The sequence below is a fragment of the Mesocricetus auratus genome, unplaced genomic scaffold, assembly GCF_017639785.1.
Source record: "Mesocricetus auratus isolate SY011 unplaced genomic scaffold, BCM_Maur_2.0 Super-Scaffold_6723, whole genome shotgun sequence".
Lineage (NCBI taxonomy): Eukaryota > Metazoa > Chordata > Mammalia > Rodentia > Cricetidae > Mesocricetus > Mesocricetus auratus.
The window spans coordinates 127,232-188,179 of NW_024429183.1; the positions used below are offsets into that span (position 1 = coordinate 127,232).

At 39.3% G+C, this 60,948-nt stretch overlaps 1 protein-coding gene, 1 long non-coding RNA gene and 1 pseudogene across 2 annotated transcripts; 2 read left to right on the forward strand and 1 right to left on the reverse strand.

Annotated features, from left to right (window-relative positions):
- LOC101828225 overlaps window positions 1-408 on the forward strand; it is a 598-nt pseudogene extending 190 nt beyond the window's left edge.
- A 14,924-nt stretch (window positions 409-15,332) lies between these two features.
- Window positions 15,333-44,393, reverse strand: Rab18 (RAB18, member RAS oncogene family). The gene is made up of 7 exons (XM_040735038.1): window positions 44,191-44,393; window positions 39,746-39,801; window positions 28,885-28,946; window positions 23,141-23,213; window positions 21,668-21,786; window positions 19,574-19,640; window positions 15,333-16,832 (listed from the first exon to the last, which is right to left on the reverse strand). Exons 1-7 carry the CDS (start codon window positions 44,256-44,258, stop codon window positions 16,657-16,659), a joined length of 621 nt encoding a protein of 206 aa, XP_040590972.1. The 5' UTR covers window positions 44,259-44,393; the 3' UTR covers window positions 15,333-16,656.
- A 73-nt stretch (window positions 44,394-44,466) lies between these two features.
- Window positions 44,467-57,069, forward strand: LOC121135790. Its single transcript, XR_005872906.1, has 2 exons — window positions 44,467-44,773; window positions 54,013-57,069. It is a non-coding gene; the product is annotated as an uncharacterized LOC121135790 (long non-coding RNA).
- Window positions 57,070-60,948: the final 3,879 nt, after the last annotated feature.

The window sequence follows — 60,948 nt, forward strand, 5'->3', positions numbered from 1 at the left end:
TGGACACTAGAAGGTGGAAGGAAGCCTCTTCATTATGCAGCAGATTGCGGACAGCTTGAAATCTTGGAATTTCTGCTCCTGAAAGGGGCAGTATTAATGCTCCAGATAAACATCATATTACCCCTCTTCTGTCTGCTGTCTATGAGGGTCATGTTTCCTGTCAAAGGGTGCTGATAAGACTGTGAAAGGCCCAGATGGACTGACCGCCCTTGAAGCCACTGACAACCAGGCCATCAAAGCTCCTCTGCAGTAATGGATGGATGGATGGGCTGATAATTTGGGAAGAATGACTCTCCTGTGGCCTCACACTGCTGCCTGTCTGTCTGTCACTTTCTATCTGCCAGCTTCTTCAGCTAAACACTTTAAGAGGGGTGAGGGGAGAGAGAAATTCGTAACAAAACTGACTACCAAGGGGGGGTTAACATGTTTTGGAAGAGCAATGGGGAATGTGATCCGGCTTTTACAGGGATTCCTGATCAAACCAGCCTCTTGTCCATTTCTAGTAAAATAGACAGCTTATACCCAAGGGAGAGCAAAAATGGCGTATGGGAGTCCTTGGACCTTCTCAGCTTCCGAGTTAATTTATTATTAGTGTGTTGAAGGTCTGACTATACAAGACCAACTCTACTTATTGGGTAGCAGTAGCTGTGAGCAGTAGTGGCTGCTGTTATGTCAACTTAGGGTGCGGAGATAAGCAATTAGCTACATCCTTCTGCCTTATGAATGCACTCTCCTGGGGGTTCCTGGCTAGGTAAGACCGCTGCCTATGGCTAGTGACCACTTGAATGACTTTAATCTTTATGTGAAAGCTCAGATAAGTGGTGCACCCCTAAATTGATTGATGAAAACTTTGGATTTTCTCTCCCCTTTCACATGAATTTTATGTCTCTTTAGATAAAACTGACTAGTTTTATTTATAAAGTGTTAAATTCTAGGAGCCTAAAGGAAGAATCATTCTAGTATGCTTATTTCTTTTTTTCTCCTTTAGACTCAGACATTTATATAACATTGAAACACTTTGAGACCCCTGCTGGTAGTAAAGGGAGATTTAAAAATAAAATCATAGCCATAAGCGTGTTAGTATCTTATAAAGAGAGAACAGTTGTCTTAGTATTACAGATTTTCTTCATTTGCTACTTGAGTGAATCTGCCTTAGTTGTGTTTGGAAAATGAAAAACATTCTTTGGAATGCCACTCTCAAGCCCCACCATGAATGCTGATTTTGTAGTGCACCAAAGCTATCACTGGGGTGAGATGTACTATTTGGATAGATGGAACCCTCATCCCTTCAAAAACCTGCTTGTTACCAGGTTTCCCTGAGCTGCTGATTGACTCTTGTAGTGCCAACACCACCCCACCTGCATAGTGGTTTTGTTTCTCTTAACAATCATGCATTGCATACATGTGACAACTTCACAATACATTCTGTGTTCTTAGAATATAGTGCCCTAAATAAAATGGTGTTCTTAGGACCTGCAGAAAATTTAGACTTATCTCTAAATTTTAATTCATGAACAATAAAGTGAATTAAAACATACAACCTTAGATTTGATATCTTACACTTCAAGTATTAAGATTTATTTGACTTGCCATCCATACAGGCTTACAAAAATTATTACACTCTTTCCTTAACCAGGTCATGCAATAATTGAATGTACCTCAAATTTTTAAAGGGTTGGTAGGTGGGATAGGGACTTATATTCAAATTATGGATAATTTTTTAAAAAGCTTTTTTTTAAAGGGCAATGTAGCATTCTATAGCAGGGTTAAACTATTACCAAGAACAGTCAGCCTGGCTAAATAACTATTGATCAGTTGACAGGTTTTGGGTTTTTGTTTGTGTGTGTGTGTGTGTGTGTGTGTGTGTGTGTGTGTTCTCCCATGAACTCTTTTTTTATCCTGTGGTTTTTTCACTTTCAACTAGCCTGACCCTGTACTTTTTCTATATCCAAGAAAACGATCACAAAACAGTAATTTAAATACTTTGGTATATTTGGCTAACTCTGCTGTCTTAATGCAACCTACTATAGTTGGACATCCTACACTTGATCTTAGCCAAAAGGCCAAAAAGCTGTAGAGTTGGACATCCTGATAGTAAGTGGGGGCACTCAGTCTGTTACTATCAATGTAATGCAACAGGGTGTTTTGAAACCTTTGTTTTCACTTCTTGGCATACTGCTATTTTAAAGGCTTGAATTTTAACCCTTTACACAATTTTCAGTTTTTCTTTCAAAGTGTTTTGTTACAGTTGGCTATTGCAGACATTATATTATCATTTCTAAACTTGGGTCTGCTTTCTACAGTCATTATGGTACTAAAACCATACGATTCCTTGTACAGTTTATCTTTGTGTTCCTTGTGATGCAGTAGAGGCTATTTTGCCTTCCTGCCCCTTGTTGGCCATTTTGTAAACCCATAGCTATGAAGCAATTGCTTGAGAAAATAGCATATAAACATAGACTAGGATAGACTGACCAGGATGGTTTACAGTTTCTTTAAAAAAATAAGTAAATAAATAATAAAAATAAACTATTATTTATAATGTATTTCTGAACCACTTGGCAGAGAAATTCATGACACTTAATGTTAATATTTTTGAATTAAAAAAGCTAAAATGTCTGCTTTTGGTCTGCTACACGCATTAATAAAAGGTTTTGTTTTCCACTGAAGTACTATTTAACATCTCAGAAAAAAACTGCATGTTCTATAGTTTTATTGATATGCACTGTATCAAAACAGGTAATTTGCCTTTTGATGGTTAGTGTTCTAACCGCCCCCCCACACACACACAGCTTCCTGCCGGCGTCTGTAGATCTGAGTTCTGTCTAACACAGCACTTGCCTATCCTAGCTCCCTTTGTACAGCAGCTGGGCACGGAAGAAAGGCAGTAACTGCAGCATGTGTGAGCTTGAACAAGCAGACTTCTAGTCACTTCTTTCCCTGGGTAAAGGCGCTTCAGTTTATGTGTACTTGACTTTATTTTAACTTCAGCTCAGATGCTGTTTTTTTCATGTGATTGTGTATACTCAGTTGTGCATAGAAGAAGCTGGTTAAGAGTGCCCTCCTACATAAATAAGCAATTGCAGTGTTTTGCATGCAAAATTTAAAACTTTAAATTGTCCTGATTCTATTTTGTAAGTGGAGAAACAATCAATCTTTCTAGGCAGTATGGAGGAAGACTAGCGCTTTGTGCATTTTTGATATATTTGAGTTCATGGTTCAACAGCGTCATTCCTTTGACACAGTTGTGTTTCTCATAAGTATCCTACTTCATGTACTTCCTAATGCTAACTAATACTGTGTTTAAGTTTCGTGTTGCAAGAACAAATGGAATAAACTTGAATTGTGCTACCAAAAAAAAAAAAAAAAAGAAAATGGGAGAAAAATACTCAGATAAAGAACTGTTATTTAAAAATCTGCAAAGAGCTGTTACAACTCAATAATAAGCAAACAACACAACAGAAAAAAATGGCTCAAAATGGTAAAAATAAGAGGCAAATAAAAACATGGTCAGCATGTTATTGAAAACTGTAAATTAAAACATTAATAATAAAGCAGCAATACACACCCACTAGAATGGCCATGTGTGAAGCACTGACCGTACTACAGCCTGACAAGTATGAGAAGCAAGAATTCTAGTCTCCTTCATTCAGTGAGAAAACAAAATGCCCAGCCAGTAGGAATACAATGTGGTTGTGTCTACTGTTTCTCCAAATGAATTAAAAGCTTCATTCATGAATGTTAGAAATCTGGAAGCACCAGAGATGTTCTTTTGCAGGTAAGAAGATACATAAAAATGTGAGACTACGACAGGTTGAGAAAAGACACAAAGAACTTAAAGACACATTACCCAGCGAAAGAGGTCAATATGAAAATGTGACACTGCCACTATCTCAGGATATAGTAACAATACCCGTGGTTGCCAGGCACGGAGGCAGAGTGGAATGGAGAACATTTAGGACAGTGCAATTGTTCTGCATGATGTTATAGCAACAGATAGATATCGTTAAACACTTTCAAAGCCCGCAGAAGTACAGCATTGATATTCAAGCCTAATGGAAACTGTGGAATTTGATAGATAAGGATGTGCCAGCGTGGGACTCACCAGTTGTAACTGGGGCTGGTGGTGAAAACTGCTCTTGCAGCCTGATTTTTCGGAAACAAAAACAAAAACAAAAAAAATTGGGGAGTGGAAGCTGTAACCAGTCATTGCTGAAGAAAAATTAAAGAAGTGGAGGTATCAGCGATGCAACGTAAACTTTATTAACAAGACCAAGGTTTTTCCTATTTTTAAAATTATTTTTATCATACAAGATATTTTAATCATATTCTTTGGCAAGCGTGATAAAGAATGCAAGTGGAGGGTCAGTCCAGATGGCACATGCCTTTAATCCCTGCAGAGGCAGGTTTATCTGTACTAGGTGGAGTAGCCTGGTCTACATAGTGGGTTCCAGGCTAGCCAGAGCTATATATGAGACCCTGTTTCAAAAAAAGAAGGGTAGGTGTAGAATGTGAACTGAAAATACTTCTGGGCTTTCTAAACAGATTCTAATATAGAAATATGCTCATACCAAGGATGCCAGAAACAGTCATTAGCAAAGAAAGGAAGAGGAAGGGGAAGGGAGATTCTGGTAAACTCTGTTGAGGCATACAAGGACAGAATTGTCTCACAGTCTGAAACATTTGGAGAAGGAAGTCCATTAGAATGAAACATATTCAGTATACTGGAGTTAAAATCATCCAATTCACTTTAAAAATTTGGTGGAATATGAAATACAATTTTTAAAATGCTGTAAGTATTTCCAAAAAAGTTCTCTACTCTTGCCAAAAGAAGCCTGGTATAATCTCATTTTTAGTCTTTAAAAATAAGTGGACTTAATGGACACGTGAAATAATTTAAACTCCTAAAGTCACTCTGTTTACAAAACCCAGGTGGAAGTCTCATTTTCCTGGGGCAGCCTCTATAGAGTCCTCCAAACCTCCCACTTCTGTAAGGAATCCTAAATAAACCCAGTGGCTCACCGAACCAAAACCCCAAGCCCCAGACAAACAGACAAACACTAATCACACACCACAGAAAGCAAGCCAATCAACCCCTCCTCCAAAATTCTAGGTTAACTGTGCTTCCTTAGTTAAGATGATCTCTTTAGATGCCTGTCTACTGACCTCAGCATAAACAAGCCACTGCAGAACAGCAAGCCCCAGTGCTGACAAAAAGGTGATTCATAGATGGACTTCACCAAAGAGAAAACCAACAGACACTGAAGAAATCTGGCAAAAGCAAGCATGCACTTGTAAAAATTCTCAGCTGGACAGTCTTGGGCTGCTTTGAACTTGGCCTTCACCCTGGGTTTACTCGGGTTATGAACAGCTGCCGCCACCTCCTGGACAACAGAAAGATCTCCTTTATAAAGGATTCTGCCTCATACTCGCCCTTCCTCTTTCCTTCTGTGAGTGGATATGGGTACATGGTGGCACATGCTCCTGAACATGCATGTGCATGTGGAGGCCAGGGGTCAACCATCTTGCTTTTGATACACAGTCTCTCACCAGCAATGGAACCCAGTAATTAGGCTGGCTGGCTGGCCAGTGAGCCCCAGGGATGCCTGTCTAAGTCATCTGTGCTGGGATTATGAGCATGAGTCACCATGCCCAGCTTTTTAAATGTGGGCCCTGGGTACCAAACACAGGTCTTCACGCTTCTATGAAAACCCTTTACCTATTGAGAGACATCCCTCGCCCCTGCCCTTTCTCTTTTATTGGGAAAATAAAAAGTTCATGGCCATGACATGTATTTCTTTAGAAAAGACCAGCACTTCCTGTTGTATGATTTCCCTTTAAAGTACCAAAGTCAAGCTCTGCATGACACCTCAGAGCAGCTATGCAGATTTAAAAATCCATTCTACACCTGACAGCCACATAACACATGCATGGGAAAGGAGTAAAACAGTTTCTTCTTGAGTAACTGAGGTAAGTGATCATTACATGGATTTAGACATGGAGTCTATCAAATCCTGCTCCTGACTGTACAGAAAAACACCGACAGGACATGCTGTGGTTTGCCCTTAACACACACTCTATAAAGCTTATAGTTAAACTTCACTGTTGGAGAACAGCAAATTAAAATTGATTCTGAGACTTCCTGACCATCTTCTCTGCAACATCTTGACAGCAAAAATACTGTCTTTCTCTGCAGAAGTACCACAGTGTGGCGTGGAATCCATCCACAGCAACATCACTGGATAAGATGTGCTTTTCACAGACGATGTTCTTAATGGAGATCCGAGTAGGGTTCTTAACAGCCGTTCTCTGTCTTCTCTTTGAATTTTGCAACCAGGCCCACTCCCCTGCCAGCTCCATTATAAATTTGAGTTGTAATTTTCTCCCCTGCCTTTGCTCCTACTTAACACAAGAAACTCAGTAGAACTTGAAAACAAACTTGAAACAAATGCCTGGATTCATATTATGCTTCTCCTCCACAAACGTTTCAAAAGGTGGGAGAGAAAAATCAACATTTATTTTAAATGTTACTATCAAGCCTAGTTTATACAGAAATTTAAGAAGCCTTCAAAAGGAAGTTATGCCATATACATGTGTAGTACACATACCCACACTCCAAGTAGGACCTCAGTAGTTGGTCTTCATATTACACTTTATACTTATAGTAGCTATACATTGTATATATGAAAATTATATCCAAAAAGCAATAAAACAGCAGAACAGTTTCAGTATTAACATTAGATTATGCACAGAGAGCCCTGAGTAACTAAACTAGATAATGATAAAAGATATAAATAATAAAGGCTAGATTCGGTGTATTTATCCCTTCCTTTAGTAACACAAAGCTTTCAGCTGTGAGCTGAAATAAACCCTTTCCTCCCATAGTTGCTTTTGGTCATGGTCTTTTATCACAGCAATAGAAACCATAATTAAGATACGCATACACAAGCATGCCAGATGAACTGCTCTTGACCTTGGCTGCTCTATGCAAAATAAGTAATGACAAAAAAATTAATTAGCCCAAACAGAAACCAAATCAAGTTCTTAGCCAATAAATTAATAGTTACCAAAAATATGGAGGTTTCATGTTTCATATTCTGTAACTATAGCAATCATTAACTGTAAATTTACAGTATGAAAAACTCTAGGAGAAATAAGTTCATATAACATGAAATTAAATTCATTCTTCAAAACAGTTCCCACTCATAAATATAATTAAAACTGATACTATGATTTAAAAATTACTAGGCACTGAAATGTTTAGAACTGGGTGCAGAGGTGTGCCTGTAATCTCAGCTCCTTGGGGGATTTAAGCACAAGAGTTCAAGGACAGTCTGGACCATTACAACACCTGTTTTAAAGGTAAACTATACACTAAGAAAAATATTGTTTAAGTGCTCCTACTATCTAAAAGGTATGTTAACAATAATCAAGTTACATAAGCAACTAAAGAACTTGAAATAAATATGACTTCAAAAGGAAGTCATGGAGAATCCCAGGTTATGGCTCAAAACCACACTCTGATGCTTGGACTCACACAGCAACTATATAAAAAAAATACACACAGTAGATTTATTCCTATTAAAAAGCCACTAAGCAGAAGCAAACATGCCTCACAATAAGTGAATAACTAAACTTAATTCTGGTGCAGCACTACCACAAAATACTGCTGCTGGGAGGTGAAACAATACTGCTGATACACACATTTTGGATGGTTCTCAAGGGCTTGTGCTAAGTGATAAGGATTTATCTTAAAATGTCACTGTGTTCATTACCTTTCTCATCACTACAACAAAGTACCATGAGAGAAGCGATGTGAGGGAAGCAGGATGAACTCTGAGCAGGAGTTGGAGGGTAGAAAACATCACCTCGGGGAAAGTGTGGTGACAGAACAGTCTGTGGATGAGTGTATGGCAGCAGGTTTTCACATCTTGACAAACAGATCCCAGAGAGCCAGACTGCAGCTGTGCTGGACTCCAATCCTCAAAGGCCAAGCCCACTCAACCAGCTTCACCAGGCAGGCCCTAACCCAAGAGGATTCCATAACATGTACCAACTGCTAGGGACCACAGTTGCAAATATATGAGCTTGCTTGTGGGAGGCATTTCATAGCATGCCTCAACAATCATATGTCACGTGATTCCATGAGTCTAATCTTTTTCAGTACTGGGGACTGAACCTAGCTCTTAGCATAGGCCACCTGCTCTACACTCACCAGTATCTTCAGCCTGCTAAAAATTTATACATCTTTTTAGAGACTTATTCATTACAGGCCCGCAGCACTGGGCCCAGTGACCAGGAATCTTTGCTTCTAAACACTTGCCTTTTTCAGCTTCACCTTCTCATTCTACCAGATACTTCCCATCAACACACATTCTGTAGTACTAGCCATCTTACCATCTTTCTAGACATAATTACCCATTCCATCTACAACTCCCAAACTTGTCTTCAACTAATGCTTCAATATTCCCAAATCCAAACCCACATTTTCTGTGTCTCCCGCACAGCAGCCAGGCACCAGCAGGCTCTGGAGCCACAGTGCTGGTTGTGGAGTCACCTGTCTTCCTGGTGCCAGGGTGTCTCCGTTTTTGGTTTGTTTTTTCTTTTTTTTTTAACAAGGAGGATAAGAACACTATTCTAATGTAATGCCAAAGTGTTCTGGTAGGACTCCATGGTTTCTTGTAGACAACACTTTGGAAATACCTGTTAAGCTGTCAACCTTCCTCTACTGTTGGCCTGTCACCGCTGGTTGTTCTTCAAGCGTTCTCTTCTACTTGACTGCAAGAGCAACTCCTCAGCCACCCCTGAGAAACTCAGATCTTTGTCTCCACTCCTGCATCTACACATAAATTAGGCAGTTTTTGAAAAAAGTACCTGACTATATTCCTTCTATGACACAGTTGGTTAACCATCTTCCTAGTCACCTATTCTTACAGAACATCTTTGCATTCATTGTGTGCGTATATATATGTCACCACACCCATGGAGAAGTCAGAGGATAACTTGTAGGAGTCAATTCTTTCTATCATGTGAGTCTTAGGCACTGAACTCAGGTCACCAGGCCCGGCAGCAAGTGCCTTTACCCACTGAACCATCTCATTGGTCTCTTACAGAACTTATATGTCACTGGAGATAGCAATGTGCCCAACCTATATTTCATAGCTTCCTTTATAATTAGGTGTGGCTAGGCTCCAGGGAGTGATATGCATGGGAAATTTAACTTGTCTAAAAGGAGTGAGCCCTGTAAGGCAGTGTGGAGACCTTCCTTGAGGATTACTTCTCATATCCTGTAGAGTACAGATGTTAGAAATAGAGTTCCATTGTCCTGCAGCAATATGAGATATGAAGTCTTCTTGAGGATGAAAGTCTAAGGATGGAGATGGCCAACATGCATCACCAGATCACTATTTTGTCTTTCTCTGATAGAATTAACACTCGAATGCTCAATTGATCATCTTGAATTGTGTTATTACAGAAGAACCAAGTGGCAAAACACTTCTGTATGAGAACTGAACTCTACCTGGTTTATAAAGTTCATGTGGCCTAATTCATGCTCACCCCCATGCTCCATAAACATAGCCTTGTTATTTCCTAGGATCTCAGGCTGTATCTGCCTTGACCTCTTCTTAAATCAGTCCCTCCTCCCCAAATGCTCTTTCTCCCAGATTTATGATAGTAGGACTTTCCTCTGTTATTACAATCTCAGCTCAAATACCATTTGCTCAGAGAAGACTTGCTTGAGACTATCCATGTGGTATTTTCTCCTACCCATTATTGTTGCTTCCAGATAATACAATTCGTTTACCCGAAGCCAGGCAAATGGGAAGAATGAAATAAACCTTTGCTGAATAAACCAATGCATTATGGCATTTCAAGATAATATATTTCATGGTATCCCTTGTCATCAGCTTGAAAGAAAAAAATAAAACAACACAAATTCCAGGTCCGTTACATACCTTGAAATAAACATAAAAAATAGTAAACAACTATGAAATAATAGGAGCAAATCTGTAAGTATTTGTACACTCTTGGGATGGGATTGCCCTTTTATAAATTTATTTATGTATGGGTGTATGGGCATGTGCATGCCACAGTGCTTGTGCAGAGGTCAGAGGGTAAGCTGGGGGAGTTGGTTCTCTTTCACTATGTAAGTCCTGGGAATTGAACTCAGGTAGCATGCTTAGTGGCAAGTACCTTTACCCCCAAGCATTTTCTCCAGCCCAGAGTTGCCTTCTTAAGAAAAATCCAGAAACTATAAAGATGACTACCTCTGTCCACAAAAAATATTACTATTCTATAACAGAAGACACATCCAAGCTCAAGTTGGCTCTTGGGCTTTCCTAAGTACATGTCAAACATATATTAAAGGGTATTATATTAAAGCCTCAGTTGGTAAAATACTCTGCAAGCATGAGGACCGAGTTCAGCTCTCCAGAATTCATACAAAAGCTGGGCACACTGCAATCTCAATGCTGTGGAAACAGAATCTATTTTTCCAAGTTCTAAGTCAATGAGACTCTGTCTCAAACGAAGAGGAAGAAAGCACCTGAAGACTGAGAATGAAGGCTGTCCTCTGACCTCCACAAGCATACGCACACATGAGCAATCACATACATAAACAGGCATACACATACATGCACCAAAAAAGGCTTGAAGAACAAATTATATTAGTGAGGTTCATGAAGAAAATAAACATGCTGCAATATTTATACAAGTTATGCTAATTGGAAAAAAGAAAAGAAAAAGCTAAAAATATGTAGGTTAAAAAATGCAAAAAATGGCCAGGAAAAGTGGAACATTCCTGAAATCTCGGCACACTGGAGAAGTGAAGCAGGAGGACCACTGTGGGCTCTATCTCTTCAGGCAAGATCCTGCCTCAAAAAAAAACAAAACAAACAACAACAAAAAAAACCACAAACCACCACCCCACCACCACCAAAAAAACCACCACACCACAGCTCCATAAAGACAAAACCAAGAAAGTTCTGGTCACTTCAGGTATAGGGGAGGCAGGAGGAAAGAGAAATCAAACAAAATATGCAGTCAACGCTTGATACTAGGAATGTCATATACATTGATTTTGAGAGTACTTAGAAGTACACATCACGTATTAGAACACATCCAAGTGTCTCTAAAATATATTTCAATAAAGTTTTTTTAGTTACCTTAGAAACTTATCATCTGCAGACACAAAATATTCTTTGTCCCTTTATTTACTACTGAAAAATAGTAATAGCCATGGTTAAGTAGCTAATCTGGACACTTGGCAATTTAATCCAGAGTTTGTAAAGCCATATACACACAAAGAATGCAGAAGAACTCTACTTGATAATGATTTTCTCAGGAATGGGAAGACGGGTCCATTGGTAAAGTGCCTGCGACCCAAATATGGGAACCTGAGTTCAGTTCCAGAGTAAGTGCCAAGAGAGTTCACATTCATCTGTAACTCAAGTGTTCAGGGGGAGAGAGGTGTCAGAGAGAGGCAGATACTTGGAGCTCTTTAGCCAGCCAGCCTAACCGAATTAATGATGGTCAGGCTCAGTAAGAGACACTACCTCAAAAAATAAGGTGGAAAGCAATTGAGGCCTCTATACACGCATGAACACATACACATAGCATACACAAAAATAAACTAAGTTTCCTCATCATTAGAAGGATACATTCCAATTTGAATTAATCTTTAAAAATGAATTAAAACAATCACATTTTTGGCCTAAAAATTTTTATGTAGAATTCAGTGGGGGTGGTGCATCCCTTTAATCCTAGCACTAGGGAGATACAGACAGACATAGCTACATTTCTGAGTTCTAGGTCAACCTGGTCTACATATCTCCTGTATCTTGGCAGTCTTGTTATTTACTACTGGAAAAGGTAAGACAATATTTAAATGTAACGGGATCAATCCAGATTGCCAAGGGTACAGTGATGCCTAACCAAACGCAGGCATGCCTATTTGCAAGGTGAGTTAGCCAGAGAAAAAGTAGGTGTTGGTGCACATTGGGGACAGAAAGAAGCACGCTAATTAGTAACATACACGAGTAAGAGCTTAACATAATAGAAACACCCAATTAGAGAATTTTCCACCTCCCTCATAATCAAAGAGACACATATAAAATATCATTTATCAGGCTGAACAAGAAAGAAAAATGGTGGTGGTTTGAATGATAATGGCCCCCAGGGCTCATAGATTTGAATGCTTAGTCCCTAGCTGGTGGAACGTCCTTGGGGAGAATCAGGTGTGGCCTTGTTGGAGGAACTTTGTCACTGGGGGGTGAACTTGGAGGTTTCAAAAGCATGCACCAGGCAAAATGTCACTTTCTCTGTCTGCTGCCTACAGATCAGGATGCAAAGCTCCCAGCTACTGCTCCAGTGGTTTTCTGCCACCATAATTATAAATTAACCCTCTAAAACTGTACACAATAATTAAATGCTGTCTTTTGTTAAGAGATTCCTTCATCATAGTGCCTCATCATAGCAATGGAACATAGGACAGTAGAAGTGTGTGGACAAAAAAACAAACAAAAAACTTGCTAAGTATTAATGGTAAACTCAAGAAAGAATAACAGAAGCCTAGCATCTGACTACTAAGAAAACTTCTAAACCATAATATCTATTTTTTCTTAAGACCCTTAGAAAATATTCAGGAAAAACATGTCCCCAAACCACATTTCAAACATATTGTGGATTTGAATGAGTCTGTGTTAGCACCAGAGAGTCAACCACTGGTGCAAAAGAACACTTCAGAGTCACACTGAAGAGACAACTATGACTCTTGAGTATACAGTCCACAATCAAGTTTAACTCTGCTGCATTTAACTAGAGTGAACCTATGCATGACAACTCAATTTTTGAAATATCCCTACACACCCCCAGTTTTGCTTTTGGGCAAAAGACTACTTCCAGACTGAATTTCTTTTTATGCCCAATAACAAACAGACAACACTTGTGCCCTAATTCTTTGTATCTTTCCTAAGATCTTTATTTTACCTGCTTTGCTGCCTTTATCTTTAGCTCAATAACTCCAGGGATAGGTTTCTATCTATGGGATTCATTCTACAAGTAACAGATCTGAAATACTTCTACTACGTAGCCAAATGGAATGAGAAGAAATATGGGCACACTCAGCTCAGCTGTGTTAAGTTCCTAGTAACTATCCAATGAGGAGATGGACAGCTCAGGTGCAGTAGTGAAACCTCCTTGACAGGAATCCAGCTGCATCACCAAGCATCATGTAACCTTAGAGAAGTTACATCACATAACTGTTTGATCACCTTCCTCATTAAAATGAACACAGCCTGACATGGTGGACACACTTCTAGAGGATGCAGCAAGGGGACTGAGAGTTTGAAGCCTGTCTGGGACACACAGTAAAATGATCTAAACAAACAAACAAACAAACAAACTATAACATAACAACTTGAAATTTTTTGATAAAATGGGCACAAATAGGAGTACAAATATCATAAAGTTACTATAAGGCCTTAAAAGACAATTCAGTGTGTAGGACACCAAGCATCAAGGAAAATTCAATAAATGCTCACTACTACTCACTAATTAAAAGATAATTCAGTAGTTTAAGTCTATTCTGGTTCTCCTAAAACTCAAAATATCATGTCTAACAGCATCTGCAAAGAGCAAAATTACTTCAAATAACTCTGAAAACAATCAGCAAAACTGTTATATAGGTGCCTGATTTTAGGTGTTAAAAGTGTTCACTTTCAAAACTTTCACTAATGAAACACTAATCTTTCAATCACGTAGTAAAATGAAAGCCACATTAAAGAATTTGAGTACTATATTCACGTGTCCTCTTACTGATGATAGCAAGGGGGGAAATGTAGGAAACAATATAAAGGTTATAAAATAAACCCATCAATACATTTACACAATGGAGTACTATTCAGCAGGAAAAAAAACAATGGAATCCTGAGATTTGCAGGCAAATGGATGGCACTAGAAGAAACCATCCTGAGTGAGGTAATGCAGCCACAAAAAGAGAAACATGGCATGTACTCTCATATATGGATTTTAGACAGAGATCTGGGGAGTGCCAGCCTACAATCCCATGGCCAGAGAGTCTGGGAAACAGAAACTTCATTCAGTGGCTGATAGAAGAAGAGGCAGACTCCCACGGCTAAGTACTGAGCTGAACTCAAGAAAGCCAGTAACAGAGAGGGAGGACTGATGACCAAAGGAGTTAAGACTTGGCTGGTTTAACCCCAGAAACAGCTGACCTGACAAGGGTTAACTCTTGAATCCCAGGCTGATGCCTGGGAATCCATGGGATGATCAAGACCCCCTGAATGGGGGTGTCAATGAGGAGGCCTAGGTAATCTATTGAGCCTTAGGCAGTAGATCAGTATTCATCCCGAGTACACATGGACTTTGGACTCCCATCCAACAATGTGAGATGCACTCTCACCCTGAACTCTTAGGGGGAGGGTCTAGGCCCTGCCCTGGATGAAATGACAGTCTATGGACACCCCCATGGAGGGCCTCACCCTCCCTGGGGAAATGAGGGGATAATGGGGGGGAAGGGGGAGGGCACAGGAGGAGGGGAGGGAAAGGGAGAGGGACCTGGAACTGACTTGTGAACCAAATAAAAAAAATTAATAATAAAAAAGAAAAAAACAAATAAAATAAAATAAACCCATCAAAATTAATTAATTTGAGTGTGTGAGGTTGTACATGTGTGTCCATATGTAGATAGAGGCCTGAGGTTGATGCTGAGACTTCCTCAATAGCTCTCCACTTTATTCTTTGAAGCAAAGTCTCTCTCAATTGAACCCAAATCTTACCAACATGAGTACTATAGTTGTGTCTCCACCTTCTGTAGCTGGAGCTAGTTGCTGCTACTCACCTGGCATTTGAGATGATTTCTGGGGATGCAACCTCCAGTCCTCAAGCTTGTGCGGCAAGTTAACTTGTCCACTGAACCACCTCTCCATACACCACAATCAACTTTTAAAAGTTACATTCAAGTGACTCACACTCAAGTTCAGATCAAATCAAGGTGGCAATCCAATAGTAATAAAGACAATTAACTCATGGAGCAAAAATAAGCAGAAGTCTTGTCAAGACAGACTCAAAATGTACATAAATCTAAAATTTAATGTAACATGACCAAATTATAAGTGTATTGTGAGCTACCTTTCTCTAACATTATAGAAGCAAAAGTCTTATATTTAATAAAAATATACAGAATGTATAAAACTTCTAACCACATGTAGACTACCAAGTATAAATGAAGTAGAATGTAAGGTTTCAATATATGAAGACACCCTGGTCAGAAAAAAGCCAATCTGAAGTAAACCCATTAATACACATAATGCAAAGGTACACAAAAATGTTTATCATTTACCATTGTACACAGAGAATAAACTGCAAAAATTAATATCAGAATCTTAATGAGGGATAGTACAGTGACCAGCCTAAGTACATATTACTTATGGAGCATAAATAGCATAGGTCAATGTAAATTAAATAATATATGAGTGAAAAAACACTCAATGTACTATAACAAGGAGTTAGAAAACTGAATACTGTGGAAAAGGTTTATTATTCTGTACAGGTTGTTTTTTTTTAATAAACTATTGGCTACTTGTTACAGTAAATTATCAACAATTCATTGCAATAGCATTTCCCCACCATTCAGATCTGGAAGCAATATGCCTTTCTCAAATTATCCATTTAGTGTTTTCTCCCCCACCTTCAAAACACAGAAATAGGTTTTTGAGTAGCAATTAGCCATTTATGGAAGCTGTAAGATACAGATAGTCATTACACAAGCTACAGTTGAGGCACCTGGACAAACACTACCAACACTTGTGAAAAAAAGATGTTGGATTTTAAAAGTGGAAGTATTACAGGAGTTATAATATACTGTTCATGTCCTTCTGACTCCCAAATGAGGGAAAGACTTACTGTCATCCTGCCAGACGCCATGTAACTAAAACATTGCACCAAGGAACAGGAACCCAATGTGTGCAATGGATTAAAGCTCCAGGTAAACTGAGCTAATCACTGGAGTAAATTAAAATACCAAACTGCTTTAACTTAGCAATACTATTTTGGAAGCATCATCAGAACAAATAGAAATTTAATTATAACTTGGCATGGGCTACATTCTGAACTGAGAATTCTACTTAGTACTAAGACTCTCAAACATCCTAGAAAAGCTGTGAATCATGCTGTGTTATTCCTCAAGGGAAACTGGATAGGCTTGATGATACCTGCATATGTCCCCATGGTTCTAGTTCTACATACCAAGTAATTCAGTAATTGATCAGTGTATTTAAGCAAAAAGGAGAACAAAAGCAGACTTGCAGCAACACATATTAGACAGATGATATTCTTTTAAAAAGACATGATAAATGTAAATCATAAAATCAAATGTACTCATGAAGGTACACCTATTTTATGTTACATAAAAAAACAACACACACAAAAAAAAACCAAAACCATAGACTGCAAACTGGGCATGCGTATCATAACATTTCACCTGGGAAAGCCAATGAGGGGGTTTCTTGCAAGTACTCACTGCCATGATAAAAACAATTATGTGCAAACTGCAAGGTCCCTAATAGCAGTTAAGAGTTTTTATACAGAAAGATGTTACTATCCAATCAAATATGCAAGAGATGGAATCCCCAGAGTTTATAGCACAGAACAGTAACCACCACAGGCCCCTCCTCCATGGCTCTCTTCCCTGTGTGACAGCTTGACTCCTTTGTTCTGGTTCTCACTTTCCCACAGTCCAGGGGTCTGAATGATCTTTTCAACAAGCTCCTCAAAGGCACACTGAACACCATCACAGGTTTTTGCACTTGCCTCTAAAATTCAAGAAAAAGGATAACAGTATTTTTGTTTGACATATTTTTGTGTGTTTCTGGAGAATTATTATGGCATAAATAGCAGCCTACAAGATACCGACAATCAAATCAGCAATTTCTTGCCACAGGGTTAGAATTAGTAAATTTCCTCCACTCCACACACAGAGCTACTTAAACTCTACCTACCAGCGTATCAGCTTAGCCCTAAGATTTGTAAAGCTAATGCAACTTGTAAGGCACCACTCAAACAGTGGTCTAAGTTTTTTCTTATGTTTCCAGTTAATTCTTCAAATGAGCCCCCAAAGCAGATAGCATTCCTATTTTAAAATAAGGAATCCCATACTGCAACATAAATGATTTACTTGTTTTTTCTGGATGTGTAGCTATTCGGTGACATGCAGATAGATGAAATGCCTATAGTCAAGCACACTGGCACATTTTACATGTGCTAGCACACAGAGCCCTCTAAACTGAGTGCTACCTGTCTTTCTCGCTATCTAAGGATTCCTTGCATTCCTTCCTTACTGCTCTATCTCAGCTGATGCTCTGGAGTCTGTTTCAGACGACTGAGTCTATGACTTTGTGCATGATGGGCATGTGTGCTCTACCACTAAGCTAAGCCTCCAGCAGCTCATCTAGTATGAAAAGGATGTTTGGTGGTGGGGCAACAGAAACAATTTGGTAAGGATGCTCTGGTCATCCCACTACAAGCTTCCTGCCTGTCCTGTCACTCTGTGGAAAGATGAGCTACCCGTGCTAATGCCCAAACCAGCCCTTCTCCAGTTCCCATGACCCACTCCTTATTTACCGAAGGCTCATTCACTCCCTTTTCTAACATTCTCCTTCAGTCTAAATATCTGCTAACATTTTCCATCTTATTAACAAGACAGGCTTGTTCCATACCTTTCAGGGAACCACCGAGTGTCTCTATTCTCCATGGAAATCACCCCAGAGTGTTGTTTGCATATGTTGCTTTCACCCTCTCACCTCACAAGCTTTTCTCACCCGGCAGCAGCCAATCCCATTCAAAGGGCACATGTACCAGGGTATTTCTACATCTACCTATATGTGCCTACACATACATGCGTATGATAAACTTAAACTTTTAAAATCGAACACAGTAATAAATTATCAACAATAACTAATAATAAAATTAAGCAATTAGAATTGTATAATTAAATCTCGTTCTTCATGCTTGCTGAACAAGACTGACCGTGGTAACTGAAACTATGAGAAGGTGTGCTGCGTGTGAGGGTAGGCAGAGTCTACTCTGGCTTTGTTCCCACGACTCCATTAAGGGCATTCCTTTCACGGCCATCAGCACTGGTTCCTCTGGTCAAGTTGAGCACACTAACCTCACCTGATATCCTTGGCATCTGGTGTTACTAATCACTTCCCTCTTTTAATACTCTTGCTCCTGTGACTCCAAGCACAGTCAACATGCCTAGGAATCCTCCTATCTCAATGGCATGTCACTCATGGTCTTTCTGCTGGCCCTTCATTAGAGTATCCTAGAGGTCAATCCCCCACCCTTTTGGACCCACATTCTTGGAACAATTTTACCAATCACAGATTTTAAATGCCACCTAAACATGTAGCACATCTACCGGATATCTGAACATTGTCTCATCCTGTGTCTAGGTAAAATTCTTGATTCCCAGTTTTTTCATGTGGGCACTTAGTGCTATAAACTTTCCTCTCAGCACTGCTTTCAAAGTGTCCCATAAGTTTGTGTATGTGGTGTCTTCATTCTCATTGAAATCGAGGAAGTCTTTAATTTCTTTTTTTATTTGTTCCTTTACCCAGGGATGGTGCAATTGTGCATTGTTCAATCTCCATGAGTTTGTAAGGTTTCTGCGATTTGTGTTATTGTTGAATTCTAATGTTAATGCATGGTGGTCTGATAAGATGCAGGGGGTTATTCCAATTTTTTTGTATCTGTGGAGATTTGCTATGTTTCCTATTATGTGGTCAATTTTAGAGAAGGTTCCATGTGGTGCCAAGAAGAAGGTATATCCCTTTGTGTTTGGGTGGAATGTTCCCTAGATCTATGAGTCACCTAGCACACAGGTGCTAGAAATCGAACATGGGTCCTTTGTGAGAGTAATAAGCACTCTGAACTGCTGAGTCAACTCTCCAGTCTGAGCTTGGGTACTTTTAAGAAACTTTTAATCCCATGTTAGCAGAGAGAAAAGGTACACTCAGGCCACTCTTCTAGAGAGGGGGGTTGAGAAACTTATACAAACCACCAGAGACTAAGTATTTTGGGCTTTGTGAGCCATATAGCTTGATGGGAACTACAAACATTCACATATCACAAAAAGCAGCCAAGGGAAGTAAGTAAATTAATAAGCATGCCTATACTTATATAATGGAGGGAGTGGTCCATGTTTTAGCTTGCCAACCTTTGCCTCAAATATTAATATGCATAGAAACCATGCAACGATATCACTAAAATTTAGATTCCAATTCAAAAAGTGGGTTAGGGCCTGAGATGACACATTTCTATTAGTACCAAACTCCCAGATGGTGCTGATCTGATGCCCTGTGTACCAGTGGGAACATTTCAACTATATTCTGTGATTTCAACCAAAAGAAAAGGAATCTCATTCTAAAGTTAGATTTTATATCATTAAACAAAAATGAACTGTATACATTTTATGGTTTTTTAAAATAATTCAACAAAACCACTATTTAAAAACTTTTTCCTGAAGGTCAAAAAGATTCACTTACACACTTACCTATGAACAACATAGAATGCTTGCGTGCAAATTTCAGGCCTTCATTTCTATCAACTTCACGATTTTCCTAAAAGATAAAAGCAGCAAATTTTAAAATCTGCTAGTCATCTGTATGGATGGTGGGGCATGACTGTCTTCCCAACTACTTAGAACTATATGTATGGGTGGTAGGGTGTGACTGTCTTCCCAACTACTTAGAAGGCTGTGGTGGTTTGAATAGGAACATCCTTGTAGGAACATGGAAAACAGTGATGCTGAGGGTGATGTGAACTGTGGGGGCGTGGCTCGAGAGGTTTGAGAGAAGGATGTTAGTATGCTGTGTAGAGATGTTCTTGTGATAACTTAGTGAAGAATGTGGCTTTTTTTTTTCTTTTTCCCTTGTCTGAAAAGTCAGCCTAAGGCTAAAGAGTTTTGGATTCATTCCACTGACAGAGGAAATCTTAAAACAGCCAAGTATTGACTCTGTTGTTTACTCTTTTGAAGATCTATAAATGCAAAGGAGCAAGCTGAGAAAACAAATGTATAACTTAAGAAGAAAAGGGGTACCAGGAAGTGGAAAGGAGCTAAATCCTGTGTTCAAGGAGATAAACAGATTAAAAGAAAAACCTGGTGTTAATTGGAATAAAGGGAATGGAGACCTCAGGGCAAGACTTCATCCAGCTAAGATTTCAAATTGTGAAAAGGAATTAAAAGAACAGCTTAGGTCCAAGAGTGATAGTACATGCCTTTCATCCTAGCACTTGGACAAAGGCAAGGCCAGTCTGGTCTACAGAGCAAGTTCCAGGACAGCCAAGCTTAGGCCGTGAAGGAAATCATCAAAACCAGAAAGCTGACAAAGATGTAATTGAACGAGGGGGCCATGTTCCAGCCCCAGGAAGCAGCAGAATTTGGTAGCTTCAGCCACTGGCTTTAGAGTCAAGGACAGAAGAATGGGGTTATGGAATCTTCCTCTGCAACTAAGGAAAGCTACTGAGGCCAGACATAAGACAGGGGTGTCCCTGCATGGAGGCCCAGAGAAGCCATTGTGTGAAGCTGTGAAGGTGAAGCCTGAATTGCCTTCAAGACCCAAAAATGTTGGGGGTGCCAGAGCCCTGGGATACCTGCTGAAGAAAGCTGCTAATGGAGTGGAACCAATCCAAGAGAAAGAAGTGTGTTGCAGTCAACAACATTGAAAGAAGTTGAAGATCTGAAGAACATTTCCACATTAGACCTGGAGATACAGTTTAATGTTTGCCCAGCTGATTTTTGTTTTTGCTTTGGCCCAGTATTTCCTCACTATCCTCCCTCTGGGAATGGTAATGTATATCCTGTGCCATTATATGTTGGAAGTATGTGATCTGTTTTTTTGTTTTGATTTTACAGGGGATTACAGTTAAAGAGATTACATGAATCTCAGAAGAGACTTTGAACTTCAGACTTTTTAAACATTGTTGAGACTGTGATAGACTATGGGGACTTTTGAAATAGAACTAAATATATCTTGTTTTATGTAATGGCTACTAGCCAATGGGGGCCAGGAAATGGAATGTGGTGACTTAAATGGGTATGTCCCCCACAGATTCATGTGTTTGAATGTTTGACTCATAATGAATGGCACTATTAGGTGTGGCCTTGTCAAACTATGTGTGACCTTGGTGAAGGAAGTGTGTTACTGTGGAGGTGGTCTTGGAGGTTTCATATATTCAAGCTATGCCCAGTGTGGTAGACAGTTTACTTCCTGCTGCCTATGGATCAAGATGTAGAACCCTAAGCTACTTCTCCAGCACCATGCCTGACTGCATGCTACCGTGCTCCCCACCTTGATAATGGACTGAACCTCCAAACTGTAAGCCAGCCCCAATTAAATGTTTTCCTTTTTAACAGTTGCTGATGATATGGTGTCTCTTAGAAACACTAACAAAGGCAAAGCCCAAGTGGATTTCAATTCTGGTACCAGCCTGGGAAAGTTATCAGGACAAAATTTAAAAAGAGTTGGGATGCAGCTCCATGGTAGAACATGTATTTAACATGCAGAAGTGCTATGTTTAAATCTCATTTCTCCTCCTCTCCCCTCCCCAAAAAGAGCTACCCAAATGTCAAGTGTCTGCTTTTTACCTTATCAATTTTATTTCCAACTAGCATGTTTACTATGTCATTTCTTGTACAGTATGTTTCCAATTCATTTAACCAATTATCCAGTTTAACAAAGGTGTCTCTTCTTGTGACATCATAAACTGAAATAAAAGCAAAGCCACTAATTTAAAAATCATACAAAATAAGAGCAATGATTTATTTTTGATATTCAATAAAAGAAAATAGTGTATAAGCAAGTCTGGCTTTTGTTAATCCCTGAGTGCTGACTAGTGAACACTTAAATTTAAATCATTAACAACATAGTAACATTATACCTATGTGGCAACTGGCAATCAGTTACAACAAAACTGCAGCTTGATAATGCTGAGGTCTATCTAAGCACAACATCTTAATCTAAATCTTAACAAGATATCAAAATATTACTCGACTTTAAATATCTATGAACCTCTTTATTTTTTAACCAAGTATCAGAATTTACAAATTAAAAAAAAATATCAATGTAGTTATTATACTGGCTCATTTTATATCAACTTTGCACAAGTTACAATTATCTGAGAGGAATTAAGAAAATGCCTCCATAAGATTTAGCTGTAGGCTATTTTCTTAATTAGTGATGGATGGAGGAAAGCCTTATTCATTGTGGATAGTGCCAAACCTGGACTGATGGTCCTGGGTTCTATAGAAGAGCAGACTGGCAAGCCATAAGGAGCAAGCCAGTAAGCAGCACTCCTCCAATGGCACTGTGTCAGCTCCTGCCTCCAAGTTCCTGCCCAGTTTGAGCTCCTGCCTTTACTTCCTTCAATGATGACCTATAATGTGGAAGTGTAAGCCAAATAAACCTTTCCTCACCAACTTGTTTTTGGTCAAGGTGTTTCATCACAGCAATAGAAACGCTAACTAGGACAGAAATTGAGTGAAGTGATCCTGTGTGACTTCCTCTGTTGTTACTTTTGTCTTGTGTCAATTTGCATCATAGAGCTCACTTTTCAAATTGTTTGCTACTCTTAAAAAAATAATATAAATATATGGAGGATGGCTATGAACTTCTCAGCATATTATCTAAAAAACAAATATTCTGGTTTTAAATTTTGAGTGATTATAAATCCTTAACGGTGTTTAGTGCTACTTTTGATAAAACAGACTCTACTTAATAACAAATACTCTAACTACAGATCAAAACAAATGTTAATTTACTGATGAATGAACACGAGTTTCTGTAGCACTCTAGGACAGATGTGGGTTAATTTTCAATATATGTCCTCATCAACATGTTTTTTAAAATGTCTTCTCTATTTTTAAATTTCCACAGAGAGTTGAAAAAAAGTTACATTTGATATTCAATAATATCAAATAGGTCTCTATAATTTACAAGTACATCTATATGAACATATATACATAACGAGTACCCCTAAAGGAAATTAAAATACTGATCTTCCTAGAGTAGAAATTTCAATGGATTATATTTTAAACAATATATTAAAGTAAAATACTTACCTAATATAACTCCCTGTGCACCTCTGTAATAGCTGGGAGTTAATGTTCTGAATCTCTCTTGACCAGCCGTATCCTGGAAATGACAATCAATTATTACTAAGTAAAGCAAAGTATAAATAGCATATCTTCAATGTTATTGAACATATTTAAGCAAGTCAAAATGTATTAAAAACACTTGGAACTTAAATATGATGTGCATTTACTAATAATGTAAATAAGTAAATGTTACACAAATAAAATCAATTAATACTGGGCCATCTCTACAAAAACACAAGTGAAGGTTTTCTGCCATTACAGTCTTAAGATTGTTATCGCACATGAAATACATTTCTTTGAAATGTCATGATTCTTAACTTCAGCTACACAATCAAATTATCTGGGAATGTTTATGTCAAATGCCTGAAGATTCTGACTGAATCCATCTAGGCAATCTGGGTTAGGGACAGGAAAACTCAATCTTCCTAGGTTATTATGATGAAGTGAAGCTGAGGACCACTGTCTTAGAGAGATACAGGGAAGGGATTTTAAAGATATGCTTCAAAAAAGAAGGCCATATTTTCTTTTAGGGAAATATATAAAGCAAAACGCATTACAGTGGGAGAAGGAAAGAAGCAGGGAAGGAGGGAGAGAAAGGAAGAGGAGGAAGACACTAATTTCATCTTGTTCAGGACCTTCTTCCCAGTCTTTGCAGCATCCCTGGATTGTGTTTTAAGGTATCTAGGATCTTATAGAGAGGCATCTGGCAAACTGCTGTTTTAGCCTATTATAACTATCTCATTATAATGAAAGGTTTAGTAAACAAAGTCTTAATAACAGCCAGGCCCATTCATCTACTTATCACTATATGGCCCAGTTTAAGGTTGGATCAAATATTTACTCTCTGGGCCTCTGATGTAAGGTAACCTGAATGAAGTAAAGATACACATCAAACCTCAGCTTAGCTGCCAGGATCACCGTGCAAAAGCAAGTGTTGCTATGGGACAAGTACAAGCTCCTGCAGACATAAAAAGTGTCCATAGCCTCTAAGAAGTTGTTAAGTTTGGAGAGGAATTTTCAGACAGCAACAAGAGGTGCCAGAAATATGGAGTTTGAGAAGAGAATGCTGTAAGACAACAAAGAGTACCTGAGGAAATCATAGTCTCACAAGAGACACTTAAGAGGAAAATCACTTCCAGCCTAATGAGTTTTGAAATGTGCCACCCTTGCTCCCAGATTCATAGCTGCAAGGATGTAACCCCTAGCTCTGCTACATTTCATATAAAGACATATTTCCAGTCAGAAAACTGTAGTAAAAAAACAATTTTTCTCTTCAAATTCCTCAAGCTTCAAAGTTTCTTGCAAAACCTCCCTTTTACCTACAATCACTCAATTTGCATACATGCTTAAGTTTTAAAAAACAATTCTATAAACTAAAATTTCATCAACAGACATACTATTTGAGAAGATTATAACAACAATAGAGGTAACTATTTTAATAACCATGACATGGCTATCACTGAATGATTAAGACTCAAATTTGTAAAAGAAGCCAACTGGGAATCATGAAACAACTTTTAAGTGATACAACAATTACGTGTCTAATTCTGCCACCACAACAGTATGCAACTGGCTTCAATACACCCAGACAGAATGCAACTAAAGAGGATTTTCTGCCATGTTGGACTTAAGGCTTTTAATCACACATGAAATCTACTTCACTCAAGTCAGGAATATAAGTATTATCAATGCTCAGAAACTTAAATTTGCATCTATTTGAGACAATCCAACTCAGGAAAATGAAATTGGGACTGGAGAGTTAAGAGCCCTTGCTGCTCTTGCAGAGGACCAGGGTTTTGTTCACAGTACCCACATAGACAATCACAATAGTGTGGAACTCCAGTTCCAGGGGAACCCAACACCCTTTTATGGCCTCTGGGAACACCAAGTATGCACCTGGTATACAGAAATGTGTGCAGGCAAACATTCACACACATAAAATAATAATGATACTGTAAAAAGACAAGTTATTATCAGAAACACTCTAGCAATTTGCTTGCATATAAAGAAACAACACCATTCAAATATTCAGTATCTACACTGCTGGAATTCTCAGAATTTCACCATGAGAAGCATTTTAAATACTCCAGGCTTTTTTTTTTTAATTGTTGTCTTTGTCTTTGTTTTGAAAGACAGAAAGGGAACAGAAGAAAAAGCTACCAACAGCAAACTGTTTCACAATTAAGAAATTGTTTCATAAGATCAGTTGTGAAACAGAAAATTCCAATAAATTAATTTCTAGACCTAGCACAGGGCAATCTAGTATGAACACTGAGAACAACTTCAAAAACTGCCTTCGGGCTGAGATGGCTAAGGAGGTAAAAGCTGCCTGTTTAATCCTGGGATTCCATGGTGGAAGGAGATAACAGATTCTAGGAAGTTATTTCCTGACCCACAAGTATGCTGTAGCACTTATGCGCCCTCACTCATTCACAGACACACAGACACAGACACACACCATGTAATTTTGGTAATTTGAATGTGAAAGTAATTTTGACAATTACTATGTGAAAATTTAACCAAGACCAGATGTTAAAACCTTGGCATTTTGTGATTCATTTATATAAATGTTTTAGTATGATAATATCTTGCACCATAGCATTAGACAAGAATTTAAAATAACTGTGAACTCAATAGTCAAGACATTACACTTTTGCTTGTGTTTGTCTTCAAAACCAGAAATTAATGTAAAGCATATTGACATCTTTGTTCAAATGAAAGAGGTCAATCCTTTTATAGCCTGTGGTTTTAATTTTCTAATAGGGAAAAGCAAGGGAATAAGAGATTACTAAAGATAAATATTGATTAGATCCAAGGGCTGAGCGAGTCCTAGAAAGGCTACATAACAGAATTCAGAGCATCCAAGTGAGGCAAGGGTGTAGAAAGGAAGAGAACAGGCCCCAGAGGCAATGTGTGCCACGGTGAGTGTGCACTTTGGAGGTAGTGGGGGCAGGGCTATGCAGCTAACAAGGAGAGGAACTTACTCACTGTATTTCTATAAACAAACCAGCAAAAACTAGGGAAAATTATGGATTCATACATTTCTAATATTGTCTGGAAGCCCCTCTTCCCCAATTGTGACATGACACTCAGATGCTATAAAGAAAACAAATGACCGAATCAAATAAATACTAAAAAGCTTTGATAAGGTAAGAGTATCCCATAAGTTTCCTTCCCATTCCACATTATCTTCAGCAAGCTTTGAGTGATGGTACTAACTACCAAAACCCTACAAGGTAAGAGAGTCAGGGTTATACAGATGTATAAGAACATAAGCACATATTTACCTTAAGCAATACTTTAAAGATAAATGACAGAGTAGAAAACATCACAAGCAAAGAGCTCTAACGTTTTTATTATGTAAAGATTCTATTTTTCCAGAAATAGTCCTTTAATACAGTGAGAATTCAGTTGAAAGTAAACAAAACAGATAATAAATTGTTTAAGCATTAAAAACTACATGAGTCATAAAATCTCTTTATAATGCCCAGAAAACTTTAGAATTTATCTATTTGATGTGACTACTTACATTATGAAGATAAAGAACTAGCATATGTCAGAAAATGGTTACAATAACATAACTCTTTACATAAAGACTTTAAATAATGGAAAAAACAAATGCTAATATAAAATTGACTGGATAGAAAAATTTGTTTGCAAATATGATCACTATCAGAAAAAATTCAGAAATACAAATATAAGTTTAAAAAGTTATTAGAGTCATAAATGAGAAAGGACAGCAATGCTTAACAGAAATCTAGAAGAGTGGATAGAGCAATATGATCAATGGGGGTGAAACTCATATCAGGTCTTCACACTCTACAGCCACCTCTTCTGCCGCTAGCCTACAACACTAATAACTAGATAAGCACACACAGATGAAGAAAGTGGGATGCTTATAGGAACAACAGTTATCTTTGTGGACAACTGGCATCAACTCAAATACCTTTGACTGAAAATTGATGGATTTAAAATAAAAGCAAGAAATGGATCAGAACATTAGGACGCCACTCAAGCTAATGTACCTCTACTTTTACTGATAGAGAAATACGTTCACATGCAAATGGGTAAGAAAAACAAACAGGTTAGAAACATAAAATACTCTTTCCTTTGCAAAATGGCATATATGCATATGTATAATATACATATCGAATGCCTAGCTACTTTTACATATGTTTAGTAATAAGAACTCAGTAATTAAAGATAAACTTTTTCTACACTGATTTTTGTACTGTTAATCATCACTTTGGAATGGCCCTGTATTATTGTTCTGGTCACAGGGAAACCAACATTTTATAAATCTAGATAAGCCCATGGCAAAGATGACTACTGAACAATACCATTAGCCTTTTCATAAAGCAGTAACCAGAAAGCAAACGTAGAACAAAATAAAAACAACCCTCCTCAACAGAAAAAGCCTCCCTGCAGCCACAGGTCAGAACCTCCTCTAGCGTTCGCACGTTCGCATCACAAAGCAGTAAGAAGGAAGGGCAAAAAGAGGTAACAACCCAACCATGAAAACATGGAAAGCTAAGGCTTAATCAGAAGCCAGGATTTCTAAACTCTTCAAAATATCTTACAATGTCAAAGCAACATTTTTCAGAATATTTTCTGTTAGATATTACTGTTCTTATTGATACTAAATACTCTTGGGGGAGAGGCAAGTAGACTAACGAACCTCAGGAAGATGAGTTGCAACAGAAACCCTTGCTGCCCAGTCTGTTACTGTCATCTGAGACAGCAATTCTCTTTTCACACTATGATGGGACATGTTTGATGACAACTACAGAAAAATTTTAATGCTCTGTTTTATTTCTGATGGTGTTACACATTTCAAAAAGTAATAAAAAATTCAGAATATATTCTGAAGGCATCATACATTGAAAAAATTTAAAGCCTGTAAAATTACAGTTATAAGATACAATTATCATTATAGTACATCCTTTAAGTAATATCAAATTCCCATTGTCTATTCATCTCTAGAACACTAAATAGAATCAGCTTCCACTTTGTTACAAAGTAATAGCTGAAGAGACTGTGCTTCACAACTCCAGTTCTAGGAGACCTAACACCTTCTGGACTCCTGACACCAGGCACATATGTGGCACACAGACATATATGCAGTCACAACACCCATACACATAAAATTGAAATACAAATTAAATAAATAAAATACATGTTAGTGGGCTAGAGAGATAGTTCAGCTGTTATGAGCATTACCTGCTTTGTGGTGGTTTGAATGAAAATGTCCCCCATAGGCTCATAGGGAGTGGCACGGTTAGGAGGTGCAGCCTTGTTGGAGGAAGTGTGTCCCTGTAGATGGGCTCTGAAGTTTCACATGCTCAAACCAGACCCAGTGTGTCTCTCTTTTCCTCTGTCTGTTGATCTGGATGTAGAATTCTCCCCTCCTTCTCCAGTACCATGTCTGCCTATGTGCCGCCATGCTTTCTGCTGTGATAACAATGGACTAAACCTCTGAACTGTAAGCCATCGCCTATTAAATGTTTTTTTTACAAGAGTTGCAATGGCCATCTCCACAGTACTAAAACCCTAACTAAAACACAGCTCTTCTAGAGGACCCAAATTGGGCTGCCAACATCCATAGCTGGTAACTCATAACCTCCTATAATCCCTGCACAACATGGCATAGATATACACATAAATAAAATAAAAATAAATTTTAGAAAGTACATTTTAAAAATTCTTACCCATATTGCAAGTTTAGCCTTATTTCCATCCACTGAAATCGTTTTCACCTTAAAGTCAACACCTTGAAGAAATGAAAATTTTGGTAAGTCATAAGTAAAATATGATTTTTAAATTTATTCTAAAAAACCCAGAAAAATGGAAAAATACTTTATTAAATGCCTAAATTCTGAAAATTCTAGACCTAAAGCTGGAGGCATCAATAAGGATAGCAAGGGATTGATAGTTTAAATGGGAAGAAGGGTTTTAGGATTCAAGATACCTACCTGTACTTCAGAAAAGGAAAACTCAAATTCATTTGAGATGATCACTGTGCGTATTAAAAATCAGCAGCTACAATTTACGTGCTGATCCCAAAATGAGTGTTTTTTGCTGATTTGTGGATCATGGCTGTTTTCAAGGACTCTAAACACCTTTGTTCAGAGTACTGTCTGGGTGCTACACCCATGAACTATCAGTAATACGGTTGCCTGCACAAGACCACATAGGTCAACCCACCAACACGAAGTAGGTAAAAATGTATATATTTTTTAAAAAGTAGATAGTAATAAGTATAGACAAATATGTGGAGCAGTGGTTCTCAACCTTCCTAATATTGCAACCCTTTAATACAGTTCCTCATGTTGTGCTGACCCGCAACCATAAAATTATTTTGTTACTACTTTGTAATTTTGCTACTGTTATGAATTGTAATGTAGTATCTGATATGCAGGATGGTCTTAGGAGAGGTCACTATCCACAGGTTGAGAACTGCAGATAGAGAGAACAAGAACTGTACAAAGGTGCTGTTATAAAAAACAGATCAGCATTCCCCAATATTAAAAGGACAACTTTTAATGGATAAAGGCAGCGGGACCACACTAAGTATAGACCCAAAAGAAGAGACAGCAGAGACTCAAGTATATACTTAGACAACACAGTCATAGTGGTATCTGCCACTATGCAGAAACTGCCAAAATGTAGAAACAACTCAAGTTTTCAGCAGTAGATCAATGGATCAACAAAAATGGTACACACAATCAATGAAATCTTATTTGAACTTAAGAATAGAATTAACTATTGGCCCATGGCTTGGCCTTGAAAATATTCTGCTAAGTGAAATAAGCCAGATACAATAAGGCAAATGCTGTACAAGTCCACCTGCACAAGGTACCCAGAACAGGCAAACTTCACAGAGACAGAAAGTAGAATAAAGGTCACCAAGGGCTGCAGAGAAGATGCAGTAAAGAATTATTTAAAAGTTCTAGAAATGAACAGTGAATGATTGTGAGATATATATATAAAAATATTTAGATGGTATAGTTCATGTTCTGCATGTTTCATCACAACATAAATATGAACACTGACCTCCATAACCACAAGCAGATAAATAAATGGATGACCAGCCGTGGTGGCGCACACCTTTAATCCCAGCACTCGGGAGGCAGAGGCAGGCGGATCTCTGTGAGTTCGAGGCCGGGCTGGACCGACAGCCTCCAAAACAATACAGAGAAACCCTGTCTCATAAAACCAAAAAAACAAAAAACAAATAAATGGATAGCCTAGAGGGATCCTCTATATATTAAAGAAACTGAATCTATAGTTAAAAGTCTACCCATGAAAAGAAATCTCTAAAGCCCATGTAAGTTCTAAACAAAATCTTAAGAGGAAACTGAAATGGACTCTTCCTTACCTCTTTCTTTTCTAAGTTCTACACAATACGGTTCTATACAATACAGCACTGAAACCTGAACCAGAAAAATGTATGAGCTAAAGAAAACAATGACTAGCCAGGCATTGGTGGCGCACGCCTTTAATCCCAGCACTCGGGAGGCAGAGGCAGGCGGATCTCTGTGAGTTCGAGGCCAGCCTGGTCTACAAAGTGAGTTCCAGGACAGCCTCCAAAGCTACAGAGAAACCCTGTCTCGAAAAACCAAAAAAAAACAAAAAACAAAAACAAAAAAAAAACAAACAATGACTAATGTCTTTCACAAATACAAATGGGAATTCTAAATAAAATCTTAATTAATTTAAAAGTAGGTAAAGAACAACAAAGATGACAACGACCTGGGCCCATCTTAGAAATGGAAAATTAAGTAATATACACTTTATTATGTTAAACTGAAAAAGATCTGTTCATCAAAGGGCACAAGAAACACATGCATTTCTGAGGAACCTTCCCCATAAGCTTGTGATACAAGAGCATTTCTTCACCTAATAAAGGGAATCTGCAAAACACACACAATTAACATCACACTTAAGTCAGAAATGTTCTCCCTTGTCAGTTATGAAATAAGGACAATCCTCACCATCTCTACTCAATATTGTACAGCACTGCACATTTTTAGCCTGGGCAGTAAGATAAAGGACACAGACTATAAAAGAAGAATGTAAAAATCTAAAAGAACAAAAAACCAAAAAACCTACTAGAATTGACAAGAGTCACCATGTGTCATGTCTTAATTAGGGTTACTACTGCTGTGATGAAACACAATGACCAAAAGCAAGATGGGGAGGAAAGGCTTTATTTCACTCACAGCTCATCATCAAAAACAGTGAGGGCAGAATTTCAAGCAGGGCAGAACTAGAGGGAGGCAGGAGCTATTGAAGAAGCAAGTGAGGGGTGCTGCTTACTAGCTTCGTCCACATAGCTTGCTCAGCCTGCTTTCTAATAGATCCTAGCACCACAAGCCAGGGGTGACCACACCAACAATGGGCTGGGCCCTCCCACATCAATAGCTAAGAAAATGCCTACTGGCTTGCTACAGCAGCTCTTATGGAGGCATTTTCTCAATTGAGGCTCCCTTTTCTCCAATAACTTTAGCTTCTGTCAAGTTGACATAAAACTAACCAGCACACTGTCTTTAAAAAATGGCACAACAGCTTGGAAAACATAAAATTAGTATTTGAAATATCAAGAATGTTTCTTTTTATATCTGTGTCCTGCCTCAGCTTAAAACTTGCAGCAATTCTTTTGCATTAGCTTCTCACATACTAGGTTTACAGGTGTGACTACAACCTGCTAAAAGTACTTCTATAATGTTTGTAATAAAGGGAAAAAAAAATAAAACTTCTACTATTTAGAATGAAAGTCCATGGAACACTTAGGCTTAAATCTGACAAAACCTGTGAAAGACCTAGTATTGTGAATGAGAACTGTCTCCCATAGCCTCATTTATTGAAACACTTGGACCACAGTTGGTGGTTCTGGCTGGGAGGATATGGAGTCTTTGGGAGGTGGAACACTGCTAGAGGAAGGGACCTCAGTTGGAGGTACTAACTAGCAGATTATGGAACCTTTAGGAGGTACAGCCCTGCTAGGGGAAGTTCATGACTGGTGGGCAGGCTTTGAGAGTATAGAACCTCACTACTTGCTGGTCTTTCTCTTGCTGTGTGCTAATGAAATGTGCTCTGGCTCTCTCTCCCTCTGTCCCTCCCTCCCTCCCTGAATTCTTACAAATGCACTATTAGAAAAATGATGATAAAAGAGTGGGTATAATCTACAAAGAAAATAACACCCACAAAGAATATACATGCTGAATTTAAAAAGAGTTTTAAAATCTCAACATTAAGAAAACAACACAAATCCCTGGCATACAAATGGACTTTGGGTGCCCATCCAACAATGAGAGATGCACTCTCAGCCTGGACACATGGGGAGGGTCCAGGCCCTGCCCTGGATGAAATGACAGACTATGGACACCCCCATGGAGGGCCTCACCCTCCCTGGGGAAATGAGGGGGTACTGGGGGGGGTTGGTGGGAGGGCGTGGGAGGAGGAGAGGGAAAAGGAGAGGGACCTGGAATTGACATGTGAAGCACCCTTGTTTCTAATTTAAATTTAAAAATTAAAATTAAAAAAGAAAACAACACAAGTGCTGGAGAGATGGCTTCATGGTTAAGAGCACATGTTGCTCTTAGAAGATCTGGGTTCATTCCTAGTACTCTCATATCAACTAACGACTCAAGTTTCATTAGACTGAAGATTTGTTCTGGCCTTTGCCAGCACTACACACAGTGGTGAGTAAACAAAACACAAATACATGTGAAATAAAAATAAATTAAAAAAGAAAAGAAAGCAACTCAACAAGCAAAAAATTAAGACTCAGATACATGGACGTGGTAACAAATAAGAACTTAATATGATCAACATCAACAGTTATCAGAAAAATCCTAATTAAACAACAACAGATACCACACACCTACACAAATGGTTGCAATCTAAAAGACAGTTAAGTGGATCACTTCTCAACAGCCACTGGAGCTAGCACTGAAGCCACCTCCTTCGCTGACAGAAGACAACATTTTCTGCAGACATGCTTGTGTGATTCCTCAGCTTCATCACTCCAACAAACACAATGTCTTTTGTTTGTTTGTTTGGTTTGTTTTGTTTTGTTTTGTTTTTATACCTTGCAGGGTCTCATCTTAGAAAACCTCTCATACTGGCTCTGAATTCTTCATTGTGGCATCCTCTCTACTTCTTGTCATCTGGAGTAGCTTGATATTCCACTGCTTTATGTTGCCGAATAATTTTTTGTACACTGTGAAGATGGGTCACTCGACTGGTTTAATAAAAAGTTGAATGGCCAACAGCTAGGCAGGATTTTGGGGGCAGAGAGAATGCTGCAAAGAAGGTGGAGACTCCAAGAGACACAGAGTAAGCACAATGGGCAATACAGAGAACAGGTAATAAAGCCATGAGGCAGAAAATAAATCAATAGAAATTTAAGTTATAACACCTTGTTAGAAACAAGCCTAAGCTATTGGCTGAGCTTTCATAATTAGTAATAATTATGAATAAATATGAATACACACAAAAACAGAGCCAAACATGGCTTCCTAGTCCCACAGTCTCTCATATGGGCCACAGTACAGAGATGCATCTCCAGACCACTGCCAGCAGGCTCACCATGAGCTAAGCTGTGGAGTGGTTTAAGTTTTGCTCATGCACCGAGAAAAGATTACAGATATTCAGTAAAGCAGGTTCAAAAGGGAAAAAAACCTCTAAATGGCTAGTGTCTTTATTAATGTGTGTAAGCTTAAGAAAAAAAAAGGAAAAGTATACAGACAGTCATAAAAATAGTTTTAAAATAGTAAAGCCTTTAAAGGGAGAATTAATAATAAAAAAACCAATAAGCCATATATGATGGAAAATATTATAACACAGGGAGTTTAGACCTTATATGATGCTTTGCTAATTTTGAATTTTTTGAATGCTAATGAACAGACAGCAACTGCTGAGACATTGGATTATGCTAAATTAAACCAACTTATATATTTTAAAAATAAGTTAATTTTGCCGGGCATTGGTGGCGCACGCCTTTAATCCCAGCACTCGGGAGGCAGAGGCAGGCGGATCTCTGTGAGTTCGAGACCAGCCTAGACTACCAAGCGAGTTCCAGGACAGCCTCCAAAGCCACAGAGAAACCCTGTCTCGAAAAACCAAAAAAAAAAAGTTATTTTTAAAATGGAAGTCAAAAAATGTATTGCTTTGGGAAAGAGGTATTGCTTTGTTTCTACAGAAAACAAAAGGCTGTGGATTCCTTCAAGGTTGATAGAGATCAGGTTTGATGGGGGAAGATACCCTGAAAATCCGGGCTACAGACATAAAGAAACAAACCTAGGAAAACTACAAAACAAGTAATATATATTTTACCTGCCCGAACATAAAACAAACAAAACAAAAATCATCTTTGGCTGCCCTGTGTACAGCACACAGGCCATACTTGTGTTAATGTAGATATATATGTTACCTTTAAAAGTTTGTGTGTTCTCAGAGCAAGGGGAGCAGAGACCAATGAAAATGGGTGCTGCAGGTGACCCAGCCTTTCAGAGTGCCTCTGTTGTAGTTTCCTCAAAATTCTGCATCCAGAACAGCTTCCAGGCTGCTGTCTGAGATAGTGCCGCCTCACAGACTGTTCTAGTTAGTACTACAGAAATTTTTTGCACTTTCCCATTGCACCAAGACTGAACAACAAATGTTACAGCTAGCTGTCCCAGGATTTGACCATTATCCTAATTTTCTCAGTGTCCCCCAAAGATGCCATTATCACAGACATCAGGAAGCAGTCTAGGGAACATGATGCCTACATTCCCAAGAGGTGGGGTGGATTTTCTGGTCATTTTGGGTTATAGAATTTGTCATCATTTTGGGAGGAGGGTGTTGTGATATGTAATGGTCAGGAAAAAGCTGAACTAAAGAGATTAGATTCAGGGATCTTGTTCTGAAATGAAAGGGGGGACATAGAAATGATAGCATAATAGGGTAGACTATTGAATCTACTTTCAAACTAAAAAGAACAATTACTAGTCTTAAATATTTTACATTGGTATATATTTTGGTATATTGGTACAAATTTAAGGTTATTGTTGTTACACTGTATACATATGTTTCTACTCTTGTATAAGGTATTGTACCTATGCAGCTCATTTAACATGTAATGTAAATTTCTAGTCCTTGAAAGTTACAAACTATTTAGGATAATAAAGAAATGTAGGTTAGTAGTTAGTCTCCTATAGCAAAATTGTAGTTAAGTATATTTTCAAGGTCAATCAGAGATACATTTTAGATAGATAGTGGTCTTCAAATATTTCAGAGATCTACCAGATATGGCATTTAAGAGGTTTTATTTTTCACATATACACTAGTTTAATCTTGTCATGGAAAAGACACATGAAGCATAGTAATGCCATTATGCTATTTGCCATTAAATAAACTTGGATGTCAACCCCACTTCTACCATCTAACAGCTATGCAACTTTGGGCAGGTTATTTGGAGTCTCAATTTCTTCTTTTGTAAGAGGTTTTAAACATAAGGCTTTTTATAACAATGAGACACATCTGCTTCTGGCAACACCAATCTACTTCAGAGAAGATGAAGGGCATCAAAGAACCTCCATATAGAGTTTGCTTTCTTTGTGGAAAAAGTTAGCCAATAGGCAAGAAACTGCCCTTGCCTTGACTGCTGACAGTATGCTGTCCAAATTGGACAAGCAAGACGCAAAAGAAAGTGACTGCCGAACCTTGCCAAGACAAGATAGGAGAGTCCTTCAAAATTCCTCCTTTACAGAAAAGTCTGTCAGATATTTTAGGCCAGTAGGCCAAAGATGGATGCCTCAACATCACAAAGGAACCTTGGGGTGACTGTTCAGGCAGCCAGGACACTGGAAAGAAAAAGGCAGAGATACCAAGAGCAAGCAGAATGGGCAAGATAGAGATGAGGTAATAAAGCCACGAGGCATAAAGTAAATTAATAGAAATGAATTAATTTAAGTTATAAGAGCTAGTTAGAAACAAGTCTAAGGTATCAGCCAAGCTTTCATAATTAATAATAAGTCTTCATGTTGTTCTTTGGGAGCTGGCTGACAGTACAGACTCACTACAACTTTATGGAATGAGTCCATCTGCATGGTGGCTTTAAGTTTTTTAGCTGTCTTCAACATTAATGGGATATTAGGATTGCATTTTAGTATTTCCCTCTCTGTTATGTTAGCTAATTACCATTGAATAAATGAAAATGCAAATATAACTTATAGTCCCACTGTGAAATACTATATGCAACAATTATTTTAAAAGTTTCTTTATACATGATACACATTTTAATCTCTAACTATAATATTGAAATATAAAGATATATGATCATAGCTAGTCCACTGTGAGATAAAATATTAATTTTGTATAAAATACTAATTTTCACAACTGGAAAAGATAAAAACAACAGAAACAACTATTTTTATCTTTAAAACCCATTTGTGTGATGGCTAGAACTGAAATCAGAAAGTAATCTCATGCTCAAATGTAAATATTTTAAGAACCTCAGGGCCTACTTGGGGAACAAATTACAAATATTTTCATGAGTACATATTTTAGCACTTGTTTTGGTAAAAGACAAAGCCTGTTTAGTAATATAGGCAGCCCATGATGGCTGTCATTCTCTGAGTCCTCATGCTATTCAGTTTAAAATTATACTTTTATATTAGGTATGATTTACCTCTTCAGTAAAAATTCCATTTCAGTCAAGTTTGCCCTCCTGTCAGTTGCTACTCATCTATGCCTCACTACCTACTACTGAACAAAACAACCCATGCTCTGAACAAGCAAGTTGTATTATAGTTTAAAATGAGCAAATACATCAAAACCAGAACAAGATGGAGTTTGACTTGCTAGTATCTTAAATGGTTCCCTTTCTTATGACTCACACAGGAAAAAATCTGTAATACCTATGCCACACAAATGCTAATGACAAAGAAAATCTATTAAAAATTTAAGATGCATTTTGAGTCTGTATTGATAGAAACAAATAAAGAGGAATGTTTCCTCATAGAAATCTAAGTATTAAATGTAGACAGCAGGAAAGCATTTGAAAAGACATTTGACAACCATAGTTGGGATGACTGAACCACATATTATCTTTCAATCTGATGCAGGCTAAAACAAGAGCACAAAATCATGAGAAGAAACAGGACACATATACAATCTCAAAAGCGGCTTTTCACAGGAAAGCTACAAAGAGAAAAATAAAAACATTACAATGAATAAGTTGGGTACACTGTGGTACTAAGAGTGCCCAACAGCAAGAAACAATGCACAGCATGCACCTCTTGCTATAACACTCTAGGAAGATTTTTGTGGCGTTCCTACCCCTGATCCCACCCCCCCAAAAAATACACAGCTAGAACAGATCTTGGAAGACACTGGGAAAGTGAAATGAGAGACAATCTATAGAGCAACTGGCCTGTACACTTTAAAACTGTCAGACATGGACAGACAACCAAAGACCAGTGAACTGTTAAAATTAAAGGAGACTGAAGAGATGTGGACATAGTGGCTGAAGTCTATAATCCCAACAACTGGGAGGCTGGGGCAGGAGACTTGCCACCAGGTTGAAGTCACTCCATGCTACAGAGTGACTTTCAGGCCAATCTGAGCTAGTGTGAGAACCTGCCTAAAGCAGAGTGAGGGGTCAGGAACTAGAGATGACTAAATTTGCTTGACCCAAAACAGAATTTACTTTACTTTTGTTGTATATGGCATTGATATGCAGTTGATGAAATCTGTTGATGAACAAAATTCTATCTTTGTTCATTTAGGAAGCATACATTAAAATGCTTAGATATTAAAGACAAAATTCTACAATACATCCTTAAGCAAGTCATTTAAAAATAATCCTGTGTGTGATGCAGAGTAAGAACGATAAGGCACAGTAGATAGAGGGAGATGGCTAAGTCAGTAAAGATTTTTCTCTGCACACATAAGGACCTGATTTCCATCCCCCAAACCCAGATAAGAAAAGCCAGGCATGGTAGCATACACCTACCATCCCAGCACTTGGAAGGTTGTGCTAGTCAGTTGTATGTCAACTTGACACAAGTCCTTTGGGAAGCGGGAAGTTTGACTGAGGAAATACCCTGCCAGAATGACCTGTGGACAAGTCTGTGGGTATTTTCTTGATTTACAGTTGATGTGGGGAGGGCCCAGCTCACTGCGAGCTGGGCCATGCCTGGGTAGGTGATTCTGAAAGCAAGCTGAGCAAGCAATGAGGAGCAAGCTAGTAAGCAACACTCCTCCATGGTCTCCGCATCAGCTCCTGACTCCAAGTTCCTGTTCTGTTTGTCTTCCTGCCCCAACTTCCCTGGATCATGACTGTGATGTGGAAACATAAAACAAAATTAACCCTTTCCTCCCTGAGTTGCTTTTGGCCATGGGGTTTTAACACAGTAAGAGTAACCCTGACTAAGACAGAGGTGCTTGCTGGCCAGCCCACCCAGGCTCCTTGGAGAATTCCTGGCCAGGCAGACACTGTGTCTCAAAAAAAAAAAAAAAAATAGAGTGCCTGAGGAACGATGACTGTATTCTGACCTTCACAAGCATACATGTATACATATGTGCATATGCTCATACACAAAGAATAAAGCAAATGATAAATATTAGCATTTAGAGAATGTGAGTAGAGTAGAATACATAGAATTCCCCATTTTCCCTCTAAACCTGAAATTAAATTATCCCATAATAAATAAAGCCAGTTAAAAGGAACTTTCTACTTTTACTAACAATGACATTAAGATTCTTTAATAGTCTAGATGACAAGCCACTTTCAAGCACTCTAAATTTTATTTCTAAAATGCTTTTGGGAGTCTGGGGGAATGACTCATTAAGTAAAGTGTTGGCCACATAAGCATGAAGACAATCCACATCTCTGGCACCCATGTAAAAGCTGGGCATGGTGGCTTGTGTCTGTTACCTCAGCTTTGGGGAAATCAGAGACTTGGGGGAAATCAGGAAGGGATCCTGCCAACCAGTCAGTCAAGCCAGATCGGAGACTTTCAGGTTCAGTGAGAAGTCCTAACTTAAAGATTAAGGCAGAGGTGATAGAGGAGAAAACCCAGTATTAACCTCTGGCCTTTATACATCAATACACTTGCATGTGAACAGATACACAATTGATTTTGGTATCATTGCTCCTAATAATTAATAACTGTTATCAAGGATATAAATTAAAAATACACAATAAATACTGTAGCAAATGTTAAGTATAAAATTAACAACCTTTGCTGCTAGGTCCATGGTAACAAACACCAAATTTGTATTATTCATCACTATGATGATAGTGACTGGAAGACAGTAAATATTAAGTTACTACTATCTGATGCAGAATAAAAACAATCCATAGTATGGGAATGAAATGTGTATACAAACCATCATATCAGTAGTGCTAAGGAAATAGCACAAGATGAGAGACAAGGCTTTATGGACACCAAAGCTAAGTCTCACACACAAGGTCTCCACAGACAATGCAGGGTCTGAGAAGTGAAGGGGCAAAGCCAAACAAAGCCCAAAGGTATAACAGTATGTGGCATTTCTACTGGACTTGTAAACTTAGCTCACCTATTGTTGCTGCAAGTTCTGGATCAAAGGTGTCATCTGTGAACCTCAGGAGTAGGCTAAAAGAGAATTAAAGACAGGTTAGGACCTTATCTTTCTATTTCTAATCATAGGACATATACGCCACAACTGCTATATTTTATGACAATGACTGACTACTTAGATACAGATAGAAGAGCTGATGAAGGTCTGCAGGGGAATTACGGTATTGAAAAAGCAGTAATTGAGCCAGGCATTGGTGGCGCACGCCTCTAATCCCAGCACTCGGGAGGCAGAGGCAGGCGGATCTCTGTGAGTTCGAGGCCAGCCTGGTCTACAAAGTGAGTTCCAGGACAGCCTCCAAAGCTACAGAGAAACCCTGTCTCGAAAAACCAAAAAAAAAAAAAAAAAGAAAAAGCAGTAATTGAATTGTAAATTTCTAAGACTCCCAAGACTAAAGGAATATACTAATATATGCCGTCTGCTCTTCTACACAATTCCTAAAGAGTCAATGGTTTGCTTTTTGTTCCAGTCTGTATTGGTACACTCTTCTAATAAAAAGACACAGCAACATCTCATGCTGTGGGGGAACAACAGTCTCTTAAAATCATAAGAGCTCATTATTTCACTCTGATTAAACAAAAACAGAAAGATGTAGAAGCACAGCAAACTCTAACAATAGCATACAGGTAAGAAAGTAGCAAAGAATGGATAAAAGGAAGCACTGACAGACTAGAAAGGTCCACTGTGGCTCTGTAGGTCCCAGCACATTTTACTCACTGGCAAGTGGCCCCTCCTAGAGGCTCTCTGAGAATAAATTCTGTAAGGTTTTCATTAGCGCCCCACATTTACAACGCTAATCACCTCCTGCACACTACTTCCTGAAGTGCACTGTTCCACCAGTCAGAGTCTGAGTGAGAGCCCTGAGGAAGATTCTATGGCTGTGGTTACTGCAGCGAGTGATGTGTCCATAGACCACAACATCTTCTGGTAGTCTCAAGCACAGCACTATCAATTATAGTTAAAACAAAACAAACAAAAAAAACTCCCTTTTTCCTGGTTTTGTTGTTTTATTTCCTACAAAACAGACAAAATATAGTCAAGGTAACAAATAGCAGTCAAAATTCAGCAATTTCTCCTTAACATCTGGACATAAACTTTTATTTCCTTCCAACATAAGTTATGGGACACTGAGTATATGAACCACACACATACACACACGCAAAAGATCAGAAAGATAAAAAATAAATACACAAAAGTGTAAGAATTCACTGTTCTTACACAGTAAACTAACACAAGCATTCCTACTTTCAAAGTTAAAAGAGGAAAATATTTTTCATGTAGAACTACAGATAGAAGAGTATGCCATGTAAACAATACTAAATTTATAATAGTGTGAAGAAGTCAGGGGCTTTTTATAGGGGATGGGGAATGCATGTCTGAAATGTAAGAATTTGGAAAGCTAAAGCAAAAAGATAAAGGGGGGGGGGAGAGGACTGTTCCAAGTTTGAGGGGAAAAAAAGAAAGAGAAAGGACTATTCCAAGTTTGAGGCTTGGGGCCAGCCCGGGTTACAGTGAGTTCCATGTTATCCTGAGCTAAGAGTGATTATCTAAAACACTAAAAAAATAAAAACAGAAGGACTGGGGAGATAGTTCAGCAGTTAAGGGCACCCATTCCACTCCCTGCACCCACATCCAGTAGTTCACCCTCCTAATACTCCAGCTCCAGGAGAGCAGATACCTTCCTTCTGGCCTCTCAGGGGACCTACACTCACAAATACATAAATAAAAATTAAAAATTAAAAACAATACAGAAATACTATGATTATAACTCATCTATATTTCTTACTTCCACTTAGAAAATGGGAAGGAAAGAAGTGTTGAAGGGATAGCAATTTACATAATATTCATTCCAGCACTTGATACACTTTGCTACACTTATACTTCACCGAGCTGAGCCACCAAATCATAGCCTTTAATAGTACCGTTAAGTGTCCGCAGGCCTTCTGTTCCAGTGTGGCTCTCCAATGGAGTACTACACTGTTCAAGTATCATACACAAGGCTACGCACGAATCCTCACATCATGTCTACTGCAACTTTCTAACAGCAACTTTCCACTTGTTCAGATTAAGATTATACAATTTCTCAACAACCCACTGCCACGTCACTTGGTCTAGCTCTGTAAAAAAGAGCAAAAAACCATTAACAAATACTGTTAGAACAACCCTTCAAGATCATGTCTACGACAAACGTTTCTGTACCAATTTGCCTTAAAGGGCAGAGGCTTCTATCATGATAGTCATTTATTCTTGTTATATCCACAAAGAAGAGCAGTCAAGGCTATTTTCCACACTGTATCGCAGAGCAATATTCGAGCACCCTAAATCTAATACTGGTTTATTGCTGTTTTGGTTTTTAAAGAAAATGTTTCTCTGTATAGTCCTGGTAGTCCTAGAACTTACTCTGTAGACCAGGGTGGACTTGAACTCAAAGATCTGCCTGCCTCTGCCTCCCAAATGCTAGTATTAAAAGTACACACCACTATGCTGGTTTTAAATGAGCTAAAATGTTAAAAGTTTTTCAGTGGGCAACTCATAATTCACCATTAAGTACTAAAGTACATTTGACTCAATATTGTTTAAAGACGTGACTAAGGAGAGAAATCCACTCAACACACTTTAAAGGTGCAATAAGGATCAGGCCTGGTATAACATGCCTATAATCCTAGCACTTGAGGGGCTGAGGTAAGGTTGTAAATACCAGGCCAACTGTTGTTGACATACATAGCAAGTCCCAATTCAGACATGTAACTTCAGTTTCAAGAAACTAAATAAAATAAAAACAATACTACAAGGGGAACACCAGTTATATAGTCAACTGTGCCTCCAGTTAACCTTCTAGAAAATTCTAAAATCCTCACTTTCACCCATCATTGTCTCAGCCAACCACATATTGGGTTGAGATGACAACCTGTTATTCTTGATTTCAAAAACAAGCTCTAAGCATGGTGATACATGCCTGTAATCTTTGTGCTCTGAAGGCTGGAGGCGGAGGATTCCTAATTTGAGACCAGCTAGGTGACATAAAACTTTCCAGGCCAGCCTCTATAACATAGAAACATTCTACTTCAAAAGACAGAAAACAAAACAAACTTGATGTGGGTTTTTTTCTCAAGTAAAAATGGAGAAAAGAAAGATCATGAAAGTGTATTATTCCTAGTAAAACGATGTTCATTACACAAACTTTTTAACACTCATGTACAAAAAGAGGATTCATAAAGTTTCTATTAGTTACTTTAGCACACACCAATCTATTGTCATAGAGTCCTTTAATTCGTTCCTTGGTGTTGAGAAGTATGTCACTATGGGACACCAGAAGTACACATTAAAGGGGAACAAACTATGAAAACAGATTGCCAAGTTTTTAAAAATACAGAAAGATTCTGGTTTATTTAGTAAGCTTGAAAATAATTAAGTACCTAAAAATCTTAAGTCTTTATGAAATGCTTTAAAGTCATTTGAAAGATCATGCAAGGTAAAGTCATACATGAAATTGTTAATAGCTTTCTGGGATTTAAATACTGTTTAAAGATAAAGAGACACTCAAATAACATTTATTTTTAATCCAGAGGGCAAGGATGACTTCATCTGGGGAACTTTGTTCAGACCTGGAAGAAATCATAACCCTCTGGCAACACCCACCTAGGTCCACCTCTGACCTAATACACAACTCTACTGTCAACATAATCCTCCCCTAAGAAAGAGTCAAAGCAAAAGAGACAATACAGTATTTTTCCTTTCCTGTTTTTATGATGTGGAAAACCAAGAGTAATCTCACTTAAAGGTGGCTCACTGCTAAAGGACCCAGTGCCTTAAAAGACATTGTCAAGCAGTTACCATCTTTCACTGCGAACTACTATAGATAGACGATAGATAGACAGACAAATAGATAAAATATACAACAAAAGATTGCTCTAAAATAAACCAGGAACGTGACCTAAGACGTCATCCAAGTTTCTGCGTAGAACATCAATTATTTGAAGGACAGTTGTACTGAAATCGCAGAATGATAGTTATTATAGATCTCAGCTCCGGGGGTGACAACTGGCTGGCGTCTAGGGGTGACAGGCCGGCTGGGTTCTATGGTTAAAGGCCAGCTGGACTCTAGCGCTGACAGGCAAGCTAGACTCTAGGAATGACAGACCGACCGGACTCTAGGGGTGACAAGCCGACCGGACTCTAGGGGTGACAAGCAGGCTGAACTCGGGGGGGAGGGGGAGTAAGAGGCCGGCGGGGTCCGGATCGCCCCGGCGGGATCAGGCCCAAGCCCGGCCGCCTAGCTGGGAGGAACCCGGCCTGTGAGGCCTGAGCCCGGCGCCCAGCCGGGGCGGAGCCAATCGGGCCGCAGCGACCGTTCCGGGAGAAGAACCCGCAGCCCAGAGGCCGAGGCCCGCCGCGCACAGCCTCACCTGGACTTGCCCACCCCACTCTCGCCGATGATGAGGATCTTCAGAGTGGTCAGCACGTCCTCGTCCATCCTGCGCCCGCTCTCCTCGGACCCAGCCCCCGTCCCCGTCAGCGATCCCCGGTGCCTGGGAAGACGGCCTGCGCATGCGCACCTCCGCGACCACGGCCTCCCTCTCCCACAGGATGTTTGGGCAACGGAGGCCACGGATCGCCCGGTTCCGCCCAGAGGCGGCTGTGCGTCTGCGCAATCCCCGGAGCTCAAGCGTTTTTCCGGGTGGCTCCTGAATCGCGCAGGGGCAGATGGGCAGGGCTGCGCGTAAATCCGCCTACCTTCTTCCGGGCGCTGGCTCCACCCCAGCCCTAACTCCTCCCGCTTCCGGTTTTATGCTTGGATGACTGGATGTTACGTCAGCATCCTCATGACAGCTGTTGCGGTGGGCAAAACTTGGTACTTTGAGGTAAACTGTCTAAGATGTAGACAGCATTGCTGAGCCTCCTCAACAGTCTCCCCACACCAGGGACAACATTTTTAAAGGAACGGCTCTCAGAATTGTTGGGTAGACGGAGTCCAGAAAAGAGCTCAAGGTTAGTTGTGAACAGGCAGTGGCTTCTTGGCTCCCCTCTGTTAGGTTTAAGAATGTGCATTTGTCTTGTGAGGAACTAAAGATCCAGTACATGCAGATCTTTGATCCAACTTCAACTAATTCATCACTCCTGCAAGAATAACATGCCTATGCCCATCTCTCCGCTGAGCTGTTACTCTTGATGAAGTAACCAGAAGTCTATCAATTACCTAGCAAAGTAACTGGTGGGCATTCAACATTAATTCTGTCTTGCTTCCGTGTGTTTGTAGCTAATATCATGTGTCACAGACATTTGGTTAAAAAAAAGCATGTAAGTAAAATTTAAATCAGTTAAGAAATTAGTTTTTAGCCAGGCATGGTGGCACTCAGAAGGCAGAGGCAGGTGAATTTCTGTGAGTGTGAGGCCAGGCTAGTTTACAACTTGAGTTCCAGTCATAGCTACACAGTGAGACCATATCTCAAAAATGAAACAAAGCAAAACAAAATCAATTTGTTAAATGCCTTGTAAAGTTCTTAAGATAACTAAATAATCCCTTTGGGTCTTTTCCTAAATGTTGCTTTTAGTGAGGTCAAGTCTTTGTACTTCTAAAATTTACAGACATCTCCAGCATTTGCTTTACATCCTTTTATTTTTTTCTATGTAGTACCATCTGAAGTACTATATGCTTAGTTACTTCATTCATTCACTAGTCTTCCCCAGAGATATCTCGTTAGAGCAAGGTTTCTTTAATAGCAAAAGGAGAGTGGAGAATCAGTGTGAGAACTGAGCTGTTTTCCATTTGTTCCTACTGTGTGGACATTTCTTGTTTTCTTTTTGTGTGTGTGCAGTTCTGTTTATCGTTTGGAGATTTTCTTGCTGCTTGGCTCTTCCACTAGTTTTATCTTGTCTCTGTGTGTGTGTGTGTGTGTGTGTGTGTGTGTGTGTGTGTGTGTGTGTGCTGTCCCTCAAATCAACACTGCTTCCATTTACTTTGATGAGTCTTACAGTTATATTTCTGGCTTAGATATTTCTCCTCAAGCTCAGGCCAACACACACAACTCCAACGTATCTCCTGGGTGTGTGCCAAGAAAAACTGCCATGGACCAAGGTCGACACTGAACTCGTTATCTTCTCCTCATTGTGTGTTTTTATCTTGACTTCCTTCATAATGAGTAACATTAACACCCATTTAATTTCCTTCCCCTCACTCCCACATCCTCTCAGTTCTCACAGTTCCAGCATGCCTGAAATCACTTATTCAGTGTTTATCTGTGAGCTCAATACCATGTCAGCTGCGCAACAGGAACCCTGCCTTTAGTTTCTTCTCACCTCATTATAATACTGCAGCCAAGTGAATTCTTTTAAATGCTGACTTAAGACATCCCGTTATCACTTCAGCTTCATCTGTTGATATTCTTCATCTGTGCCTTGAGTTTTCTATTCCAGTCAAACAGAAAAGGTATTCTCAGTGATCAGGAGCCTTGTGCACAGTTCTTCTGACTGGAGGAGTGCTTGTCCTGGCCCCTTCCCCCTCCACACAGTCACACAGCTCCTTCACATTCCCCCTCTTCAGTCTCTTTCCCTGGATTATTCCTTCCCTCCACCCCCGGCAGGGCTGTGTTACCTGCTTCTCTGAGAAATTCTGCTAGTGTCCTGTGTTCTTGTGGCAGTATGTATCCCACAGTATTGCAATTGTGTTGAACTGTCTGTTTGTGCTTCTTTTCTGTGTGTGTGTGTGTGTGTGTGAGAGAGAGAGAGAGAGAGAGAGAGAGAGAGAGAGAGAGAGAGAGAGAGAGAGAGAGAGAGAGAACATGAGTGCCGAGGGTGTAAGAGAGTCCAGCTCTTCTGAAGCTGGAGTGACAGGCAGCTGAGAGCCACCCAGCATGGTTACTGGCAACTATACTTGGATGCTCTGGGAGAGCAGCAAGGGCTCCAGCCCCACAACATTTGCTTCTTAAAAGCAGAGTTACATGATGTCCGCTCATTATTTTGTCTTCAGCACTTAATGCAATCTTTGCTCTGAAGAACTTGCTTTTAAAAGTTTCCTCCCTCCTTCCCTTCCATCCTTTCTCCCTTTTGTAGTTCTTGGGAGATCTCCGGTCTCATTTGTGTCAAACTATTTGTTGATAAAAAAAATCTCAAACCGACCCCAAGGATTTGAAACAATATAGTTTCCTTACCTGTTATTAGAATAGAAATGTCCACACGGTAGGAACAAATGGAAAACAGCTCAATTCTCACACTGATTCTTCACTCTCCTTTTGCTATTAAAGAAACCTTGCTCTAACGAGATATCTCTGGGGAAGACTAGTGAATGAATGAAGTAACTAAGCATATAGTACTTCAGAAAATGGTGCTACATAGAAAAAAATAAAGGGATGTATAGCAAATGCTGGAGCTATCTGTAAATTTTAGAAATACAGACAAAGACTTGACCTCACTAAAAGCAACATTTAGGAAACGACAAGCTTGGCTGAGTACAGCATTGACTCCTAATCGAAGGGGTTGGTGCTTTATGTTAAGGGTAGTGTTAGTATCCAAAGTTTTAGACATCAGAGGTACAAGTAAAATATAATCTTTTAATGGAAAAAGGTGTGTACACAGCCAGAACTAGGGAGACAGAGGAATAAAGGCATAGGAACCTCATAGGAAGTTGTCTAGAAGCCCCATATTGTAGGGTGGGGCTGCTGGCAATAAGGGGATGCCTATAAAAAATGGGAATATTGTTCCATGGCCAGTGAAGAAGAGAGAAAAAAAGGAAGACTGAGATACCAAATGTTTTTCCAGTGTTTCCCATCTTAGTGCCACTGATAAGAAAGAAAATTCAAGAAAGAAGTCAGCAGGAAATGAGTTAGGTTTACATCACTAAATTTTATGTGAAAGTTAACTTTGGAGGCAAATTTTTCAGGACTTTTTTAGCGCTATGATTCTAAAATTCAGGGCAGCATTTTTTGGTTTTTGGTTTTGTTTTAATAACATTGTATGTATTCTTTGAAATTTTACATATGAATAAAGTGTGGGTTTTTTTTTATAACCCACTGAGTCCAGTCAGTGCACAGATATGGGGCCTTTCCCTGGGGCATGGGCAATGTGCCAGCAACAGCCCTGAAAAAAGTTGACCTTTCCTCACCCAGCAGCCAACAGTCCAATAGCTCCTCCGGAGCTTACAGGCAGGATAGTGTTCTGAACGGAGCTGCTGTATTAGGTCCCAATGGACCAACTAAAAATCAAGATGGAGTCACTCCTGCTGAAATTGCATGCCCTAAGCAGAAACTAGTAAGTATTCAACAGTATGAGGAGTCCAGCTCAGAGGACAGCCAGCTTCCCAAGCAGGCTAGCTTAACTGAGCATGATCAGGAAGTTTCCTTACCCTTGTCCTTACATAAAAAATTAGCCCAAAGTAGCCCAATGTCTGCGTGTCTCTCTGTCCTCACTTCATGGGTCAGATAACTCTGAAGTCAGTAGTTGCCTCTTGTCTGTTTGTGCTTTGCAGCCCAACCTGCACACTTCAGCTTAGCCCATCCACATACTTACTCCGCCAAAGCAAACAAAGCAAAAGTTACCTATTCTAACACTGAAAATAAGCCCAGTTAAAAGTTTAGACAAAGTTGTGGTTTTCGTCCTTTCATGATAGGCAGCAAAACAAAAAACAAAAGGAAGGAAGGAAATAAAAGTGCCATGGACCTCTCCAACAGGGTATGGGGGTCCCTGGGATGAGGGTTCTCAAAGATAAGGTAGGTAAGGATTTGGCGGTGACAAACAGAAACAAGCACGGGGCAGTTTGAATCTGAGTGAATTTTGCAGTTCTCAAGCAAGCCTTTTTATAATGAAAACAAATATCATCTCAGGGGGTGTTTTCAGTGAAGCAATACCCAAGTGACATCATTGTTACAGGCACAGACATACAACTTATCCAACAACAGATCAGAAAATCATTCAGACCTAACCACCTATTTCTAAGATCAGGTTATCAGGTTAATAGATTGTTATGGTCAGTTATTGTTTGATATCTGTTACCTAGTTTTTGTGAGTCTTTGAAATACTAAGCTATTTTAACTTTTCTTATTAAAAAGCTTTTATTGAAAAGCTTTCTTTACCAAACATTAAAACCACTCTCGATCACACATGTGCCGTCATATGAAATTTTATTGTTGGGAAAGTTTTTATCAATACTATTACTATTTACTTATGTGACTGGCATGAATGATTCGAAATGCGCTGGTTTTCCTGGAGACCAGGTCATGGTCAGTGACCACATCTCAGGAGACGGTTCTCATTTATATCTTGTTTGAGATGTCAGCATAGACTTTCAGAAACATCTTGTTAATGAGAGAAGAATAGAAGAAAAGAGATTGCCATGAGAACTACAGCTCAGTATTTTTCTCCGACTGAGAGTTCCACAATGGTTTCCAGGAGACCTCCCTTCTTTTGAAGTTATCACCTCAGTCTGTGAAACTTGTCACACAGAATGTGCTGGATTTGGTATGGCAGAAAAGAAAGAAAACAGAGCTGAGGGATGATTTGCCCTTGATGGTTTGCTTCTCTGGGGCGCACCATTGTCTTTGAATAACTGGAAAAGAGGCAGGTTCATCTGCATCCTTTGGACATGATTGATTGATCTGTACCCTAGCGTAGTGTTTCCCACTACCTTCTGAAGCTATTATCTGCTGACAGTGTGAAAACTCTACCAGTATTCCTTCCCTGTCCTCCTTTTCCTGCTCCCTTGTCTTTCTGCTCTCCTCTTTTCTTCTCTCTCTCTTCCCTTACGCCTCCTTGTTTTGGGATGAGACTCAAATCCAGAACCTCATGGGCACTAGCCAAACACTGTTACAATAAAAATTTCTCTTCATGCCACATGCTAATTGTAATGTGTGACGTTCTACAGAAGACAAACTATTAAGACAGAAAAAAGACTGGGAAGGGCTGGAAAGTGGGCTTGGCAGTTAAGAATGCCTGCTGCTCAACCATGAGGACCATAGTTTGGATCTCTGACCTATATCCAGTGGCTCAAAACTTCCTATAACTAGAACTCCCCAGGGATCCAAAGCCCTCTTGTGGCCTCTGTGGGCAGGCACATTCTCACCCCCTCCCACCCCCACCACCCTCACCACCCTCACCCCCCACTTCTCAGAACATGATGCACACACATAAACAAAAATAAATAAAATTGTTTTCGTACAGAGGGCGTTAGGGCAGTGAAGTGAGTATAGTGCAGAGGGCGTTAGGGCAGTGAAGCTCTTGCGTGTTACGGAAACAGTGACACATGATTGAAGGGGATATGTTTTAGATAAAAACTGAATGTTTCTACATTTCTACTTTGATTGGCTGTTGCACTTGTTAAATGCTTCTTTTGCTTTGGTTGGTATGACATGTTCCTGCTAATACAATGTATTACATGGGCTGATTTTCCCCAGTGTTCCAATTTTGCATCCCTAGATAAGGCACAGTTACCATCAAGTTACTGGGTTTCTTTATTTGTTTATTCTTAGTAAATTCAGTTTACTAGTATTTTCTTGACTTAATATACATTTTAATGAATATTGATTCTAACTTTCTCCGGCTTTGTTGGTTTTTTCTTGTTGTTGTTGTTGTTTTAGTTTTAGTATCAGGATAATGATGACTTAATAAGCTAAATTGTAGGATGTCCTTCTATTTTTTGAAAGGTTCTAGAAAAATGGCCTACACACATTACTCTTAATTCTTTCCTAAATATTCATAAAATTCACCAGTATATATATAAATTTGGGTGAACTTGTTATTCATGTTGTTCTTTAGAAATTTAGTAAAATTGAAGTTATTCCTTTTTGTTAGTCTTCATAAAATTCATCAGTAAAACTTGAAATTTCTAAAAATTTCTTATTGAGAATTCATACATAAATCCAATGTGTTTTGATCAAATGAACCCTTCTTTCTTCCCCAACTTTCCCCCGTTTCCCCCCCTTTACCTACCAATTTTATGTGCTCTCTCTTTAAAAAATAAATGAAGCCCACTTAGTACTTGTATGTGCATGAGTGTAGGGCTACCTAGTGGAACATGGGAAGTCATTCAGGAACTGCATCCTTAAAGAAAACTTTTTCTCCCCCTCCCAGTAGCCATCAGTTGTCAATATCTTCTTGGCTAGGCATGGACTTAATGATCCCCTTCCCTGTATACGCTGAATTGTTTTTCTGGCTTCATCTTGTGTAAGTCTTATGCATGCAGTCCCAAACATTGTCAGTTCATATGTGCAATAACACTGTCATGTCCAGTAAATGTTTGCTGAAGACATCCGGTAACACTGGCTCTTACAGTCTTTCTGCCCTTTATATGATGACCTTTGATCTTTGGGGGAAGGGTATGATACAGATGTCTTATTTGGAGCTAAGTGCTGTTGAAGTAGATAACTCAAACAGTCACATAACAATATTAAATAATTCACTGTTGGCAACTTGGAGTACATCTCTCCAGGAGTCAGTTTAGTGGTTGCTGGTTTTTGTTTTGTTTTTTCATAATTAGACCAGTTCATTCAAACTGTCAGGCTTATATAAATAGAGCAGTTCATTATCCTCTCATTGTGTGAAACATACATAGTGGTTTCTTCTATATCTTTCCTGATACTAGTAAATTGCGAATTTAACCTTTTTCTCTTTGTTCTAGAACTTGTAGTCTTCCCGCCTCAACTTCGTGAGTACTGGGATTGCAGATCTCCCTCCCTCCGTCCTCCCCATTCCTTCATGCTCCTTCCCCTTTCCTCTCTCCCTCCCTCCATCCCTCATTCTGTCCCTCTGTCCCTCCTTCCCTCTCTTTTTATTTGCTATAGGTTTATAAAATATATTGATCTTTTCAAAAAATTATCTTTTGCATTATTGGTTTTCTTTGGTTTTTCAGTTTTCAATTCCACTGATAACTCTTATTATTTCCTGGCTTCTATTTGCTTTGAGATTATTTTATTCTTGTTTTTATGGTTTCATATAAGGAAATTGTTGATGCTAGTTTGGCAGCTTTCTTCTAACATAATCACTATAGTCCAGAAAAAAATTCTTGCTACCCATTAATGCAGTTACACTCCAGGAATTCAAAGTGGTTTATTTTCACTGTGCTTTATTTCAAAAACCTTTTCTTATTTCTCTTAGGATTTCATTTTTGACCTGTGAATTGTATTACTTCAAAACACTTAACTCCCACGCATTCGGAGACTCTTCTACTTTCATTGATGGTTTCTATTTGATTCTTCTTCTATGATTGTATCTACTTTAAACATACTGGGATCTCTTTAGTGGGTTAGTGTGTCTCCGGTGTTGGCAAACACTCCATGTGCACTTGAAAGCAGTGGATACCCTGATTTTGAAGTTCTGTAAATATCTATTTGATCCAGTTGGTGGGTGCTGTTCAGCCCTTTCCTAGCTTTGTTAGTGTTGTGCCTGCTATAAAAAAAGTATTAAAATATCCAAGTATAAATATCTATATCTCCTTTGAATTCTGTCAGCATTTTGAAGCTGCATTGTTAAGCATGTGTAAACATCTTTTGTATTCTTGATTAACTGACACTTTTGTCTTTATGTGGTATTCTTTATTCTTGGTGGTTTTTCTGCTCTGGTATCTATATGAATCATGGGTATTAAAAATCTCTTATGACTGGTTTGTATTATATTGCTATGTTTCTACTCATAATCTTTGATACCCAGGGAAACAGTGTCAGGACTGGCCCATGCTAGTCTCAACCCAGTTATATTGTTAAAGAATCAGCTGTTCACAAAGAGGCTACTTACCCTTTCTCTCCACAAACCCATAGTGAGCCAGCCCAGTACCATATCAGATGTCTTGTCCCACTGCTCTCTACAGTGTGATACAGTGAGCACATATAACCCAGTGTAGCAGGAAGCAGTGGCATTGGCACATCAGAATAGATTTGGGACTGTACCAACCCCTCTTCAACTCAGATGCCTGGCCTTCCTCCATCTGTGTACTGAGGGGTCAGTCCCTCAGAGGTAAAACCAGCTGGCTGGAACATGCTTCCAGGTGTGTTCTCGCCAGCCTTGCTGCCTTGGGGCTGTGTACTGTCCTTCTTTCCTTCTGAGAAAATTCTTAGAAGAACCTGTCTGTGTACCTACTGCTCACACTTCCCTGTTCCAAAGAAGCCTGTGTCCTTGTACTTTAGATCAGGTTCTCCTTGTCCATAAACTGGACTGACTGTGAGTGTGTGTTTTGTTGGTAGAACAATTATCTCATGTTTTATATTTGTATATATCTGCCTCTGTCTCCATTAACATGAAATCATGTTTGGAAACAATATGGTAGATAATGGTAATAATAATAAATCATTTTTGTTCCTTTTTTTGTAATAGATATCAGTTGTTACTTATTACCAAAAGTATGTCTTCTCTCCTGCAACTAGAATACTCTGCTTTTCTTGCAAAACCTCTCCCTCAGTGTCACCTGAGATAAGTTTATCTGCTATTTCACAAATCTTAGAATGACATATTAACATATCACCAAGGCCTAGCTGATAACTCACTCCCCTGGTAAATAATAGTTAAATCTAAGGAAGGGCATACAACTCAATTCCATGGAATGAAATCCTTAAACACTTACTGAAACTTTAAAAAAAGGTGGAGGAGTTTATTTTCCAAGGCATGCCAGCAAATTAAGACAAGCCTGGAGGTATGAGGAACTTTTGTGTTATCACTAGAAAGGACCTGAGTTAGTAAAGACTCCAGAGAGAAGAAAGGAGAGCTAAGAGGTGAAGATAGCAAGCACCTAATGTCCCTTGGGATAAAGCCAGACTCAGATACTCATAGATCCTTCTAGGAGAGGAGTCGGTGTATTATTCCCTTTTACAAGCAATTCGTGAGGTACTTAAAAATACACATCTGAGGAGCATGTGATAACCATTATGAATACCCAGATTTATCAATGAAATAAACATGTTAGATATTTTACTATAAGTCATTTAACACTGAAGACAGGTTAGAGACGCTTGGTGATCACCCCTGACTCTCTTCCTGTCACCCAGATGTGATTGCTATTATATTCAGTGTTTGTTATGTCCGTACACTATGTTATGTATTGTTTCCTACTTATGTATTTTTAAATTTGTCCTACAGAACTTTAAATTTCATGTCATCAAATTAATATATCTTCCTGCAATTTTCCTTTTTCATCCAAGGTTAGGTTTGGGGGTTTTAACTAAGTTGAAAGATTTAGCTCTTTATTCATTTATAGTGCTATATTTTGTGTTCCATAAATCTACATATTCATCTGGTCTTTGGTATTTTTGTAGGCAATCACAGAATTCTATTCTAATACATGGCACTTTGACATGAGGATTGGTTTGATCTGAAAGCGTTTAAAATCAACAGAGGCAGAGGACTTCTTCCCAGAGCTTCTCTTATATGACTAGAAGGAGACACTTTTGAGCAATGAAGACTAAAAAAGAGAAGACTGCTATAAATACCCTTTCCTGGAGAAGCTTTGTGGCCAGGGAGGAAGTGGATAGTCAGAAATTGAGCCACAGTAACCAGCCAAACAACTATGTGACAAGATTCTGTTTGTTTTCTCTACATACTTACCTTCTGATAATTTCATCCCTCAAATCCTAAAGATATCTCTCATCCTTCACCTTTGTACAAACTGAGTGTTCTTTGTCAAGATGTTATAAAAAACAATTTCTAATCACCCCTGAGAGCGTGCCATATGTGTTTTCACATGTGTATGCCTACTCCAGGTGTTAATAAACTCTTTCCCTCTTGATCAGTCTAATACATAGGTCCCTTTGATCAGTCTAATACATAGGTCCTCAGCCTAAGAAATTAAAGGAAGAAAGGTTTTATCACCTCTCTATTTCTAATGCTTTGTTAATTATACTCGAAATATATTGTAAATGGGCTACTCTTACTCTTCGACCAAAGATTCTTGCTCAGTTCATCCAGGAAATCGCTGAAAATTCCCCAGGTATCACTTCCTTCAAGCTGTGTGAAACTCCAGTATCAGAGTCATTCTTAGCTTGGAAATGGTCTCTGGAAGGCTCTCATAAAATGACTGTTAGCCCAGGAAGAACCAAAGATGAATTCATAAATCTGCACAGAGCACGGCATTGTTTTTACTTTGGGTGTCTGTCTCCTAGAGGAAGGCAGGACTCTGGGAGAATAATCAGTGACTGTCTTTATGTGGATGCTGAAGGAAAGAAGCAAACTTCAGATGAAATGTGCCTGGGGAAGGTGTCGGGAATCCAAGGCTGGCATAAAAGCACCAGGGGCCTGAGAGGTTTTAGCACCTTAATATGAAATGACAACCTAATGGAGGCAGCAGTAATCAGACAGACCAGACTTCAAAGCTCCACTCACTTGCTGTGGTCAGAAGCAAGCCATTCAGGTTTTTGAGCCTCGATTTATTCCTTTGTGACATGGAATGAGTTAAAGCTCCCTCGGCATGGTTGGTGGGTTGTGGGGAGCTTGCACGGTGGACAGTCCTCTGGAGGTAGTGGCTCTTACTAGTGTAGTCAGTCCCATCAGTCGTGATTGCTACCAATGGCAGACATTCTTCATGGGTTTTGCTGTTGTTGTTGTTCTGGTTTTGGTTTTTCGAAACAGGGTTTCTTTGTGTAACAGCTCTAACTGTCCTGGAACTCACTCTGTAGACCAGGCTGGTCTCTGCCTCTCAAGTTATGGGAATAAAGACATGCTCCACCAGCGCTGCTGGGCTCCATGACTTTTTTTATGGAAACTTAAGAACTGATTGTTTTGGAATTATCTTGAAGCTGGACTTAATGGAAGAGCTTTACCAGGGATTATGCTTTTTCTAGCAAAGATATTTCTTGAAAGTCTGGAGTGGGAGTAAATCAACAAATGTGATAGCCATTCTATTCTCTACACAGACAAATATGGAGCTAAAATGAATTTAAAGACCAACTAAAACAGAAGACAAAATTTATTGACACCTGAAGAGAAAGGGACATAAAGAAGGGGTAGAATTTAGACACTATCCTTGATGCTATGCATTACTATCATGAAATATCCAATACAGGTTATGATTTAGATCCCAGGTCTTTTTTGGGGGTGCTCAAAGTTTAAGCATCCTAACAAAGTTTCATGACAGGGTCTTCCGTTTGGCAACATGACTGTGGGCAAAAACAGGTATATCTGGGACTGACAACAGAGAGACCCCAGAAGGGGCTGGGGTGGATCCTTTCATAACAACCCTCTTGCAAGAACTAGCAAGAGTTAGGCTGGGAAATATCAAAGGGTTGAGTGAGGCATACCCAGGCCCCAGTGACTAAGACCCTGGATGGTACACTTGAGGGTGCCTAGTGGGACCCTGACCTCTTCCTCCTCTGTATTCCTGGCTTCCATAAGGTGAGGATGCCCTGCCTCACTCACCACATCCCCCAAAGTAATAGGCTTGTTAATGGAGCTTAAGAGTTGAATGGCTCCCTGCTCAACCAGATTGAAGCTGGTGGAAGGAAATAGATTTATTAAGGGCTGCCTTGGAGAAAACAGGAGAGACTTTTTCATCAAAACTGCCACCTCCGGGGCTTTCAGTGTGGAAAGAGCCATGCTAGGAGGGACCAATTAAACAGAGAGGTGGCAAGGAAGAAATCGGTGTGCTGGGCAAGGAGATGCTCCTCATTCAGAGGGATGTGCTCTCTCTTCCCTAGCAGGCACACTGCAATGGATTTGGCCTCCTGTGGCTAGTTAACTAAAACCTAGGAAGACTTTCTTTCTTAGTACAAATGATTAGGGAGAGGCCAAGGTAAAAAATGAGGAGGGGTGTCAAGGGACAGCTTCAATTGAACTCTTACAAGCCAGACAGTATTAGATGACACCTCTGAAACCTCAGGCCAAAATAAGCCTTCCCTTCTGGGTTGATCTGGGGTACCTTGTCAAGGGGATGGACTGCCGACTAACAGAACCAGCAAACAATTAGAGGTTCTTCAGTGACTGGGAAAGAACTCCACCTGAAACTGATGGGCGGTGCAGGAGACAGACTGATATTAAGAAACCCCAGACTTCTCTCTTTCCCTCTCAAACCTCTAATCGACAATATTAACACAGCAGCTGCATTTCCAATGACCAGAGTGCAGACTAATATAAGCAATTGCGCCTCGTGTATAACCTTTTTATTTTGACATCAGGTCTCATTATATAAACCAGGGTGGGCTGGAGCTGCTACTAGATGCAACAGTTGTAAAACTGTATTACTCAGCACAAGGAGCTTCATAATTAAAAGTGTTACACTGACTGGTAAAGGGACAGAGATGTCTGGCACACTCATAAGATTCTATTTCTCATTCTGGATGCTGGTTACACAAGTATTTCCAGTTAATAAAAGTTAATAGCTATATATTTGTGAATTGTCTGTTTTTCAGTGTGTATTTTATGTTTCAGTATTTGAAAACTTAAAAGATTATATTGCTTTGCAATTTCTTTAAGATGTTTGTGGAAGTTGGTTATGGAATCTTATCAGTGGAAAAACAACTCTCTATACTGAATTCTAGTTACAGAGCCTTGGAAAACTTATGAAGACAGTGAGAGAGAGAGAGAGAGAGAGAGAGAGAGAGAGAGAGAGAGAGAGAGAGAGAGAGAGAGAGAGAAATCGCACTTCAGAGCTATATGAGTGAGAGCAGATAGCTTCCTATCTGGAAAAATTGTTGAACCGGCCTTCAAATGTGCCAGCATGAAGAGAGCATGGCAAGCTACTCCCCTGCCCTCTAAGTCCTAAAGGGGAAAGGACTCAGGGATCATGGAAGAGGAAGAGTTACCGAGAAAGGAGGTGGATGAAACTGATGGTGGTGGATTTGAGCCCAGGAGCAAGATGCTCAGAACTGAGAACACGTGGAAGAAAATGCATGTCTCTAGTGAAGTTGTATGCAGCTGTAAATAACAATGAAATCTTGCCATTCATCAGCCCCCAACTTTTTCCGAAAGTTAACTGGAGTTCCATGGGAACTAAATCAATTTCTTCCTAGTGCCATATCTGCAATGACAACCAGTAATACACACTAGTTCCCACCTCTAAAAGCCAGACACCAGACATTGATGCAGTCACACTGAGGATCTAGTTCCACATGAAGCTTCAGGAGGTCCCCAAACAATATATGCTGCAATGTGGTAGTTTATGGATGAACTCTTAACTAATAAAACAGAAAAAGCACAACTGTGGCCTAAAAATGACTTGGGATCTTACAATATGCATACTTCTGACACACAGATAGTTGACTGTTGCTTTCACCTGTAAGGGTGTGGGATGAAGAGCAGTAAATCCCCAAGTCAGATGAGCAGAGCTAACTCCCTGGAGAAAAGTGTTTCTTCTATAAAAGCAGGGACAGTGATTCCATGGACAAATCTGCTGGGGGCAAAGTGAGAATGTATTTGAAGTAAGACTTTTGACAGATAATAGGTAGTAAATACCCAATATATTTTTTCTTCTTTCTCCTCCACAGTATTGAATACAGAAATATTTTATATTTTATAAATTATCAAGTGTTATCAAATATTGCCACATTCCTGCATAGCCATGCCCTTTCAAAATCAAATGGAACATTTTTGAACAGTAAATTAAATGAGTAACTTGTATACAGTGCTTTTTAACCAAAAGCAGCATTGTCTCTCAAGGATCCTTCAGCAAAGTCTGAAGACAGTTTGTGCCATCACTGCTTGTGGAACAATTCTGGCATCTCTGAGTGGAGGCCAGGATTCTGCTAAGCATCCTACAATGATCAGGATAGTTTTCCACAACAAAGACATATCCCAACTCAAGTGTTCCCTTGGAGCTCTTTGGTGGTAAGACAAGCTAGTCTGGTCACCCTTGGTTGCAGCTCTGTGAAGTGCCAACGCATATATTAATGGCCTTCAGCTTCAAAGACTCCCCTCCATAGCCTGGAAAGTCTCAAAAGGGAAATGAAAAATCCCCTTCAACTGTGACCTTGAGCTCACCTTTTCATGTGTTCAGATCAGCAGCCTTTTATGGCAACAAAAGACGTGTTTTCTCCCCTGGAAAGGCCTAGAAAGTGTCTCTTGCTAGACAATCATATCCACACTTCATTCAAAGATACATTATGTTTTACAAAATATTACCATCTGGAAGACCTGTTCAGTCCTGCTGCTCTCAAGAAACACCAAGTAAACCAAATTGCACAGCACTCAACTCACCCAGGACTCAATAGGTGCTACTCTGTAAAAAAGGAGGTTGTTTCAGAGTAAGAGTCCTCCTTCATACTAGCCCTGTATCTTAATTTTAAAAGCCATAGTAAGAGAACTCAGAGCTAATGGAAAGACTGCTTAGAAATGTTTCTGTTCCCACACAATGGTCAGAACATTTTCCCAGTTATGAATCTAACGGAGGGTGTGGTTAGTAAAGTGTGTGAACCAAGCCACTCGTATTTTCCTATTTAGCTTCTTCATCTCCCACTGTGCCTCCTACCACTGATGATTATAGGGCCACATGATCCAACAACAAGGTTAGAACTGTGTCCACAACAAAGGATGCTGGGAAAACAGGGTGCAATCACCAGCAGACTCATGGTTTGTCTGTGATTTACTGTGTATTTTCACAACTCATTACTTATTTGATCTTTCCAACAACCAAGGGCAAGATACATTTCACCAGTCCTAGTCCCCAGATGAAAAAGAACCGCCCCTAGATCTATAAAGTCTGAAAGTCTCTTTCTATATTGTGCAAGGATGTGTTACAGAACTTTTAAGAATTCTCTATGCTGTAGTACAGAAAAGTCAAGCACAGCATGTGCTACTGTCCCTCCTGTCCTCTGAGTTTGATTCACCTGACTCCATCTCAGGAATATAAAGAGAACTGAACTACTGATCTGGCATGGTGTGACCCACCCACCACAGGGAGGGCACAGCATCCCTCACCAGAGCTCAGCACCTCAGCACCAAGAGTGTCTGCTGAACCGCAGGCTCCTGGTGACTCTGGGGCAGTCATGGTCTTCAGCAGTATACCCACTGGGGAGCTGATCAGACTTCTGTGGTCAGTACCAAGCCCATGGTCACACAGGAGATCTTGGTTTAACTCAGTGGGCCTCAAAACAACAAGGAAAATGTCATGGATGTGGGAAGAGGACTTGTGCAGAGGAGGAGAATAGAATAGGCAGGAGGAAGCTTTGGCAGGGCAGTGAGACTCTTAGTGGTATTTATAACAATCAGAATGAACATTCCATATTCATGAAATTGCCAAAGAACACACTTAACAGAAGTCTAAAATGCCTTTATGAGATTTTTCACTTCCTAGAATATTGTTTTATCACATAATCATCTCGGGTATATTTTTTCACAATCTCTATTTCTTCTTGCCTAATTTCACCTGTTCCTCATATTTAAACCCAACTGCTGCAATATAATATGTTTATCTTCAGGAGGATTAGACAATTGTTCCAAATTAGCCATGTGATGACCAGAAGGCATGCATTTACTCTATTTATGGGTTCAGCTACAGATTCTTCCCAGAAAGGCTCCTCAAGTTCCTTAACTTTATTTTACTCAAGTATTCACTGTCACTATGCTCCCAGAACACACAGATGTTTTTTGCCTGACTAGAACTGTAGAACTGTGTTTGTTCCTGTTAAAGGAAATAATTCTAGTCTCTCTCTCTCTCTCTCTCTCTCTCTCTCTCTCTCTCTCTCTCTCTCTCTGTGTGTGTGTGTGTGTTTTCTCAGCAGTAATTTTAAGTTTTATGTTTGCTTGTCTTTGGAGGAGTTTAAAAGTTGCTCAGATAATTCAGTACTATTTACAGTTAGATTATATATAGCTGTAAAATTACTGCTTGTCTTGTAACTATGCAGGACAAAGCCAAGATTGTATGCCTGCAGCAGCATAGAGCAAGTACATATCTCTAACATCTACAAACACAAAGCAAAGTTAGGCTATCATTCCCTTTCACTTTAGTGCTTTTCACATTAAAGACAGAGAAAGATGCCAAGTGAAGGGATAAGAGTCATTCTCTTCTCCGTAATACAGGAAGGTTCAGTTAGAAGGAAATTCCAGAAATATGTCATCCTAGAATCTTCTACTTCTCAGAGAAAACAGGAAGGTTGTTGTTTCAAGAGTCACTATGGACCACTGAGGGTTCCCCAAGAATGCAACAACAAAGGCAGTTGCTGGGTGAAGATGCTTCCATGCAATCGCACTATAGCATCGAAATCCTTGTCCAGGTTTGAACTATGTAGAAAGACTTCTCTTCTTATAACTGAGTGCATATTTTCTCA

Excerpts from the sequence above, each read along its gene's own strand:
- Rab18 (XM_040735038.1), bottom strand. The coding sequence starts at position 44,258 with ATGGACGAGGACGTGCTGACCACTCTGAAGATCCTCATCATCGGCGAG. Across the intron at positions 21,787-23,140 it reads TGCACAGGGAGTTATATTAG|TTTATGATGTCACAAGAAGA; the intron begins GTAAGTATTTTA and ends CTTTTATTTCAG. Across the intron at positions 16,833-19,573 it reads GCATTCTATGTTGTTCATAG|AGGCAAGTGCAAAAACCTGT; the intron begins GTAAGTGTGTAA and ends CTTGAATTTTAG.